Source organism: Brassica napus, chromosome C1 (genome assembly GCF_020379485.1).
Source record: "Brassica napus cultivar Da-Ae chromosome C1, Da-Ae, whole genome shotgun sequence".
NCBI lineage: Eukaryota > Viridiplantae > Streptophyta > Magnoliopsida > Brassicales > Brassicaceae > Brassica > Brassica napus.
This window is the reverse complement of record NC_063444.1, coordinates 34,453,197-34,514,144: the sequence shown is the minus strand read 5'-3', so window position 1 is coordinate 34,514,144 and position 60,948 is coordinate 34,453,197. Positions and strand designations below refer to the sequence as shown.

Sequence of the window (60,948 nt, the reverse complement as noted above, 5' to 3'; positions counted from 1 at the left end):
CCCAATTCCTAAGGAAAATACTTGGCTCCAGAATCCAAGTAGGATTCTCTGACCAAACACGTACTCATTACTGACTCACTAGGATTCTAACACATAACCAAATAACATAATTCTAACAACTCAACCAGTTAATCACTCCCTTACCAAGAGCTGATTAACCTCAATCAACAAGATTAATTAAACGAGCAAACATTTAACCAGTCTAACAAGCAATTTACTTAATTAAACCGTTACCCAAATAGTTAGCCTCCTGCTACGAAACTATCTTTAAAGATAACGGGTACCTGCACTCAACCATATCAACACGCAATAATAGAAAACATGATGCATCCTAGCCCAAGTCCTAGCCAGGTTATTAACTCAGTCTTAATTCCTTTCATCTCAGCTTATCCCTTGCTAAACTGAGTCCGGTTCCATAAATAAAATAATCCTACTGACTCTATCACCCAGTAACGTGATCATTCTAATTTATATGCCGACTCGATCTACCATAAATTCCAAGTGGAATTCAAACAAACCAACTCACAGTGTTCTAGGCGAGAGGCAGCTGGTTGATCGGAGAAGACTTAGCCAAAACCTAATAGACGACTTGATTGGACTGGACTGGACTGATCTTGACTTGGACATAACCTCCCCTGATACAGCTCTGGAAAGAATTCAACTCGAGCATAAACTTTTCTAGCTTCTTGGACGATTCCTTCGTGCTTCTTGTGGAGTATCGAGCTTCAAAACTTCAACTGTTCTGAACTAATCTGAGCAGCACCTCTACTTGACCTTAGAAGAAGTTGACTGGCATGGATGGATTGATTTGGACAGAGCTTCCGCCTCACAGTTGTAGAGAATCGCCGATTGGGCCAAATTTACCTTCTTGGTGGAGTATCGGTCTTTAGAATCGACCATACTCTAAAATTTCTCACTTTCTTTCTTTCTCTCTCTCTTTCTCTACCCACGTTTTTACTTTTCTTTTGGTGTGGAATGGATGTCTGAAACTGAGGGGAGGCAAGGGTATTTATAGAAATCATCGACCTGTAATATCGAGCCACACAGGCGACTGTGTGTCAGCCCGCATGCTTCCGGTTGCATGCGTGGAGACACACGGGCGCACACATGTCTTTATGCATGACTCAGTAACATGCTGAGTGACACACCCACGCCCAGATGGTTTCCTGCATGGGTGGAGTCCATGCGACGCGACACACGGCCTGCTACATGTCGATCAGCATGCTTCGGTTGCAGATACGGCGACATCTCGTGCTTATACATGTCATGCTGCATGTTCCAGCTTCATGCATGGTGACATGTCGTGCTAGACACTTGACACCACGTCCTTGACTCATGCATTGAGACACCTCGAGCTTCTCGGTTCATTTGCGCGATTTCGATCCTTCCGGTGAATTTTTGACCCGCGATCAATCCCGAATATTTTTGTGCTCCCATTCTGATGCTCTGAATATTTTTAATAAACTCCAAAATATTTCTGACCTTGACAGAAAATATTTTCCGAGCCTCCGACTTCCTTGAAAAATTTCATAGCACCGAAATTAGGGTTTTAATTTACCCGATTTCGGGTTTTCCCGTCGTGCTTCGATCGCGTCGTGCTTACTTTCCGTCCTGCTTAATTCCCGTCCTGCTTCCAACTTATGATGTCTCTGATTTAATATTCTGTTGGTACGAAGTTTTGGAGAAAACTTCGCGGTGAAGAAACGTCATGCTTCTAAAACGTCGAGCTTCTAAAACGTCGTGCTTCCAAAAATGTTATGCTTCCAAAACGTCCTTCTGATCAATCTAACACATCTTCTAACTATGGTCGAGCAGCGTATCGACTCATTGCTCACTCAAGTTCAATTCTTCGACCACCTCGTTCTTTGAAATTTCCCGATCGATCTTTTTCGCCTGCGGTTCGACCACCAAGTTGATCCTCGACCAATCTTATCGACCAATTGATCTCGACCATTTTATCCCGAAGGGTGGGTTATCACAGTGAGAGTGTTCGAAGAGTTAACTTTCACGAAGATGGAGCCGCATGGAATATTCTCAGTGAAGATGCGTTCGAACTACAACATCTTGACTGGGCATCCGAACAAGACGAAAGACTGGCAGCGTTCATATTTTTATATCAAGTCCGACGAGCATGCCTTCGCAGAGCCTCCTGGGGACGACTATCGCGTTCTATGGAATAAAACGCTTGGTAGATACTTTTTGTTAACGTCATGTCTTTCTCGGGGATCCTGACCATGTGTTTCTTATTATTGTTGCAGTTCGCCACCCGAACACAATCGCATACCCAGAGAAATTCTTCGAGAGTGCCCAGGCGATCGCAGCTCACAGCCATCTCCGTTGGCCTGATCTTAGTCGAGAGTGGATAAGGCGTCAACAAGCTCGAATTGCTAGAGGTGAGCTCTTTGATCTTTCACCGAGAAGTTTTATTAATAACTTATTTGCGCCGACTTTATGTTTTTGTCGTCTCTTTTGTTTTGCAGTTGATTGGGAGTCGAGGCTTCCTGTTGTACTCGGCCTCTTAAATCTCGCTTATCCTTATTTACCCGGAAGCAGCAAAAGCTTTTAAACAAAGCTAGAGAGATGGAGGGAGTTCCAGACCTGAGTGCCTTGCTAAAAGGGAAACTTCAAATGTTGTCGACGAAGTCATCTTCCACTGGTGTTTCAGACGTTAGACCTAGTCCCGTCGAAGGAGACGCAAACGTGGAGCCGTCCGCCCAAAATCCTACAAAGAAGGCGGCGGAAAGGCGAAGAAACGTATCGCCAAAGGGGAGCAGTCTGCCTCTCTTGAGGAAAGTGTTCCTTTAGTGGAAGCTCCGTCTTCCGCTGACGCTTCTAAGGTCTCGAAGAAGAAGAAAAAGAAGAAGGACGGGAAGAAGAGGCCTCGTGAGGATTCTTCTATCGACCAAAATGAGGCCTCGACAGTCGTTCGGGAAGATAACACGGGGGCCCCTGCTCAGACTGGTTCAACTGAGGCATCGCCTGAGGAACGACCAAAAAAGAGAGCGAAGAAGAAATCTGTCGAGGAAGGGGCACGTCGTTCTGTTGACGGGGATCACCCCGATGATCTTCCTGCGTCTGAAGATCCTTCGAGGAGTGGAGGAAAGGCGTCTGGATCCGAAGGTGATCCTCGAAGTGAATCTCCATTGAGTGAGAGGGCCTTTCCTACGTCGGCGACGAGGAAGGGCGTTCATAGTGAGGGTTCACTATCGAAGAGGGCGAGGGTCGAATTTCCAGACCGCGTTGAGTTCATGTATGACGAGAATACTCCCTAGTGTTTAATCCTCTCAGTCCGCGGAGTTGAGCGTCGATCCGTGGCGGGACGAGGGAGTTGCCGAATAGGGGAACTATACTTTAAGACGAATACATCGATGCCGCTTTCACAAGAAAACGGGTAACTTACTTACCCTTTTCACTAGTTCAAACATGACCCTTTCGTAAGCTAAAGAAAATCATTCTTGCTTTTGTTCTGTGCAGAGTGACGGAGTATGAATTTTATCTCGTCAAGAAGTATGACAGCGCCCTGAAGCAGCACGGATAACAATTAGGCGCGGCGGGGTGAAACTTGTGCGGACCAGGCTGAGCGCGATTGAGAGGTTGCGGGCTGAGAAAAAGAAGGCTAACGAGCATCCCGTCCTGAGGTGAAGTTCTTCCTGCTCAAGTTGAAGAAATCTGAGGAACTAAAGTCTGATCTGACTTCCGAAGAAGAACGGAAGGAGCTTATGACTGACAAGACTCGCTGCTTAACCCTCCATATGTGTTGTATTATTATTTTTTTGTGTTTTCCGTCGGAATGTTGACGTATAAAGCCAGTTTCCTGGCGCCTCCACCCCCTCCTCCTCCACCTCCGCCACCACCTTTGCGTCATTCTCGCGGAAATAATAGCCCCGATTCCGACGACTCGTTTTCGTTTAAGTTTAAAGGTGAGAACTAAAAATTTAACTATATACTCTTCCATTCATAATATAATATATGATGTCTTGGAAAGTTTTTAGTGTTTCAAAATTTAAGATGTTTTGATACTTTTATGTACTAACTTATATTTTATTGAAAAAAAATTTAACAAGTTATATTTTACTGTCTTTTTATGAGTGATTGAATTTTTAATTTATATTTTTAATGATACATTAGGAAAAAAAAGTTTTAATATTTGTGATTTTAAACATAACATCTACGTTATGAGACAAGAGCGATTTTTTTTTTAGTGTTTGGATTTACATTGAACTTTGCGCATACAATCAAATTTAGGAGAGCTTGCTATTCATGCTGATATACTTAGAAGAATGATATATAGTTTTATATATGTATTTGTCGAAGTTTTTCTATATATCGTGTGATTCGTGTCCCTGAGAATATATCGGTACAATATTCTTCATGATGACAAGTTAGAGACTAGCTAGAGACATCTATCATTTCATCTAAGCTCTTGAGTAAGTGTAAAATATTTTAGATTACAGTAATTATTTATTAACACTAACAATCACAGTAATATTCACAGAAGTTTATTTTAAAGACACAACAATCACTACAAGAAAACACATGCTTAACGAGGAAAGTTAACGAGGAAAAACAATCCTCGTAAATTTACGTCGATTTTACGAGAAACTTACGTGGAAAACTAATGTCATCGTTATTTCCTCGTAAAGTAATGACAAAAGCGTTTCGTCGTAAAGTCGATGTAATTTGACGTATCTTTTACGAGGAAATACTATTTCCTTGTAAATACGACGTAAACTTCGCGTGTTATTTACAAGGAATTAATTTACGTGTATTTAGCGAAGAAATTTTGAATCCACCAACGTTGTAGGTGTTACACGTTTTTTTTTGCCACCTAAATAATTTCCGTCGTAAATTCATAGGAAAATTACAACTACCAGATTCGAATTTCCTATAAATATGGATGTTTGAACATCATTTTAAAACACACCAACAACAAAACGTGAAAGAAAAAAAATGGTTGGCTCCGGGACTATTTACGAGTTGCGCAAGTGGATGTATATGCATAGAGATGCTAACGGGAGAGTGACGAAAGAATACCTTGCGGGCCTGGAGACATTTATGCATCAAGCAGATTCAACACCGCTCGCCCAAGAAAGTGGTAAGATGTTTTGTCCTTGTCGGAAATGCAACAATTCGAAACTGGCAAACCGTGAAAATGTTTGGAAGCATTTAATAAATAGAGGTTTCACGCCAAATTACTATATCTGGTTTCAACATGGAGAAGGTTTTAATTATGATCAGAATGAAGCTAGTAGTAGTAATAGCAATTTTCAGGAAAAAGAACCGGTTGATCATCATTTGCATAATGAACATAGTTACCATCAGAAGGAGATGGTAGATTATGATAGGGTTCATGATATGGTAGCTGATGAATTCGTAGCTCATGATGAAGATAAAGAACCTAATATAGATGCAAAAAAGTTTTACGAAATGTTAAACGCGGCGAATCAACCACTTTACAGTGGTTGTAGAGAAGGTCTCTCTAAATTGTCGTTAGCTGCTAGAATGATGAATATTAAAACTGATCACAATCTACCTGAAAGTTGCATGAACGAATGGGCGGACTTGTTTAAAGAGTATTTGCCGGAAGACAATGTGTCTGCTGATTCTTATTATGAGATCCAGAAACTGGTTTATAGTCTTGGGTTACCTTCGGAGATGATAGATATTTGCATCGACAACTGCATGATCTATTGGGGAGATGATGAGAAGCTAGAAGAATGTCGATTCTGCAAGAAGCCACGATTCAAGCCGCAAGGACGGGGACGTAATAGGGTACCGTACCAAAGGATGTGGTACCTACCAATTACATACAGATTGAAAAGATTGTATCAATCAGAGCAGACTGCTGGAAAGATGAGATGGCATGCCGAGCATACTCAGACGGATGGTGAGATGACTCATCCATCATATGCAAGAGCCTGGAAACATTTCAACAAAGTACATCCGGATTTCGCTAGCAATAGCCGGAATGTGTATCTCGGACTATGCACAAATGGATTTAGTCCGTTCGGAATATCAGGGAGACAATATTCATTGTGGCCAGTCTTTTTTACACCATACAACCTGCCACCGGAGATGTGCATGCAACGGGAGTTGCTATTCTTGACCATATTAATACCTAGTCCGAACCATCCAAAAAGGTCCCTGGATGTTTTCCTACAACCACTGATAAAAGAGTTGAAGGATTTGTGGTCAATAGGGGTGAGGATGTATGAATGTTCAACGAAGACGAATTTTACGATGCGAGCGATGCTTTTGTGGACCATAAGTGATTTTCCTGCCTATGGGATGTTTTCTGGATGGACTACACATGGAAGATTAGCTTGTTCATATTGTAATGGAACGACATATGCGTTTCAACTGAAGAATGGTAGGAAGACAAGTTGGTTTGATTGTCACCGTCGATTTCTTCCCATTGGCCATCCTTACCGAAGAAACAAGAATTTGTTTAGGCACAAAAGGGTTGTGAAAGAGTCTCCTCCTCCATATCTAACTGGAGAACAAATTGAAGCGCAAATCGACTACTACGGAGCTAACGAAACAGTTCGTTGGGGTGGTAATTGGCAAGTCCCTCGTAATATGCCTGATTCTTACGGTGTTCATCACAACTGGCACAAGAAGAGTATATTTTGGGAGTTGCCATATTGGAAGGATCTTCTTGTGCGCCACAATCTCGATGTGATGCATATAGAGAAGAATTTCTTTGAGAACATCATGAATACAATATTGAATGTCACAGGGAAGACAAAAGACAACATAAAATTGAGGTTGGACTTGCCGGATATTTGCTCAAGAAGCGAGTTACATATTAAAAGCAATGGACAAGTTCTCGTTCCGATATTCAGATTATCTTCAGAAAAAAAGTCGGTGTTGTTCAACTGGATGGCATCAGAAGTGAAGTTCCCCGATGGGTATGTTTCGAATCTCTCTAGATGTGTTGAAAATGGTCAAAATTTCTCCGGGATGAAGAGTCATGATTGTCATGTCTTTATGCAACGACTACTGCCCTATGCATTTGCGGAGGTACTTCCAACAAACGTACATGAAGCACTTGCAGGTACGTAGTGTATTATATCACAATAATTTTATAACGGTCTAATTAGCAAAATAATATATGACTAACAATGTGTTTAATCTTTTTTGGAATATAAAAGGCATTGGAGCATTTTTCAGGGATCTGAGCACACACACTCTTAAAGAAGAAGTTGTGGAACAGCTTCAGGAGAACATTCCCATCTTATTGTGCAACTTGGAGAAGATATTTCCTCCCGAATTTTTTGACGTCATGGAGCATCTAGCTGTCCATCTCCCATATGAGGCATTGCTTCGTGGACCTGTACATTACGGATGGATGTATCAGTATGAGCGAGCCATGAAATATTTGAAGGGAAAAGGAAAGAACATCGCCAAAGTTGAAGGTTCTATAATTGCTGGAAGTTTGAGGGAAGAAGTTTCTCACTTCACATCGTACTACTTTGCGTCAAAACTACGTACCCGGAGAAGAGCTCCAAGAAGATATGATGATGGTGGTGTTGCGCCAACATATGCAGTTGCTGGTGTTCCAGACATCTTTAGCCAGATTGGGCGACTCTGTGGGAAGTCTAAAGAGGTTTGGTGGTCGAGTGAACAAGACGTTCATAGTGCACACACCTATATTCTACTCAATTGTGAGGATCCATTGATGCGTCATTTTGAAAGGTAACATATATGGACACTTCGAAACACATATAAGTATAATTAATTATATAATTGCGAGAGATTCATTCCTATAAAATGTGATTTTACAGCCTATTTGTTTCTCAAGTCGAAGAAACATTTCCTGGTATATCCACAAGTGACGTAGACAAAAGGAAAGATCAACACTTCATTAAGTGGTTGCGGAATCAGGTATTAACTCAAACTCTTTTTTCATACATGATATGTATTTCATTAACATTCTCTTTATTTTTGCAGATTGATTATGACGACGATGCAGATTATCCTAAGCGGTAACACGAAGTAATTCAATCTCCACTTGTAAAGGTCACCACATCACAGATGTATTTCACACGAGGCTATACTTTTCACACATATGAGTATGGTAGACAGCGGACGACCAGCAACTATGGAATATGTGTGAAAGGGGAAACATATTTCTACGGGATCTTGACGGAGATTATTGAAGTCAAATTTCCAGGGATACTGAAGCTGAAATGCGTCCTCTTCAAATGTGAATGGTTCGACCCCGTCGTCAACAGAGGTGTTCGGTCTAACAAATTAGGTGTAGTTGATGTCAACGGTGGACGAAGGTAAAAAAAATTCGAGCCTTTCATCTTAGCTTCACAAGCAGACCAAGTTAGCTTCCTTCCATACCCTCGGATGAGAGATTCATGTATAAATTGGTTAGCAGTGATCAAAGTTACACCTCGAGGACGAATCATCAGTGGAGAAGAACCACCATTGCAAGAAGAACAGATAAATGAAGTCGAGGAACCTGAACAAGAAATTGATGACATCCTTCTCATTGATCCGCATAATCACAAGTACGAAGATCTTACCGATGATGCCACAAACGAAGCTGTTGAAGACGAGTTTAGTGAAAATGATGATGTTTATAGTGATGACGAGAATGTCGATGTATCCGATTGATGTATTTGATTTTGTGTAGTGTGTTTTATGAATAAGATGTGGGAGTTTGTTTTATGAATAAGGTAATGTGGGGTTTGTTTTATGAATAAGGTAATGTGGGAGTTTGTTTTATGAATAAGAAAATGTGGGAATTGTTGTTTGGAATGGAAATAAAGATGGGGTTTGGAATATATGAAGTAGAAAATAAGGAATATGGGGTTTGGGGTTGGGGGATTCGGATTTTAGGGATTTAAACATAACACTCGTTATTTCCACGTAAGTAAAAGTCGTCGTAAAGAACTCGTAAGCCAACGAGGAAATAACGATGAAATATAAAAATAAAGAACGCGGGGCTCGTTAATTCCACGTAAGCGCAAATCGCCGTAAACACCACGTAGGATGAAATCGTCGTAAACACCACGTATGCGAAATCGTCGTAAACACCACGTAAGCCAACGACGAAATATAAAAATAAAGATGGGGTTTGGAATATATGAAGTAGAAAATAAGGAATATGGGATTTGGGGTTTCGGATTTTAGAGATTCAAACATAAGACTCGTTAATTCCACGTAAGTAGAAATCGTCGTAAACACCACGTAATAGGAATCGTTGTAAACACCACGTAGGACGAAATCGTCGTAAATACCTCGTAGTGTAAAAATTAGAAAAAAAAAAGGAAAAGGAAAAGGAGAAAGATACCAGATTCATATGTGGCAAGACTTCCAACAATTATAATACGTAAGTCTCGCCCACATGAATTCTAATATCTTCTTCTTTTCCTTTTTCTTTCAAATATTTATAATTTGAATAGGATTTTGCTGAGGAGTGTGATTTGAGATGGGGTGTGATTTGGGAGTTTGTGTGTGGTTTGAGAATGAGAGTTGTGGGTATATTTATAGGAAAGCGCGGCTCGTCAATTCCACGTAAGCAAAATCGTCGTTAATACCTCGTATATAAAAACACGGGCCTTTGTAATTCCTCGCTATTTCCTCGTACAATAAAACACGGGCTTTGTAACTGCTCGCTATTTTGTCGTAACCTTACGAGGAATTTACGACGATATGTAATCTTATATATACCCCCGAGCGCTCACTCTTTCTTTCCTCTCTACTTCCTCTCCACTTCCTCTCCATTTCGTAGCAATGGTAAGCCTCTCTAATTCCTCTCTAATTTGGTTAGTTTAGGATAGATTAGGTGGTTAGTATAGGGAATTTAGATAGGTTTTCGGATTTTATGTTATTTAGTGTTGATTAGGTGGATAATGTTGGGAAATATACTATTGATGTTAATTTTAAAAATTAAATTTTTTCCTAGGTTCGAAAAGGAAGACTTACTTCCCATTACAGAGAGATGTTCGGTGAGCCGGGTAGTCGTTTAGACCCCTCTTCTTCAGCTCCCGGTTCTTCGGGTCAGGAGACTGTCCCCGAGACTCAGTACACTCAGAGAGTCTCTGGGTCTACTTCTTCTAGTGCACCATCGGCTCCTCATGTGCCTTCCCCGATGGCTCATCCGACAATGCCTCCTCCCGTGCCTCCTCCGATGGCACCTCCGATGGCCGCCGATATTCATCCCGATTTGATGGTGCCTCCGAGTGCTCCTTACTTGCAGTACACTGTAGAGGACATTCTCCGTCTGCCAGGCAAAGAAGGTTTACCAGTCATCGACTCCGACCGACCGGACGGAACTTTGTGGTATGTTGCATTAATTTTTTTTTTAATTCGTTTAAAATTCTTTTATAAATTTAAAAAATAATTTATATTTTAAATTTGTATTTTCTAGGTGGGGGGTTGACGGATGTCTTGCATCGGACGTAACTGACACGATCAAAGGTTACTTCTCCATGGCACATCCGAAATGGAGTAAGACGCCTCACTACGTCAGAAAGACGTGGTTCAAAATTTACGCTGTAAGTTTCTATTAATTAATTATATATACTTTAATTTTTTCATGATTTAAATATATACTTTCTAAAAAACTAATTGTTAATTTATTTTTTCCAACAGCAAAAATATAATTGGTCCTTGGAGATCACTAAGAGGGTGAGGAAGAAGTTTAACGCGAAGGCGAAAGTTCGCTTGTTGGACACGGTCTCCAACTGGAAGGGTGACTGGATCGTGAAGGGGTATGAGCGTGGCAAACCCGCTGAGCTCACCATGGATGTGTGGGATGGCCTCATCCGTTATTGGCGTCTTCCTGATTCCATTAGAATCGCCCAGTCTTGCTCTAACTCCCGTAACACGGTCGATGAGCACGGAAACGGGCCGATGCTTCACACTACGGGCCAAAAATCCCACGCCGGTGTCCGTTTGGAAATGGTAATTAAATATTTTATTAAATAATTTTTTTAATATATATAATTTTATTCTAACTTTCTTAAATGTTTTTTAGGCCAAAGAGACGAGACATCTCCCGTCTCTTATGGAACTTTACGAGAGGACCCACAAGAACAAGGCCGGCGTATTTGTAGATGGCAAGTCCGAGCAAATCTACAACGAGGTGGTTGCTCGGGTTGAAGACCGCCAGACCCAACTGACCCAGCAGTCTACCGACAGATTACCCGTCACCTTATCCACACTTGAAGTGGATAAGATTTACGAGGAGGTAAATTTTCTAAAATTTTAATTTTTTATTATTTATTTAATTTAACTTTAAATTTTTACTAACAATATTTATTTTTTGTTTTTAAGGTTGTCCCAAAAAAAGGGGGCGGACGTTGGGGATTGGTTCCGTCAACAATGTTCCGAGAGCTGATGAAGTCACTGAGCTGCGTAACAAATTGAGCGCGACAAAATCTGCGTTCACAGCTCGTGTGGGTGGACTCGATCGCTTCTTGGACTTTATAGCGGCCACAAATCCGGAATGGGAGACCATGTTGAGGAACATGCGACGACAAAATCCCATTTCAGGCGAGGGACCATCCGACGACACACATGCCCAGGAGGATGTAGACAGGAGGAGTGATGAATTCCGCCGGGCGATGCACGACTCTTAGTTTTTTTTTTTCCGTGGTTGTATTATAAATTCAAAACTTATTTATATATAAAATATTTGCGTATTTATTTATTTTTTAAATTTAAATTTTATTAATAAATTAAATAATTTTAAATATTTTTTAATTATATTTTTAAATTTGTTAAATGATAAAACGAAGTAGATTCGTAGCTAATCTACGACTTATTTACGTTGAACATTTACGAGGAAATCACGAGAAGTGTTAAACGAGTATTTTACGATGAAATACTTTCAAGGTATTTATGTGAAAATTACGAGGAAAACATTTCAAGGTAATTACGTGAATTTTACGAGGAAATACTTTTGAGATATGTACATGTCGTTACGAGGAAATGCTTTCGTGGTATTTACGAGGAACGGCAGCGACATTCTTACGTTGACTGTCTACATGGTCTTTACGACGATTTGTTTTCTTCGTTTTTACGACGAAATATTTTCCTCGCTAAGGCTGCCTACGTACTTCGGTTGAGGATCAAGCCATTCGTAGTTTGTTTTACCCAAGTAAAAGTGGATGTTTGAAGCGCATTTACACGGTTTTGTGGAAGTGACCTTGGAGGTGCATCTACTCGGTTGAGTGGAAGTGACCGCGGAGGTGCATCTACTCGGTTGAGTGGAAGTGACCGCGAAGGTGCATCTACTCGGGGTTTTTTTTTTTTTTTTTTTTTTTTTTGAGATTCGACCTTTCTACGAGTAGAAACGTCGCAAGTGCATTGAGTTCCACGCTCGAGGCACCTATTCTCCGCGCGATGTTTCAAGCCGGTAGACGCCTGGTTTGACGACTTTGACGATTTTGTAGGGTCCTTCCCACCTTGCCCAGAGTTTGCCGGCGTTGAGTTCCTTAGTGTTCTCAAACACTTTGCGCGTGAGGAGGTCACCGAGTTCGAGGGGTCTGGCCCGGACCTTTTTGTTGTAGTAGCTCTCTATTTGATGCTGATTGTTTTGGATCCAGAGCAGAGCTTGGTCCCTTCGCTCTTCGATCTCGTCGAGGGCGTCGAGCAGCATCTCCTTGTTGAGTTCTACGTACTGGGGCATCTTCGAACGTTGGAGGCTTGTAACGTTGACCTCTGCGGGGGCCATAGCCTCGACACCGTATGCAAGGGAGAAAGGTGTTGATTTAGTCGAACCTCTTGGTGTCGTGCGGTGACTCCACTGGACTCCGTCGAGTTCATCGGCCCAATGTCCTTTCTTCAGATCTAGACGTTTCTTGATGCCGTCAATGATAAGCTTGTTGGAGGATTCCGCTTGGCCATTTCCTTGCGGGTAGCGAGGGGTGGAAGGGCTTAATCGGATGTCCCATTTACTGCAGAATTCTTTGAAGTTGCCTGACATGATCTGCGATCCGTTATCAGTAACTATTTCATAAGGTAGACCGTGGCGGCAGATAATGTTGTTCCATACGAAGCCGCGGACTTCTTTGTTCGTGACTTGAGCGAAGGCTTCAGCCTCGATCCACTTCGTCAAGTAGTCAGTGAGGACTAGAACAAAACATCATTGTCGGGAACTGGGAAGCGGTCCAATGATGTCCATTGCCAATCGCATGAATGGATATGGTGCTGTTGTCGTGCGTAACATATCAGTCGGGCAGTGGATACTTGGTGCGTGTCATTGGCCTTTGTCGCAACGTCTAGCGTAGGACTCGCAGTCTGCGTTCATCGCCGGCCAGAAGAAGCCTAGGCCTCTCACTTTGATTGCCAAGGCTCGTCCACCTGAATGGTTGCCTCCGGCGCCCTCGTGTGTTTCGGCCATAACTCTTACAGTTTTGTCGCCATGAATGCGCTTGAGGAGTACTTTACTCGCGGTCCATCGATGGAGTTCATCATCTAAGACGACGTAATGGGCACTGCGTGTTTTTAGTCGGCGTGCAACCTATTTCTCAGCTGGGAGTTCTCCCCTCCTAAGATAGTCGATGAACTCTGTCCTCCAGTCGGGGTCGAACCCTTCGATGTCTGGCGTGGTGGTCTCGTGACTAGTCCCACGGTCGGTCGAGGTGTCAATACTTGGCTTCTCAATTCAGTGTATTGGGATAGTTCGTTTAACTTAATCTCGAAGCTTGCTGCCAAGGGCTGCGGGCCGTCAGCACAGACGTTCTTTCCTCTGGGGACTCTGATGAGTTCGAAGAATTCGAACTCTGCTGCTAACCCTTGGACTATCTTGAGGTAAGCATCCATTCGGTCGTTGCAGGCGTCATAGTCGCCACTGAACTGACTGGCGACCAGCTGTGAGCTGCTGTAGGCGCTTAGACGTTTGGCCTTGACAACTTTGGCTAAGCGGAGTCCGGCGATCAAAGATTCATATCCTGCCTCGTTGTTTGACGCTGGGAAGCCGAAGCTAAAAGACTCTCTCATCAATTCTCCGGTCGGGGACTGTAACTGGACCCTGGCCCATGCGCCCTTGTTGGTTGAAGATCCGTCAACATGAAGGGTCCAGTTTGGGTTCGGGAGTGCGAGGTCTTGCTCCAGTTCCGGAGCCAGCTCAACTAAGAAATCCGCACGGACCTGGGATTTTGCTGCCGTTCGGTTCTTGTAAGTGATATCAAGCTCACCGAGTTCGATAGCCCACTTCGTTAGTCTTCCGGATCTGTTGATGTTCTGGAGTATTGCTCGGACGGGCTGGTCGGTCAGTACCTCCATCGAATGTGATTAAAAATACGGGCGGAGCTTTCTTGCCGCTTCGACGACGGCCAGCGTCATCTTCTTCAAAGTTGGGTATCGCGTTTCTAGGCCTGTCATACGCCTGCTTGTGTAGAAGATTGGTTTTTGCTCGCCGCGGTCTTCCTTTATTAGAACACTGCTGACTGCTGCGGAGGATACCGTGACCTAAAGGGATAGAACGTCCCCGACATCCGGCTTGACGAGTACAGGCGGTGTAGTCAGATATTGTTTGAGTTGAGCAAATGCTTCTTCGCACTTCTCGTCCCAGATAAAGTTTTTATTCCCGCGTAGGAGATCGTAGAATGGTAAACATTTGTCGGTAGATCGAGAGATGAACCGATTAAGTGCAACAATCCGACCCGTGAGCCGTTGGACTTCTCTATTATTTTTTTGACTTGGGAGGTTCAGGACCGCTGAGATCTGCTTCGGGTTGGCTTCGATTCCTCGTTGTGTTACGATGTAACCGAGGAATTCACCTGAGGAAACTCCGAAGGTGCACTTCGCCGGATTTAATTTCATGCCGTACTTGTTGAAAGTTTCGAAGCAATCTCGTAGATGGCGGAGGTGATCGGCGGCGTGTAGCGACTTAACAAGCATGTCATCAATGTATATTTCCATGGTATCGCCCAACTTATCTGTGAACATTCTGTTCACGAGTCGTTGGTAAGTTGCCCTGCGTTCTTTAAGCCGAACGGCATGACCTTATAGCAGTAGGTTCCCCTATATGTGATAAAGGCCGTTTTCTCGCGATCATCAGGGTGCATCATGATCTGATTGTATCCGGAAAAAGCATCCTTGAACGTGAGCATCTCATTTCCAGCGGTGGATTCGACTAGACGGTCAATATTGGGAAGAGGGTAGCTGTCCTTTGGGCAGGCTTTATTTAGGTCGGTGAAGTCGACGCAGACGCGCCACTTCCCGTTCTTCTTCTTGACCACCACTGGGATTGCTAACCACTCAGGGTAACGTACCTCAGCGATTGAGCCGGCACCGAGTAACCATTCGACCTCTTCGTTCACAGCTTTAGACCTGTCAGGACCAAGCTTTCGTCTCTTTTGTCGAATGGGCTTGAAGGTTGGGTCGACATTAAGCTCGTGTGTTGTTATCGCTGGATCAATCCCTTTCATGTCTGCCATGGACCATGCGAACGTAGATACATTCTCCTTGAGGAAGTCGAGGATCGACCGCTGCATATCCTCAGATAGATATGCACTGATTCGTGCCGTTCGGTTCGGGTCCGTGTCGTCGATGGGCAACTCAAGAACTTAGTCTTTCTGGGGGCAAACTTTGGAGATCGGGGGAGAGACGGAGTTGACAGGTAGAGAAGAATGTTGGAGCTTAACAGTGGCGATCAATAGGTCTCGAGCGGCCTTCTGATCTCCTCGCAACCTTTCAATTACGCCGTTCGTACCGGGAAACTTGATGCATTGGTGGTAAGTGGACGGGATTGCTTGCATCGAGTGTATCCACGGGGTTCCAAGTATCGCATGATATGGTGCCTTCGTGCTTACAACAACGAACTTGACTGTTCGAGTAACACCGCATGCGCGTAACGGAAGATGGATCGTCCCCAATATCGTTTCGGAAGATCCATTAAAGCCGGTTAATGTTCTGGATGATGCCTTAATGTCGTCGAGGTCCACTCCCATCTTTTGCAGCGTTCCTCGGAAGATGAGATCAACGGAGCTTCCCGTATCGATAAGTACTTTCATGACGTCATACTCTCCAATTCCGAGAACGACAAGAAGAGGATCGTTGTGGGGGACATTAATCCCGGCGGTGTCATCAGGCGAGAAGGTTATCGGAGGATGATTTGGTGGTCTAGTGGGCCACCTTTTGGAAGTCGCAACCTGCCGGCGGTAATCCTTGACAGAGCGAACAGAATTTCCACAGGGAGGAGAACCGCCCATAATGACGTTTAGTCGCTGTTTTTTTTACTCGCTTGGAGTTTAAAAGGGCGCGCAGGTCAGCTGATGTGTTTTCGTCGTTTTGCGACAGCGTATGGTTTCCTGGCGTCTTAGTTTGTTCCAACCGTCTACGGAGATCTGTGGGCTTCGAGCTGTTGAGGAGAACGCGAAGATCGCACACGATGGCGTTGAGTTTGTCTCGAAGATCGCCGCTGAGACGTGTCGGATGCCCTTTGGGATCAGGACCACCGGTCGAGGTACGCTGGGACTTCCTTGCGTTCAGCGTTAGCCGGAGATCAGTATTTCCAGAGCTGTTGTCGTCCTTGGACTCAAGCTTTTGTTTGAGAACATTTCTCAGATCTACGGGTATAGGCGCGTCGTCGTTCTCGTCGTATGACATAAGGTTTGTTGAGAAAGTATAACCTCTATGCGCCTGCGGTTAGCCGACTGTTCTTCGTCAGCAGAGGAGTCGTCTTCACCGTCGTCCTTTGGGGCCTTTTCTTCATTTTGCTGCTGCATTTCGTTTTGTCGACCTTTGCCGGTAGCTTTGCGCTGGGCCCTTCTTTCTTTATTCTTGCTCCAGCTTTTGCCATTTTTGGGCTTAGAATTTAGGGGCTCCAATTTGAAGTCGCCGCTGGCTAGAGACGAGAGATAATGCGCATAGAGTGATTTACACTCCGTCGTATCATGCCCTTTGACGTCGTGATATTTGCAATGTTTGGAGAGATCGACGGTTCTGGAAGGGCCTGTCGTCGAAGCTGCTGTCACTGCGGGTTGAGTCGCGCAGATAGTATCAGTTGGTTCGCCAGATGAGTCGAGCTCTCTTACCCATTTGTTCCACCCTTCTCCTCGGACTACCATGGTCGAAATCGGTACATTGTTCTAGTTGACGATGTACATGTAACCATCTTTACGGCTGTTCTTGTCGCGAGGAGCATGCTGCCGCAGTTCTGCTCGCGTGTCGGCATTTTTAGTCACTGGCGTTTTTGCTGCGTTCATCTTGCTGATGATCGCATTTGTATATTCTTCCATTCGAATGAAGTTGTGAGAACGAGCGATAGCGTCTTGGAGCGAGGTGGTTGGATTTTGGTATAGATCTTCTCGGAACCTAGAGCGGAACCGCAATGTGTTTCTCAGGGCATCGATAGCGATGTCGTCGGGGATTGCAATGCTCGAGACTACTGCTTTGAACTTCTCCATGTAGTCGCGGAGGCTCTGATCTTTGGTTTGGTTGAGGTTCCACAGGCTAGAAGCGGTAGCACTGCGCTTTGTGAAGATAATGTACGTCTTGAGGAAAGCCGCTGATAAGTCTCGGAAGCTTCCGATTGAGTTCTCCTCTAGTTGGGAGAACCAGGTCAGGGCTTGCTCGTGGAGAGTCTCGACGAACAGTTGATAGTAGCCTGCGTCCCTTTCTTCATCGGAGAGTCGAGCCCATGCGATCGCGATATTGAAAGCCGTCATGTGTTCCACCGGGTCTCCGCCGGGCTTGTACTCTGGTAGGCGCAGCTTCTCTATCTTCATGAGTTGCACATTGGTTAGTGCGCTAGTAAAAGGGGTTCGCGAGGTCGCGGCGAGTACACTCTCGATTTGTGGAGCCGCGCTGGTAGCTTGATGGATCTTCGAGCTCATTTGCTGAATGTTGAGTTTGAGCTCGGCGATATCGCGTATGGTTGCGAGATCTGGTCCTATCTGTTGAGCATCGATGAGAAGGGTTTCGTTACGTTCCGAGTCATCTGAGATGTAGTCACCACCCGTCGCCGTAGGGTTTGTGTTGAATAGGCGACGGCGTATCATCTGTGGACGGCTCGTTTGGCCGTCTGGAGCGGTGAGTGCTGCGACCAAAGCAGCTAGCTGGTCATTGGTCATCTTTTAAACTTCGTCTTGTCGAGCGAATCGAGCCATGACGAAGCTCATGAAGTCTGCGGGGATTGGTGGATCGGCTTCAGGCGTAGGGGTTGGTTCTCCACCTGGAGCGCCGAAGGTGGCGTCATCTTGAGCCATGTAGACCTAGAACGTTACTTTAGTCAGCCCCACGGTGGGCGCCAATTGTTTGTACGGGATTCAGTCGACTAGGTTGAAAGAACTCGAAAATGGGATGGCTAAAGACGTTTTATTAGATCTGATCAAAAGGGGGTACAAGAGTGACAGGAGATCAAGGAAACAAGCCGGAGCTCAAAGAGCAAATCGGAAAAGGTACAAAACTATTAGGAGTAAAGAGAGACTAAAACCCTATATCTAGCCGCTCAGTGTGTGTGTAAAAGTGTCGATCCCCTTCTTGTTGTTGTCTCATTTCCTTTTATCGGCTTTCCGTCCTTGTGTGCCCTAGATCCGGTCCCCCTTTGGGCCTTAACTTGAGAAGGCCGAGTATATGGGCCTTGATGGAGTTCCTCCGAGCTGAATGCTTTTGGTCAGTTTGGTCGTCGGCTAAAAGCACTCTAAGACCGAGCTGACAGCTTTACTCGCCGAGCCGAGTAAATTTGTAGCTTGTTGGGCTAGACTTTGTTATTCGATATGCCTTGTGGAGAGATGTAATCCATCTCCTACAATAGTGAAGACCAGATACAAAGAACAATTACACAGAGAACAATATAAACCAGAGTAAAGATAAGTCGGATAGTCAAGACCCTAACAAGGAAACCCTAGCTGAGAATATCAGCAGAGGTAATCGATTGTGTGAGACAGAAACAAAGACTCAAGACAGGATTTATAGACCCAGAAACAGATAGTCAAGACAAATTAAAACAATGAACCTAAAAAACCCTCAAATCGAAACCCTAAGAAAGAACTAAGAAGATAAATTACCCACGAGATTTAACTCGGCTCGCCGTGGACGACGACAATTGGAAGTTTTTCTGGCGGAAGCCATAAAGAGACTGACCGGCAAACACGACGGAGGAGAAATGGAGACAAAGAGACAATGAGTTTGCGCGAGAGATGTGGGGAAAGAGACTAGGGTTTCTTTTTTTGTTTAAGTGCAAAAATGCATGTGTTAAAAAGATAAAACATTTCAGTAATATTTGGGTCAGATCGAATGGAGGCAAAACCCAAATAACCGAGGCAAAAATGGAGCCAAAAACTACAAATGGAGCCAAAATATTTTACGCTATTTTTTTTTGTCAAAAAATTGTTTTACACTACTATGAAACGAATTTAACATTTAATTTAACTCAATGTAAATCCAAATTAGTAACCATGAACTATAAATCATATATAATAACTTATAACCCCTAAAACTATAACAAAGCTACAACCCATAAAATTGTAACCCCTAAACTATAACCCCTAAAGCTATAATCCTTAAAACTACAACGTTAACAAAGCTAGTGACCAACTAAAAAGTAAAAACCAACTCTAAACCCCTAAAACTATAACTTTTTTTTTATGCTTTAATCAACTCCAACCCCTATACTATAATCTCTAAGAAAACTAAAAATTTTGAAACTATTTGATGAATTGCAATGAAATCATCGCATTTTTTTACTAGTGTTATGGGACATATATAAACAATGCATAAATTGAGTTTTCGACTCTGTGCGCCTCATCCAATAGTTTGATATACACATAAAAATTTGTTTACAATTTACAACACCGTGATATTGATGATGTAAAGTCAAATTAATCTAGATCTACTAAATCCCAAAATTATCATTAAATACTGTATTTTTAAAAAATTACAGTATTCATAACTAATAAGCAAAAAAAAGTAAGACATTTGTAACCATTCATGTCTAAAAACTTTTTGCCTACAACCAATCTATAGCTAATGTGTAGCTATATAGTTACAAATTACCTACAGACATCATCCCTAGCTAAACTGCTACATAATAGCTACAGAATAGCCACAAATTTGGTCAATTTGTGTTTTGTTGCCATCCGTCGCCATTTATGAGGCTACAAAATTTCTGTCGCCGGTCCTTAGCTATCAAGATGAATTCTTGTAGTGAAGGTTATTTGAAAGATGTTGATCTCCCTCCTTCATCAATCAAAATTCATCTCCTTGCTGTTCTTCTTCGTTCTCATCAAAACCCTAAATGCACAACCAATGCATATCTATAGCTACTGCTACAAATCTGGTAATTACACGGCAAACGGTCTTTACAGATCCAATCTAGAGTCTCTCATATCTGTTCTCCGTTCTCAATCATACACAAAAGTTTTCTACAGCTACGTCTCAGGTTCTTCCTCGACAGCAACCGTGTATGGAAACTATCTATGTCGCGGAGACGTCTCATCCTCAACATGTGAAACATGCATTACAAGAGCATCGAGAAACGTTCTTATAGCATGTCCTGTCCAAAAAGAAGCTATCATATGGTATGAAGAGTGTTTCCTTGCATACACCAACCGTCAGACTCTCTCCATTTCTGATTTTAGACCGTCCATTAGACAGACGACGTATACGTATACCATGTATCAATCTTATTTCACTAATACCTTGGAATACCGTATGGACCTGCTGATACGAGAAGCCTACTCGAGCTCTTCCTATTTCGCAGAAGAGACACATCAAGTGAGTTATCTTGGAGAGGTTTATGATCTGCACGGGTTGGTGCAGTGCACACCTGATCTAAATCAGTACGATTGCTATAGATGCTTGAAATGGGCATATAAGACCACCATCAATGCAGGTGCTTGTTGGTGGAGCCCACCATAAAAGAAGAAAATGGAGTGCTAAAAATGCCAGATTTGGCGTTGATGCTTGAGCTGTTTCGCGGGCCCCACTGATATGTGGCGGTCCGCGATTGGTTCGTTTTTAATTTTTTTTTAATCAGAGAAAAATCCAAAAAAAAAAAAAAAAATTAAGCACCCCAAGTGTGGTGCTAAGGTTAATGGTGCTCTAATGAGACAGAAAAGTGTTGTTATGGAAATAGTTTCGCGTTGGTTTATACCACTAAATGTATGTTGACGTATAAAGCCAGTTTCCTGGCGCCTCCACTCCCTCCTCCTCCACCTCCGCCACCACCTTTGCGTCATTCTCGCGGAAATAATAGCCCCGATTCCGACGACTCGTTTTCGTTTAAGTTTAAAGGTGAGAACTAAAAATATAACTATATACTCTTCCATTCATAATATAATATATGATGTCTTGAAAAGTTTTTAGTGTTTCAAAATTTAAGATGTTTTGATACTTTTATGTACTAACTTATATTTTATTGAAAAAAAATTCAACAAGTTATATTTTACTGTCTTTTTATGATTGATTGAATTATTTTAATTTATATTTTTAATGATACATTAGGAAAAAAAAGTTTTAATATTTGTGATTTTAAACATAACATCTACGTTATGAGACAAGAGCGATTTTTTTTTTTAGTGTTTGGATTTACATTGAACTTTGCGCATACAATCAAATTTAGGAGAGCTTGCTATTCATGCTGATATACTTAGAAGAATGATATATAGTTTTATATATGTATTTGTCGAAGTTTTTCTATATATCGTGTGATTCGTGTCCCTGAGAATATATCGGTACAATATTCTTCATGATGACAAATTAGAGACTAGCTAGAGACATCTATCATTTCATCTAAGCTCTTGAGTAAGTGTAAAATATTTTAGATTACAGTAATTATTTATTAACACTAACAATCACAGTAAATATTCACAGAAGTTTATTTTAAAGACACAACAATCACTACAAGAAAACACATGCTTAACGAGGAAAGTTAACGAGGAAAAACAATCCTCGTAAATTTACGTCGATTTTACGAGAAACTTACGTGGAAAACTAATGTCATCGTTATTTCCTCGTAAAGTAACGACAAAAGCGTTTCGTCGTAAAGTCGATGTAATTTGACGTATCTTTTACGAGGAAATACTATTTCCTTGTAAATACGACGTAAACTTCGCGTGTTATTTACAAGGAATTAATTTACGTGTATTTAGCGAGGAAATTTTGAATCCACCAACGTTGTAGGTGTTACACGTTTTTTTTTGCCACCTAAATAATTTCCGTCGTAAATTCATAGGAAAATTACAACTACCAGATTCGAAATTTCCTATAAATATGGATGTTTGAACATCCTTTTAAACACACCAACAACAAAAAACGTGAAAGAAAAAAAATGGTTGGCTCCGGGACTATTTACGAGTTGCGCAAGTGGATGTATATGCATAGAGATGCTAACGGGAGAGTGACGAAATAATACCTTGCGGGCCTGGAGACATTTATGCACTAAGCAGATTCAACACCGCTCGCCCAAGAAAGTGGTAAGATGTTTTGTCCTTGTCGTAAATGCAACAATTCGAAACTGGCAAACCGTGAAAATGTTTGGAAGCATTTAATAAATAGAGGTTTCACGCCAAATTACTATATCTGGTTTCAAAATGGAGAAGGTTTTAATTATGATCAGAATGAAGCTAGTAGTAGTAATAGCAATTTTCAGGAAAAAAGAACCGGTTGATCATCATTTGCATAATGAACATAGTTACCATCAGGAGGAGATGGTAGATAATGATAGGGTTCATGATATGGTAGCTGATGAATTCGTAGCTCATGATGAAGATGAAGAACCTAATATAGATGCAAAAAAGTTTTACGAAATGTTAAACGCGGCGAATCAACCACTTTACAGTGGTTGTAGAGAAGGTCTCTCTAAATTATCGTTAGCTGCTAGAATGGTGAATATTAAAACTGATCACAATCTACCTGAAAGTTGCATGAACGAATGGGCGGATTTGTTTAAAGAGTATTTGCCGGAAGACAATGTGTCTACTGATTCTTATTATGAGATTCAGAAACTGGTTTATAGTCTTGGGTTACCTTCGGAGATGATAGATGTTTGCATCGACAACTGCATGATCTATTGGGGAGATGATGAGAAGCTAGAAGAATGTCGATTCTGCAAGAAGCCACGATTCAAGCCGCAAGGACGGGGACGTAATAGGGTACCGTACCAAAGGATGTGGTACCTACCAATTACATACAGATTGAAAAGATTGTATCAATCAGAGCAGACTGCTGGAAAGATGAGATGGCATGCCGAGCATACTCAAACGGATGGTGAGATGACTCATCCATCATATGCAAGAGCCTGGAAACATTTCAACAAAGTACATCCGGATTTCGCTAGCAATAGCCGGAATGTGTATCTCGGACTATGCACAAATGGATTTAGTCTGTTCGGAATATCAGGGAGACAATATTCATTGTGGCCAGTCTTTCTTACACCATACAACCTGCCACCGGAGATGTGCATGCAACGGGAGTTGCTATTCTTGACCACATTAATACCTAGTCCGAACCATCCAAAAAGGTCCCTGGATGTTTTCCTACAACCACTGATAAAAGAGTTGAAGGATTTGTGGTCAATAGGGGTGAGGACGTATGAATGTTCAACGAAGACGAATTTTACGATGCGAGCGATGCTTTTGTGGACCATAAGTGATTTTCCTGCCTATGGGATGTTTTCTGGATGGACTACACATGGGAGATTAGCTTGTCCATATTGTAATGGAACGACATATGCGTTTCAACTGAAGAATGGTAGGAAGACAAGTTGGTTTGATTGTCACCGTCGATTTCTTCCCATTGGCCATCCTTACCGAAGAAACAAGAATTTGTTTAGGCACAAAAGGGTTGTGAAAGAGACTCCTCCTCCATATCTAACTGGAGAACAAATTGAAGCGCAAATCGACTACTACGGAGGTAACGAAACAGTTCGTTGGGGTGGTAATTGGGAAGTCCCTCGTAATATGCCTGATTCTTACGGTGTTCATCACAACTGGCACAAGAAGAGTATATTTTGGGAGTTGCCATATTGGAAGGATCTTCTTGTGCGCCACAACCTCGATGTGATGCATATAGAGAAGAATTTCTTTGAGAACATCATGAATACAATATTGAATGTCACAGGGAAGACAAAAGACAACATAAAATTGAGGTTGGACTTGCCGGATATTTGCTCAAGAAGCGAGTTACATATTAAAAGCAATGGAAAAGTTCCCGTTCTGATATTCAGATTATCTTCAGAAAAAAAGTCGGTGTTGTTCAACTGGATGGCATCAGAAGTGAAGTTCCCCGATGGGTATGTTTCAAATCTCTCTAGATGTGTTGAAAAGGGTCAAAAGTTCTCCGGGATGAAGAGTCATGATTGTCATGTCTTTATGCAACGTCTACTGCCCTATGCATTTGCGGAGCTACTTCCAACAAACGTACATGAAGCACTTGCAGGTACGTAGTGTATTATATCACAATAATTTTATAACGGTCTAATTAGCAAAATAATATATGACTAACAATGTGTTTAATTTTTTTTGGAATATAAAAGGCATTGGAGCATTTTTCAGGGATCTGAGCACACGCACTCTTAAAGAAGAAGTTGTGGAACAGCTTCAGGAGAACATTCCCATCTTATTGTGCAACTTGGAGAAGATATTTCCTCCCGGATTTTTTGACGTCATGGAGCATGTAGCTGTCCACCTCCCATATGAGGCATTGCTTCGTGGACCTGTACATTACGGATGGATGTATCAGTATGAGCGAGCCATGAAATATTTGAAGGGAAAAGGAAAGAACATCACCAAAGTTGAAGGTTCTATAATTGCTGGAAGTTTGAGGGAAGAAGTTTCTCACTTCACATCGTACTACTTTGCGTCAAAACTACGTACCCGGAGAAGAGCTCCAAGAAGATATGATGATGGTGGTGTTGCGCCAACATATGCAGTTGCTGGTGTTCCAGACATCTTTAGCCAGATTGGGCGACTCGGTGGGAAGTCTAAAGAGGTTTGGTGGTCGAGTGAACAAGACGCTCATAGTGCACACACCTATATTCTACTCAATTGCGAGGATCCATTGATGCGTCATTTTGAAAGGTAACATATATGGACACTTTGAAACACATATAAGTATAATTAATTATATAATTGCGAGAGATTCATTCCTATAAAATGTGATTTTACAGCCTATTTATTTCTCAAGTCGAAGAAACATTTCCTTGTATATCCACAAGTGACGTAGACAAAAGGAAAGATCAACACTTCATTAAGTGGTTGCGGAATCAGGTATTCACTCAAACTCTTTTTTCATACATGATATGTATTTCATTAACATTCTCTTTATTTTTGCAGATTGATTATGACGACGATGCAGATTATCCTAAGCGGTTACACAAAGTAATTCAATCTCCACTTGTAAAGGTCACCACATCACAGATCTATTTCACACGAGGCTATACTTTTCACACATATGAGTATGGTAGACAGCGGGCGACCAGTAACTATGGAATATGTGTGAAAGGGGAAACATATTTCTACGGGATCTTGACGGAGATTATTGAAGTCGAATTTCCAGGGATACTGAAGCTGAAATGCGTCCTCTTCAAATATGAATGGTTCGACCCCGTCGTCAACAGAGGTGTTCGGTCTAACAAATTCGGTGTAGTTGATGTCAACGGTGGACGAAGGTACAACAAATTCGAGCCTTTCATCTTAGCTTCACAAGCAGACCAAGTTAGCTTCCTTCCATACCCTCGGATGAGAGATTCATGTATAAATAGGTTAGCAGTGATCAAAGTTACACCTCGAGGACGAATCATCAGTGGAGAAGAACCACCATTGCAAGAAGAACAGATAAATGAAGTCGAGGAACCTGAACAAGAAATTGATGACATCCTTCTCATTGATCCGCATAATCACAAGTACGAAGATCTTACCAATGATGCCACAAACGAAGCTGTTGAAGACGAGTTTAGTGAAAATGATGATGTTTCTAGTGATGACGAGAATGTCGATGTATCCGATTGATGTATTTGATTTTGTGTAGTGTGTTTTATGAATAAGATGTGGGAATTTGTTTTATGAATAAGGTAATGTGGGGTTTGTTTTATGAATAAGGTAATGTGGGAGTTTGTTTTATGAATAAGCAAATGTGCGAATTGTTGTTTGGAATGGAAATAAAGATGGGGTTTGGAATATATGAAGTAGAAAATAAGGAATATGGGGTTTGGGGTTGGGGGATTCGGATTTTAGGGATTTAAACATAACACTCGTTAATTCCACGTAAGTAAAAATCGTCGTAAAGAACTCGTAAGCCAACGAGGAAATAACGACGAAATATAAAAATAAAGAACACGGGGCTCGTTAATTCCACGTAAGCGCAAATCGCCGTAAACACCACGTAGGATGAAATCGTCGTAAACACCACGTATGCGAAATCGTCGTAAACACCACGTAAGCCAACGACGAAATATAAAAATAAAGATGGGGTTTGGAATATATGAACTAGAAAATAAGGAATATGGGGTTTGGGGTTTGGGGTTTCGGATTTTAGGGATTCAAACATAAGACTCGTTAATTCCACGTAAGTAGAAATCATCGTAAACACCACGTAATAGGAATCGTTGTAAACACCACGTAGGACGAAATCGTCGTAAATACCTCGTAGTGTAAAAATTAGAAAAAAATACAAAAAAAAGGAGAAATATACCAGATTCACATGTGGCAAGACTTCCAACAATTATAATACGTAAGTCTCGCCCACATGAATTCTAATATCTTCTTGTTTTCCTTTTTCTTTCAAATATTTATAATTTGAATAGGATTTTGCGGAGGAGTGTGATTTGAGATGGGGTGTGATTTGGGAGTTTGTGTATGGTTTGAGAATGAGAGTTGTGGGTATATTTATAGGAAAGCGCGGCTCGTCAATTCCACGTAAGCAAAATCATCGTTAATACCTCGTATATAAAAACACGGGCCTTTGTAATTCCTCGCTATTTCCTCGTACAATAAAACACGGGACTTTGTAACTGCTCGCTATTTTGTCGTAACCTTACGAGGAATTTGCGACGATATGTAATCTTATATATACCCCCGAGCGCTCACTCTTTCTTTCCTCTCTACTTCCTCTCCACTTCCTCTCCATTTCGTAGCAATGTTAAGCCTCTCTAATTCCTCTCTAATTTGGTTAGTTTAGGATAGATTAGGTGGTTAGTATAGGGAATTTAGATAGGTTTTCGGATTTTATGTTATTTAGTGTTGATTAGGTGGATAATGTTGGGAAATATACTGTTGATGTTAATTTTAAAAATTAAATTTTTTCCGAGGTTCGAAAAGGAAGACTTACTGCCCATTACAGAGAGATGTTCGGTGAGCCGGGTAGTCGTTTAGACCCCTCTTCTTCAGCTCCCGGTTCTTCGGGTCAGGAGACTGTCCCCGAGACTCAGTACACTCAGAGATCTCTGGATCTACTTCTTCTAGTGCACTATCGGCTCCTCATGTGCCTTCCCCGATGGCTCATCCGACAATGCCTCCTCCCGTGCCTCCTCCGATGGCACCTCCGATGGCCGCCGATATTCATCCCGATTTGATGGTGCCTCCGAGTGCTCCTTACTCGCAGTACACTGTAGAGGACATTCTCTGTCTGCCAGGCAGAGAAGGTTTACCAGTCATCGACCCCGACCGACCGGACGGGACTTTGTGGTATGTTGCATTAATTTTTTTTTTAATTCGTTTAAAATTCTTTTATAAATTAAAAAAATAATTTATATTTTAAATTTGTATTTTCTAGGTGGGGGATTGACGGATGTCTTGCATCGGACGTAACCGACACGATCAAAAGTTACTTCTCCATGGCACATCCGAACTGGAGTAAGACGCCTCACTACGTCAGAAAGACGTGGTTCAAAATTTACGTTGTAAGTTTCTATTAATTAATTATATATACTTTAATTTTTTCATGATTTAAATATATACTTTCTAAAAAACTAATTGTTAATTTATTTTTTCCAACAGCAAAAATATAATTGGGCCTTGGAAATCACTGAGAGGGTGAGGAAGAAGTTTAACGCGAAGGCGAAAGTTCACTTGTTGGACACAGTCTCCAACTGGAAGGGTGACTGGATCGTGAAGGGGTATGAGCGTGGCAAACCCGCTGAGCTCACCATGGATGTGTGGGATGGCCTCATCCGTTATTGGCGTCTTCCTGATTCCATTAGAATCGCCCAGTCTTGCTCTAACTCCCGTAACACGGTCGATGAGCACGGAAACGGGCCGATGCTTCACACTACGGGCCAAAAATCCCACGCCGGTGTCCGTTTGGAAATGGTAATTAAATATTTTATTAAATAATTTTTTTAATATATATAATTTTATTCTAACTTTCTTAAATGTTTTTTAGGCCAAAGAGACGAGACATCTCCCGTCTCTTATGGAACTTTACGAGAGCACCCACAAGAACAAGGCCGGCGTATTTGTAGATGGCAAGTCCGAGCAAATCTACAACGACGTGGTTGCTCGGGTTGAAGACCGCCAGACCCATCTGACCCAGCAGTCTACCGACGGATTACCCGTCACCTTATCCACACTTGAAGTGGATAAGATTTACGAGGAGGTAAATTTTCTAAAATTTTAATTTTTTATTATTCATTTAATTTAACTTTAAATTTTTACTAACAATATTTATTTTTTGTTTTTAAGGTTGTCCCAAAAAAAAGGGGCGGACGTTGGGGATTGGTTCCGTCAACAATGTTCCGAGAGCTGATGAAGTCACTGAGCTGCGTAACAAGTTGAGCGCGACAGAATCTGCGTTCACAACTCGTGTGGGTGGACTCGATCGCTTCTTGGACTTTATAGCGGCCACAAATCCGGAATGGGAGACCATGTTGAGGAACATGCGACGACAAAATCTATATTCAGGCGAGGGACCATCCGACGACACACATGCCGAGGAGGATGTAGACAGGAGGAGTGATGAATTCCTCCGGGCGATGCACGACTCTTAGTTCTTTTTTTCCGTGGTTGTATTATAAATTCAAAACTTATTTATATATAAAATATTTGCGTATTTATTTAGTTTTTTAAATTTTAATTTTATTAATAAATTAAATAATTTTAAATATTTTTTAATTATATTTTTAAATTTGTTAAATGACAAAACGAAGTAGATTCGTAGCTAATCTACGACTTATTTACGTTGAACATTTACGAGGAAATCACGAGAAATGTTAAACGAGTATTTTACGATGAAATACTTTCAAGGTATTTATGTGAAAATTACGAGGAAAACATTTCAAGGTAATTACGTGAATTTTACGAGGAAATACTTTTGAGATATGTACGTGTCGTTTACGAGGAAATGCTTTCGTGGTATTTACGAGGAACGGCAGCGACATTCTTACGTTGACTGTCTACGTGGTCTTTACGACGATTTGTTTTCTTCGTTTTTACGACAAAATATTTTCCTCGCTAATTTACGACGAATTGGCGAGAAAATATGTGTTACGACTAACGAGTAACGACAAAACGTGTTTCCTCGCTAATTCCTCGTAAAGCCTCTTTTACGACGAACTCACGAGGAAAACCGCCCTCGTAAAATTTATGTTTTCTTGTAGTGAATTAGGTTGATCTAGTTGTATTAATTAGTATTTAGCTTTAATTGTGAAAAGATGAACAACTCTTTATAAGTACTTTTTACACTTATTAAGTTTTGTCGCCAAGAATTAATTGTATATGTTTACAAATAATTTTTTTTGTTATGAACCAGATTGTGGATGGCTCATAACCAAGAGATTATGATTTGTAACCTTTCCATTTATCTATGACGGTGTAATCTCTTATATATGGAACTTATGAATAAATATAGACTTTTCCATTACTTTTATAACACGTTATCAGCACGAAACTCTAAATCCCTAAGCTAATACCAGAATCGAAAAACCCTAAAACCCTAACCCTAGTCGGCGATCCGACGAACCCTAAACCCCGATCGCGTCTCTTGTTGCCGCATCTGTTCCAGCTCGCGTCCCCGATCAGCTTCAGCCCAAGGCGTTCCTGATCCTAGCTCAGACGTTCGCGACCCGAGAGCAGCTCCAGCACGCGACCTCTTCCTCGTTCGCGACAGCATTAGACAGCTCGCGTCCGACGATCAAGGTGTTCCCGATCAAGCAACAAAGGACGTCCGCGACCATTTAGAAGCGACTCGATCCATTCCAGCTCGCGTCCCGTTCGTGTCCTCGCGGCTCAACTCCTTTGGTGGTCCGATTCAACAATCATCTAAGGTTAAAAGGTAATTCAAATCCTAAGAACCCATAATCGAACATAGATTGATTGATAAAGAATGAAACCCTAAAACCCTAATTTTTATGAATCAAAACCATAGGGTAATAAATCAAAAATCTTAATTGAGTAAATCGAAGCTCTAAAAGTTCGATACCCCAAACCCTAAATCATGTTCCTACATGATTAAAACCCCAAATCGGTTTTTACAAGTTAAAATCCAATAAACCCTAACCCTATATCTATAAACCCTAAATAATATAAGTATCAGAATTAATTATACTATAATTATCAAATCACATATTAAAACCCTAATCGAATATTTTGAAATCAAAACGGTTTTCAGTTTTGATCATTGAGGTTTTAAATCTGATTGAATCTGATGCTATGTTGCTAGAATTGTTTGACCGTTAAATTGATAGATTTATTTTCTCATCATGTTTGGTTAATTGTTCATCTGATTTAAAATTGTTTAAACCGACCAGCCTGTTAAAATATTGATTGGATCCGATAGGTTGCTAGCTTACTTTGCTTATATAATCCGATAGGTTGATAGATTGATTGAGGTTTACTTGTTTAAAATCTGAATGATCTGATTGCATGATTCTTGAGGTTTAATATCATCTGCTAGGATTGATAGTTTTGTAATCTTATCTGTTTTAAATAAAAACCCTAAATAATCAGTATGATAGGTTATATTGATCTGATTTGGATGTCTTTGAGAATTGAGAATCAGTATGCTAGGTTGATAGATTCATGATAAAATCTAATGTCTTGAGGTTTAAGATTGTATGCTAAGTTCGATTAAATTGATTGATCTGATTATATGTTTTTGAGGTTTGATAAATTCGGATACTAGATAAATTATTTACACACGGTTTATGCTAAATACCAATCAGCCTTGAAACTGATTCATTGAAATTCATGCTTGAAATCTATATTCTAGTATTGTTAAAATCAGCCTTGAAACTGATTGATTGATTAATAAATCTTTTTACTAGTCTTGCTAAAATCCATTGATTGTTAAACCCTAATTGCATGATTAATTGAATCTGTTTTTGCTAGTCTTGATAAACCATAATATTATGAGCACGTAGAAATAGTATTGCTTAGACTTGCTAGAAATTGACTGATTGATTAAATGCCTTTAAGATTGATAGTCTCATTGTCCTCAGAAGATTGAAATCCGAATTGATTGTTTTTAAGAGTAAGGCCGCATGAAAATTATACCTAAATATTGAGTGATATATGATTTGAGATGTCGAAAATCAACCTGAATTTTGATGCCCTAAATCTCTCTGAAGATAATTATTTACGGTGGGCATTGGATACAAAGATTATCCTAAAGTCAAAAAGACTTGATGAATGAATCACAAAAGGCGATAATACCAAATGAGAAAGATTGATACAGGGCAATATTAATTATTAACCATCATCTTATTAAGAGTCTCAAAGATCAGTGTCTGACTATAGAGAATCCTCTAGACCTTTGGATAGAGTTAAAAATCGAGATATGACCACCAAAGAACGGTGTTATTACCAAAGGCTCTATTTGATTGGAGGAATCCCAGAATCCAGGACTATAAGTCTGTGGATGAGTCTATTGCTAGCTAGGAAAAATAATTGATTACTAATGAAAAACAGTGAATTGAGACCTCCTGGATTAACCCAATTACCTGATACCAATAAGGCCGCAGAAGAAAAAACAAAGGTAACCACGTCCAGAATGATAGACCACACGGTCATGGCCGTGGAGGGTGGAAAGGACGTGGCCATGGCCACTATAACACATTTGGCCATGAGAATCACTATGGCAGAGGCCGTGGGTATCAACCCAATTTGAGCCATGGTCAACGCAGTGGCCGTGATATATCCTTTAAACCATAAAGCTCGACCAAATCAGTGTGCCATAGATGTGGAATATGAGACTTATGATTGCCTAAAAGAATCAAGTTGATAATCTGATTTCGACATCAAACTTGTGTGATTGCTTTGCTTGTATGTTTTCTCTGATTTTTATCTCTTTGAATTTATTTCTATTACATTGTCTGCTTAGATTAAATGAATGAATGATTTTTCTATATGAGTACACTGAAAAACGTCAATATAAGTACTAAAGCAGGTATCGCCAGTCTGAAAGAAGACTATGGCTAGGCTAATATATTATTGCCTAAGGGTATGCATCTAGAAATCAGTGATGCCTTATATTCACCCAGCTCTAAGAGCAAGAGCAGCCTATTGAGTTTTAAAGATATAAGAATGAATGGTTTCTATATTGAAACAATGGGCGAAGGAAACAAAGAGTTCCTTCAGATATATGTATAAAATTGCCCAAGGCCATAATAAGCCCTAAAGACTATACCTGCATTCTCTACTGACTTAGACTATGCATAGATCAATATGATAGATGCTAAAAGCCTGCGAAAATATACACTTTATGGCACGACCGGATTGGTCATCATGGTCCAAACATGATGCGAAAATTGATATTCAAAAGGCACACATTAAAAGATAAGAAGAGTTATCCCAAAGAATCTCACGTGTGTAACATGTACACAAGGGAAACTCATTAGGCCATCACCAGTAAAACGGCTACGAGCCCCTTTTTCATAAATAAAGACTATATGTCTAGATAATACTGGTGAATACATGTCTCAAGCGTTTAAATGATTATGGTATGTCCATGGGGGTAAGTGTGGACAATTCTGTGATATATGTCCATACCAAGAACGGCTTGGCCGAAAACTTTTAAAACGCAAATAGCTGATTGATAGACCATAACTTATGAGGTCAAAACTCCCATTCACAGCTTGGGCCACACGAAATTTACATGCACCTAAGTTAATACGCACCAGGCCATTTAGTGAGCATAGATATCCCCTATCACAATTATTAACGGGTTAAGAGCCAGACATACCCCATCATAAGACATTTAGGATGTGATGTCTATGTACTAATTGCTCCACCACAGAGAACTAAGATGGGACCTCAAAAGGAGGATGGAGATATATGTTGGATATGATTTCCCACATTAATAAAGTACTTTGAGCCAACTATGGGTGATTATATTTGAGGCCAGGTACACAGATTATTTTAAGACCAGGAGGAGAAAAATATAATAAAGCTGGTAAAAGAATGGTAAAAGAAATAGAATAGAATCAACCATCAATGTCTTGGCAATATCCTCGGACTAAAGAATGTGAAATAGACGTCCAAAGATTATATATTTACAAAGCTAGCAAATCAAATGTCAGACACATTTGCTGACCCGAAAAAGAATGACTAATTCATATATAAACCAGCTTGTAAAGCACCAATGAATTTGATGTCCAAGAAGAGACACAGTCAAGTTGCTACAGAGTCTAGACAACGTATGAAACGTGGTAGACCAAATAGGTTCCAAAAGATAAGAATCCTCGGAAACAAAAGAAAGGTGCAGAGAATGATAATCAAAATCCAAATCCGAGGTTACTAAGGAAACCATCCCAGACATGGAGATAAGGCCGATCGGCTCTAAGGTACAGGTACCAAACAATGTAGCTTGGGACGCCAAGCTGCAAAGTATTAAAAGTCCTGATAATAATGAATCTCAATCGATTATATCATGTCTGGAACATAATGGAACCAATAAGGAATGTCGACATAAGATGATTTATATGCATACAAAGTAGCACTTGAATTTATGAATATAAGCGAGGATCATGAACCCACGTCAATATAAGAGTGCGCACTCGTAGAATAGATTGGATTGAATGGAAACGTGGGGTTAAATAGTTTAAGGAAGAAAGACGTATTTGGCCATATGATTAAGACGCCATATGATGTTAAAACCAGTGGATATAAATGGGTCTTGTGAGGAATAGAAATCGTGAGATATAAAGCTGATGTTGCACAATGATTCTCACAAAGACCAGTAATAGATTATGAGGAAACATACTCCCATGTGGTGGATGCAACTAATTTTAGATTTTTCATAAGTCTGGCTACACAAGAGAGAAAATTAAACTTGAAGCAAGTTGATTTAGCGACTGCATATTTATATGGTCTACTGGATAATGAAAGTACTTGAGAGTATTGAGCTGAAAGTACAGCAAGTTCTCGAGAACAATATTGATAATCATCAAAGTATATGATCTGAATATCCTAGGAACCTCTGGATACAATTTCCCAAACAGTTGAATATCTCAAGAAAGAGTTTGAGATGAAAGATCTTGGAAAACAAAGTTTTGTTTGGGATTACAGCTTGAGTACATTAACAATGAAATCCTTGTGCATCAAATAGTATATACAGAAAAGGGTACTCAAGAGATTTAATATGGACCAGTCTCACCCATTATCTAGTACATGGGCGTGAGATCACTTATTTTGGACATTGATCCATTCAGTCCAAAGGTTGACGATAAAGAAGTCCATTTAGTCCTGAGATGGACGATGCAGAAGTCTTGCTTTAAACACTGATCTGATTGGTCCATAAGAAGGACGATGAAGAAGCCTTTGATTTTGGTTTATTTTATACTAACCAGCCCAAAGAGGGGTTATTTGGTTTTGTTGATTTGTTTTCAGACAGGTTATGTTTTACACATGGTGGTACACGCATATCACATCAACATCATCCAAGATTTCGTGTGTGTGTATTTGAGGTCGATGACTCAATATGTTCGATCAGATTGTGGCATGGCCGATGGTAAAGAAGAACCAACTATCATGTTCAAGGACGAAGCATATTCTGCCCAAGATCTTCATCACCCACGGATTACAGAAAATTGTAGAGGTCCAAGGGACCTTCAGTAATGTCCAAATCAGGGGGAGTAATGTGTGTTGTACTCTTTTTCCTTCACCATGGTCTTGTCCCAATTGGGTTTTCCTGGTAAGGTTTTAATGAGGCAACATTAAAGCACATTACAAGCTCTAAATGGTTATGGCATCCAAGGGGAGTGTTATGAACCAGATTGTGGATGACTCATAACCAAGAGATTATAATTTGTAACCTTTCCATTTATCTATGACGGTGTAATCTCTTATATAAGGAACTTATGAATAAATATAGACTTTTCCATTACTTTCACAATATTTTTCAAATATTTAGACAATTTGAACAAGATATATCTCACACATCATCAATTGGATTTCTTCATGAATTTGTTTTTGTACAAGTTATTGAAATAATCTATATTAATAAAACTGAAGTACACATTGAGATTGTTTGGAAACTTGAATAGTAGTCTTAATGAAATTTGTTTGGAAATATGGATAGCGGTTTAGAAAAAGAAGTTTGTTTGGAAACATGAATAGTAGTATAAAAAAATATAATATTGTTTTGAAACATGGATAACAGTATATTAAGAAAAAAAATAATGGGCTTATGTAAATAATAAAAATTAAAAGTCTATTATATTATGATAAACTATATATTTGAGCCAACTTCAAAATATACGTAAATTGACTAATCAAATTACCTAAAAGCATTTTTTGTCTAAAATAATCATAAATTAAAATTTAAACTTTATATACATATTTCAAATCAAAATAATAATTTAAAGTTGATTAATATCAAAAATTGATTTAAAATATACATATATTCAATTTTTTATTTTTACTAAAATATTTTCCAATAACCATTATTAAAATAATGTTTTCAATATATATAAGAAAAATACAATGAAATGCTCAATTTCATATACCAACTGAAATTATGGTTTTTATATTTCACATTAAATTTTAAAAATATTATTTATTATTATTTATATGATGATACATATAAAATACTATTAATTATATGATTACTTATATGATGGTATATATAAAATACAATTAATTATACGATGACATATATATGATATATAATAGTGACTAGGGGTGGGGTTCAGGTATCCATTCGGGTTTGGTTCGGATTTGTTTGGATTTCATGTTTCCGGGATCAAAGATTTCAGACCATTCATATATTTCTTCTAAATTTCGGTTCGAATTCTTTTCAGATCTTTGCGGGTTCGGGTTCGGCTTCAGATAACCTATTTAAATTGTTTTTAAAAAATTTAAATTCATTATATACTTTAAATTTCTCAAAATCTATAAACAAAATAAAATATCGCATATAAATTTGAATAACATATGTTAGAATACATAAACTTAACATGTAAATTGATTTGTTTTAAATATTTGGATCGAGAATATATAATTATTTTAAATACTTTTGGTGTTTTGAGTATACTTTAACTATTTTAGATTTTTTTTTTTGACTACTTGTAGATATTTTCAAGTATTTAAACCAACTTAAAAGTATCATATGTATTCTGGATGTTTTTATATACATTAAATCTAAAAATAATTAATATGTATAAGTATATAAACCTTTTTCGGATAAATTTGAGTATCCGAAATACTTTGGTTCGGATCAGATACGGTTTCGAATCTCTAAATATCAAAATTTTGAATAATTTGGATATTTAATCAATTTCGTTTCGGTTTTGGTACTACTCTTTCGGATTGGGATCGGTTCGGTTCTTCAGATTTGGATTTTTTATCTAGCCATAATATTGACATGAAAAACAAATAGCAACATATTTTTGTTTAATACATCCGCGCCGGTGCGCGGGTCAAAATCTAGTTAATTTTTAAAGGATTATACCGAGAAGACCATTTCTCCCAATTTGTTTAATGAACTTCGCTTCTTGAGATAAATTTTTTTTTTTTGATTTTTTTTTTGATAATCCAGGGTTCCCCGCTTCGCGGGTCATTCCCTGGGCCCGGTTAGGCAGCGGGCCAGCTTCACCCGGGAGGTTTTTCCCTGAGCCCGAAGGCCCAGTACCCACTTTAGTGACAGGGATGAGCAGTTCGCCTCCGGCTGGCGTCGAACCCGGAAGCATGACAATTGGCCCCCAAGGCTCTAACCAGTAGAGCTGACTCATCCCGTCGAATGATATTTCTTTGACATTGATTTTTGGTTGCATGCATGAAGGTAAAGTTTTTAGAAGAATCATTGGTCCGGTAATAGCTGCGGTGGTAATGATCTTGGCGATCTGTGTATGCTCTCTCTGTTATTATTGCTGTAAGAAGAAGAAGAAGGAGGAGGAGGTACAAGAAAGAGAAATGTCAACGACCAACGTTATCGTAAGTCCTCCGGTTGATCAGCCAATAGCCAAAACTGAATCACAAATACCAAATTAAATCAAATACAAAGTTATGTTTATGCACACGTGACCACTCTTTTTTTTTCTTTCTTTGAACTTTGTGATTGATGACTGTTGCCTGTTGGAGACAATGTATTCCCTATAGTTATGAGGTCAACTACAGTTGCCAAATTAGTTTGTCTATGTTTTTTTATTAATTTTGTCTATGTTTTCTTATTTACGACTCCTATACATTACTGATTTTAGCCGAATCTTAATATGATAGGTGTTATTAAACTAAAAAATATGATATATTCCAAACCTTTGGTGTAACTTGGTGGAAAACAGAAGTTGATATCTTACTCGATAAAACGGAATATCGAATTATCGATCGTTAAATTAACGCAAGTTGGTACTAAACATTGCCTTTGTATTTCAAAATCGTTAGTTTAATGTATACGTATATATGTCTCTACAGCTAGTTTAAAACTATGAATAAGTTAATATTCGATAACATCAGGTGGTCTAGCGGCAGTACTGAATGTTTCTCACACACGACTACCTGAGGTCGCCAGTTCGATACTCGGGGATAGCGGGGTGGAACTGGGTTAGCTAAAAAACCCCTGCGTCAGGTGGGCTACGGCCAGTACTGAACGTGGGATACGGTTTCTGGCGAGGTGGCCCTTCGGGGTGAGCCCAGTCACTATAAAAAGTTCAACCTATACAGTTTAACCGGGCCTCGTGGTCTGGTGGTAAAGGAACCTCGGCTGAGGTGCCCGCCATCACGACTTCGAGCCCCGGCCACAGCGGATTTAACATCCCTTCCGTTGGGGCGCTGGACCCCCTACAGGGGGATAGTTGGGAATGTGGCTGCCCAGATACCAGAGTTACCAAAAAAAAAAAAAAGTTAATATTCAACCCCATACTGACCTATAAGAGCACCTCCAACCATTGATACTCAATTAACATTAAAATTAAAGAAAAATTAAAAAAAATTAAGAATTTAAGAGAGAGACAAGAAAAAGTATCTAAAATGGGTACTAAAAGATGAGTTTTTCTTAAGTTCACCTTATGTTCACCGACCAAGATTTAGTTATTTAAGATTCAATATCTTTTAAAAAGAAAACAAAATAATGAGAATTTGTAAGTTATATTATACTTTTAAAATAAATAAAAAATCGTAATAATTACCAAAAAAAAAGATTTTTTTTTGATATTGTTAATACCGTCAATTAAACACTAAACCCTAAATCCTAAACCCTAAATCTTTGGATAAATCATAAACTTTAAATCATAAACCCTGAACCCGTGGGTAAATCATAAACTCTAAAGGTTTCAAGGTTTACTCAAGAGTTTAGGATTTAGTGTTTAGGATTTAGAGTTTTGAAGATTTGGTTTTTAATGTTAATAATTTAAGGTTTAGAATTTACTCAAGGGTTTAGAGTTTACCCAAATGTTTAGGGTTTAGGGTTTAGGGTTTAAGGTTTAGTGTTTTGCTGACAGCGTTAACAATATTAAAAAAAATTGGTAATTACTATTTATTTTTATTTATTTTAAAATTATAATATAACTTGACAAACTCTTATTATTTTATTTCTTTTTTTTTAAGATATGAATCTTAAATAACTAAATTCTATTGGTTGTTGAACTTACAGGTGCACCTTAGGGGTGAGGGTGAACCCAAGAAAAATTCCTAATAGATACTCTGGGAAACTTATGACACCACATATCCATTTTAATTGGTTTGATTAAACTAAAATAATTAATTTTCATCTAATTTATTAATTTAGGATCCTAAATTTATCTACTGTTGGAAGTTGTCATTTAAATTTAGAACATTTTCAAAGTTGTCACTAAGCTACTTAATTTATGGACCATTTCAAGTTTGTTACAATAATATTATTATTACACGCTATTAAAATTACACGACCCGACAACTAAAACTAAACCAACATTAAATCTATTAATTAAAACTTAACCGATCTCTTAATCCGAAATTAAAATAAAACTTAACCAAGGGTGGTTATCTACTACTCTCTCCGTTTCACAATGTAACTAGTTTAGACTAAAAGCACTAATATTAAGAAAGTTGGTACTTTAAAAAAAAATATTTAATTAATTAGTTCAACCAATTATAAAAAAATTGATATTATTTGATTGGTTACACTATATCCAATAAATGTAAAAATTATCTAGATATTTGAAAACTACTTACATTTTGAAACAAATTTTTTTCATTAAACTACTTACGATAAGAAACGGATGGAGTATTAGATTAAAATACAACAACTCTAACTAGACCTCATGTTGTATAGTATATATCGTATAAATGATCGTATTTGCTTCTCTTGAGAACATAAACTGCAACAAAAAACATTAGATTAATTAATATATTTGTTCATCTTTCATCATAGTACACATTCAACAAGAAGGCGAAGTGTTGGATCTGATGAGAGGTAGGTTTCGTTGACAAATCGGGTTGGATCCGTTACCAATATCCGGATTGCAAAGAAAATTTGTGCACTTAGACCTTCTATGTAACTGCAAATTCAAAGTCTTTTCTGGTTTTTGTATTGTTTGATGACTTTTGAGTTGATGGTTACTGTAATACTGTTGTTTGCTCAGTTCATGTTAGGATTTAGGAAGAAGATTAAAAGCTTATATCTAAACAGCAGATGATTTCTCCCATTTATGCATTCTTCTTCTATTTTGTCTTCTTTGGTTGTCGTTTCAAGAGCTACTAAGCGTCTCTAATGATTAACTTTGAAACTAGCACAAGAGATTAGGAAATGTGCTGCTTTTGTTGATGGTGTCGATGCCAAACACTGGCAGGTCATTCAATGCTCACTTTCTATGAAGCATGTCTGACAGTTCTAGGATACAATGAGACACAGAAACTGACCATGAAATATCTGAAACAGAATAGGAGTTGAAGTTAGAAACAAGTTCTTATGTCTGAATGAAAGAGGGAATACATTTCTATATTTTTATTTACTGGAGAATGTCTTTTATTTGCCACCATTGTTTAGGCTATGTGATAATCTTTTGAGTGATTTAACACTTTTTATCTCAGTGATGCATGTTTTCAGCTACCTTAAATTTAACTTGCATCCTCTCAAAGAAATAAGAAGACATTCATACTCGACATCAAGCTAAGCGTCTGTTCTTGACAGGTACCAGAGATGCTCCAAGAACATGTGCCAAAGAGTGATGCTCCTCTTATCACCCCAAGACACCTTGCCGACGCTGATGGGTTTGTCTGTGGCTTCCCAACAAGGTTTGGTATGATGTCTGTTCAGTTCAAGGCATTCTTAGACGTAACTGGTGGCCTCTAGAGGACTCAACAACTTGATGGTAAGCCAGCCAGAATCTTCTACAGCACTGGGTCTCAAGGTAGTGGTAAAGAAACCACCGCGTAAGTTTCTTCTCTCAATCCAGAACAACACCTCATTGAAGACACTTGCTTCAGTGTTTACCTTGTGTTGTTGATATGCCTTGAATCTGGATGATACATCTAGGCGATAGATGTTACATCAAGTACATCATACCAACTCGGTTGCATCAAGTTATTATGGATGTTACATCTGATCGTGGGCTTAGGCCCATGAGTCCATAAAGTCTAGGGTTTTAGATACGGGATGCTACTATATATATCTTGTATTCGAAGTAACCATAAACTTGCACTTTGTAAGCTCAATATCGCCTCAAATAATAAGATCTCTCTTTGCCCGTGGACGTAGCCATAGGGGTGAACCACGTTAAATATATGTGTCATCTTTACATCGCTTTTATTTATCTGTTTCCGCATCTGTTCCTTCTCACGTCTGTCACAACAAACTGGTATCAGAGCTCGGGGTTGGTGATCTGGTGAGAAGATGTCTAGAATAAACGCGAAGATCGACAAGTTTGATGGGGGAAATAGCTTCAGTCTTTGGCAGATTAAGATGCAGGCGTTATTGAAGCAACAAGACAACTGGGGACCATTGTCAGGGAAGAAATCTGAAGCAGCTGATTTGGAGGCTCTGGAAGAGAAAGCGTTCTCAACAATTTTGTTGTGTCTAGCAGACGAGATTATCATCGAAGTGTCGGATGAGAAAACGGCTGCTAGTTTGTGGCAAAAATTGGAGAGTTTGTACATGAAAAAATCTCTGACGAATAAGCTACTTCTGAAGCAACGCCTCTTCACCTTGCGTATGCAAGAAGGTATTGAGCTTCGCGACCATCTTGACAAGCTAAATTCAATATTACTGGAGCTGCGTAACATCGCTGTTAAGGTGGAGGATGAAGACGCGGCACTAATCCTGTTGGTATCTCTGCCGAACTCCTTCGAGAACTTCGTGCAATCATTCATTGTTGGCAAAGATACAGTGAAATTGGAAGAAGTTAGGTCGGCGCTTCATCGTCGGGAATTGCGCCATAAGGCATCCAGCTCAGGGACAGACAATCAAGCATCGGGGTTGTTTGTCAGTGGTGTGAAGGGACATGGGAACATAAAGACTTCGAAAGATAGGAAGTGGTTTCCAAGGGGTTCTAAAGCATCTGATATTTGCAACTATTTCAAAGAGAAGGGACATTGGAAGTCAGACTGTCCCAAGATGAAGGAGCCACAGTTTGGGTCTGTTGCAGTAGCCGAGGATGAAACCAAGTCTGACGACGACATCGCTCTTGTTGTGCACAGACACACACACTCTTCTGATGTGTGGGTTCTTGATACGGGAGCATCCCACCATATGACACCGAGGAAAGAGTGGTTTTCAAAGTACACAGAGGTACTTGACAGCAAGATTAAGATGGAAAACGACTTAGTCTGCAAGATTGTTGGGATTGGCTCAATCAAGCTCAGGACACATGATGGTAGATTCTGCACATTGAACAAGGTTAGGCATGTTCCATCAATGACGAAGAATTTGATATCCGTGAGTCTTCTGGACAGAAGAGGGTTCAAATATTCGGGTGGCGATAGAGTTTTGAATGTCTACATGGGTGCCGATGTGATTCTGAAGGTTTTCATGAACGGTACTCTGTATTTGCTGAAGGGTACAACGGTTACCGGTTCAGCAAATGTTTCATCGGCAGAGATCCCAGAGGAAGATATGACTATGCTATGGCATATGAGGCTTGGACATATGGGTGAGCGTGGGATGCAACATCTGTCGAAGCAAGATATGCTTCATTTTGATATTGGTTTGGAACTCTGCTCGGAAGAGTTTAAACAGTTTTGTAAGGATGCAACATCTGCCAAGCATCTTACAGATAGGGGAACACCACAGCGGGATGGTGTTACAAAATGGATAAACCAGATAATGCTAGAGAGAGCAATGTGCATGTTCTCGAGTGCTGGTTTGGAGAATCGGTTTTGGGCTGAAGCAGTGAACACAACTTGCTACTTGATAAATCTCGGTCCCCACACAGGCATCGAGTGCAGGATAGCTTCTGAGGTGTGGTCAGGTAGATCTGCTGAATATTCACTTTTAAGAGTGTTTTCGGGCTACGGTGATGGAGTCAAGGGATACATGGTCTGGTCTCCATCAGAAAACCGAGTGGTTCTAAGAAGGAATGTTGTCTTCGATGAAACATCTATGGTTAGAAGCTCAGGGTACAGTTCAGAAGCAGAAAAAGGTAACACTGATAAACAGGTGGAGCTGCAAGATGATCATGAAGTGATTGATGTGCAGAAACTCACAGAAAATCAAGAGGAGCGTGTAGAAGATGTTCAGTTGGAGTCTACAGAGACTCAACCGCTTGATGTTACAGAGCGTAGCATCGTGAAAGATCGACCAAGAAGGGTTGATGTCAGGCTACCAGAGAGATATCACTTTGATGATATGGTGGGTTATGCACTTCAGGTTGCACAGGAAGTGGATGCGTCATCCACTTACATGGAAGTTGTTTTAAGTCCCGAGTCTGAGAAACGGCATGTTGCAACGAGAGACGTGGAGTCTCATCAAAAGAATCATACATGGGATCTGATCATATTACCATCGGGGAGAAGAGATGTTACATACAAATGGGTCTTCAAGATTAAGGATGGAGCAACACTGGCAGAAGGAGCTAAGTATAAAGCTCGGATTGTTCCAAGAAGTTTCAGTTAGAGAGACGGAGTAGACTACAATGAGATGTTCTCACTTGTGGTCAAAGATACTTCCATCAGAGTGTTGCTAGCCCTGGTAGCAAATCAGGACTTGGAGCTTGAGCAATTTGATGTGAAGACAGTGTTTCTTCAAGGAGAGCTAGAGGGGATATGCATGACTCAGCCGAATAGTTGTCGAGTTCTTGGAAAAGATGACTATGTGTGTACGTTTCATAAGTCACTTTGTGGATTTAAGCAGTCTCTCAGACGATGGTGCAAGAGATTCGACAGCTATATAATCAAGTTGGGCTACATCAAAAGTCCTTTTGATTGGTGTGTTTACGTGAGTAAGTTCAAGGATGCGAGGTTCATCTGTTTGGTACTCGATGGGGATGACATGATGATAGCTGAGGAGAAGTGTGACATCGAGAAGATGGAGCTTCTGGGTTCTGAAGTTGAGATGAAGGACTTGGGTGCAGCAAAGAAGATTCTAGGGATGGAGATCTTCAGAGATAGGGAGAAGGACTTGTTCTTGTCACAAAAGGCCTACATTAATGAGGTGTTGACAAGGTTCGTGGTGTCTCCAGGTGAACCTATCAGTATTTCGTGCACTACAAATGTTCATCTCACCATGTATATGGTTTAGCCCGTTGGGGCATCTGGCCCGTTGGGGCATCTGGCCCGTTGGGGCATCTGGCCCGTTGGGGCATCTAGCCCGTTGGGGCATCTGGTCCGCATGGATATCTGGTCCGCAAGGACGTCTGGTCCGTTGGGACATCCGGCCCGTTGGGGCATCTTGTTCGTTGGGACGTCTGGTCCGTTGGGACATCTGGTCCGTTGGGACATCTGGCCCGTTGGGGCTTCTAGTCCGTTGGGACATCGGGTCCGTTGGGACATCTAGTCCGTTGGGACATCTAGTCCGTTGGGACATCCGGCTGGTGACGAACGTTTGGCTCTAGTTGAGCATCTGCCGTTAAAGGGCGTCTGGTTCGTCATAGCAACACATATTGTCCGAAGGGACATCTGAGGCAAAGAGAGCGATGGTACATTTGGCGTTTGAAGAACGCATCTGGTACATTTGGCGTTGATGGCACATCGGGCACTTGAAAGTGCATCTGGTACATTTAGCGCTGATGGCGCATCTGGTACATCTGGCGCTGAGACACGCATCTGGTACATCTGGCACTTGAAGGTGCATCTGGTACATCTGTTATTGGGAGGATTCAAGTCAAGGTGGAGATTTGTTGATATGCCTTGAATCTGGATGTTACATCTAGGCGATGGATGTTATATCAAGTGCATCATACCGACTCGGTTTCATCAAGAGCGTTGCATCAAGTTATTATGGATGTTACATCTGATCGTGGGCTTAGGCTCATGTGTCCATAAAGTCTAGGGTTTTAGATACGGGATGCTACTATATATATTTTGTATTCGAAGTAACCCTAAACTTGCACTTTGTAAGCTCAATATCGCCTCCAATAATAAGATTTCTCTTTGCCCGTGGACGTAGCCCTAGGGGTGAACCACGTTAAATATTTGTGTCATAGTTACATCGCTTTTATTCATCTGTTTCCGCATTTGTTCCTTCTCACGTCCGTCACAACATGTGTTATCATTGATTTCTAACAATTTTTTTTTTGTAATCTTTGTGAGCAGGAGTCAAAAATTATCTTAAGGACTAACTCAATTTTTATAAATCTTGATCTCACGCCAGCTAAGTGAACAAAAGAATCTTTTTGAATCTTTTTCTTTTTTCAGTTTTCATTTTTTTTTTATAAACATAAGAATCAACATATGTATGTTTACAACTACATGTTTGGTTACTAATGACATCTATAGCATATGGTAAGTTGTTTTTTTGTCACTTTTAACTCATTTTTAGTTATATGACGAAGAACAGAAAAAAACAAGGGAAAAAAATCCAAAAAGATCAAAATTTAATTTATTTGTCTGAGCAAGATAATAACACTATCATACAATAAAACATCAAGAAAATAAAAAACCAAATATTGCCCATATAAGTGCATATATATTCTTTTCAAACTAATAAAAATATAGATACCTAAATCAGAATCAACATCGAAAATTTCATATCCTTATTCAGATTTAAGCATTTGAATTGAACTCAGAATTTTATGGGGTACCTAACATTGTTATTAGAACCAATTCAAAAAAAAAAAAAAACCAAACTCAAACCAAACATAAATTCATAAATAACAAACGGTTTCTATATTTCTTGAACCAAAAATCAAAAGCTATAACCGAACCGGATCCAAACTGAAAATAAAAAAAATATAATTTGGAAACAAACTGAAAACCGAACTCCCATGCCTAAACCTATTGGGTGTGAACAAACAAATATGTTAATAAATTTGTCAACAAAAAAATATCGCATCCAAAGCGCGGGTTTTATTCTAGTTAGATAATTAAATTAGTGTTAAAATAATTATATTTTTAGTTAAGAACCCATGTTTTAGAATATTGCCAATAAGGTTGCTCTAAGGCTATAACTACTTTATAAACAAAAATTATCAATTAGTCAACATAATTTATATGGTCTTACAATTACAACGTTCCCGATTGATTTACAGCATTATTATTTATATGGTACTAACTCAATAAGTATATGTTTCTGTTCCCACATTTTTTTTTTTTTTGGTAAAATTTCAGTTCCCACATTGTGGACTTTAATTATTATATTGGGATTTTATTATGAGAAAGTCCATATGATGATCCTAAAAATGTTTTATCACAGATATAGTTTTCAAGTGTCAAAATGACCAAAATAGATTTTATAAAAAGATAAATAGACATTTATATCTCTAGAATTAGTTAATCTAGATTTATGGTTTGAATTTGAGAAATGAGTTTGGAGTGGGATTTAGGATTTTTAAAAAAATAAATAAATAAATATTAAAATTTTAAAATAGTTTCAATAACAATTTTTGGATTTCAAAATAAAACAAGAAAACAAAATTTTAAGAGAAAATTAAAAAGAAAATAAAAATTCAAATTTAAAACATATTTTCAAAAAAATAATATTATTATTTATTTAAATAATTATGTATATTCTTTATTAAAAAAGTTTAGTCTTCTTTTTTTTCTTATGGACCTCTTTTGGTGAAAAAAAATATATTTGAGGGTCATTTGAAAGAATTGACCTTTTACTATTTGGCTCAAATGTTTGGTCATTCTTCGTAACCTCTTTAACAATGACAAACATATGCACAACGAATACGAATACTTTGCCTATTTATAATTCCCACATGTACTGTTCTTTTTATAATCTGAATTATTATACAATAGACTAGTGATGAATCATGAATTAGTATTATACTAACCTCTTTAACAATGACAAACATATGCACAACGAATACGAATACTTTGCCTATTTATAATTCCCACATATACTGTTCTTTTTATAATCTGAATTATTATATAAGAGACTGGTGATAAATTAGTATAATACCCACACGAACATACTGAATTACCATTTTTATATATTGAAATTTTAAAAAATTCAAATGCTTAGACAAATTGATGGAGGATAAAGTAAATAAGTTAATTCAAATGTTGCTAATTCAACAATAAGAAAACTTATTCATCTATATAGGATCTGTCCTTGAAGTCCTATGTTTGATAAAGAGAATAGATCCCCTTTTTGTTTGTAACACAAAGAGAATAGGTCATTCATGACTTTATAGCTGGTGAAAATACTAGTCGTTGTCCGTATGCTTAGCGATTTTATAAATAAAAAGTTCTTAAAACAGTTGAATAATTATCGTTGAAGCATAGGATAAGCACGACCCAGGAGGCTTTCCCAGAGCAAAACATTATATCCAAACAGTTGGAGATATAATAATGTTTCTTATTAAAAATATACGGTTACAACTTTAATCGAGAAGTGTACAATACTTTTTTAATTAACTGGCACAATAAAGTGCATGAAAAGATAGCATACAATATTTGCTCTAGGAAATGTAAAGAACCTGATCTGGATTGTTCGGTTGCATTTGAAATAAGAAAATAGACGTATTGAAGAAACTTTTAAATTTTTAATAAAGCTTTTTTTTCTTTCTCATCAGCATATTTTTAATAAATCTTTAGTGCAAGATTTTAATCCTCCACATAGTTTGAGATATAAAATTTGTACAAATACAAGATGTATAGCTGCCCAAACAATAACTGCAAGATTAATTTTCCTAACCAAGAAAAGCTAGCTCTAGTGGTAAAGTCGTAAAGGGATTGCAGCTGCAACTATCGTCGTCCGGATTCGACTCGCATTGGAATGAATTTTTAACATCATAAATGGTATTAACACCGGCTGATCCCGGATCTTGTGAGATTATTTGGGCCTAAGAACCAGACACCTCCTGGTTAACAAACAAAAGAAAGAATTGTCCTAGATTCAAGCCCTTAGATATTAATTTATGTATATGTAATGCTTGTATCGTTTTGAGTTTCTTTCTCTAGTTTAAACCTTTATACTATGATACTATCCATCAGCTAGCATTCATAATACTCTAACCAGTTATCAATGTGAACTAAGTTTAATAGAATGTGAATGCTACTCAACTGTTATGCCATATATTGAAGTTTTAAAAAAAAACTTTATAGCAATCATAAGGCTTTTACCAAAATTAATGTTTACAGATGAGACATTTGTCTTTTGGGATCGGTGAACAATTAAAAGATGATTTAATCAGGTTGTTCTTTTTATGTTGACTTTCGGTATTTCCAACTGATAACACTATTTTAAGAAAAAACTATATATCATTTTAATATAGTATTAGCAGTCAAAAAAAGTTTTCTCCAATCACAATCAAACTCATATTTTGGTTTTTATATTATTAAGTTAAAAAATTATTATTACTTAATATATGATAAAATTTATTATGTAATTATATTGCACAAAAATATATCACAATAAAATATTTATTTTAAAAATAAATATCTACTACGTTAACATATAATAAAATTAAAATAATAAACAATTTCAATATATACATATATTTATTTTATATTTTTATTTATTTTACTTTTTATATGTATTTATTTAATCATTGATATCTGTTTAGTTTAAAATTTTTATTAAATAATTAAGTGAATATATTTTTCGTAGTGAATACTAAAACACCAAATTTGGTAAGATAGTGTAGTTTTACATTAAAGTAATGTGATATTTGGAGTAGAGTTGGAAAAATTATAGTGTAAAAATTATACTAAAATGACGCTTTACTGTTGGGTTGAAAATGGCCTTACTATATTTTATCATTTAAGTTGTTTCAAAAGAATTGTATTAAAATATAAATTATTTTATATTTTGTGAAATTTTATTTATTTATTTGATATTATGTGATCAATTAAGTTACATTGAATTTTTATAATTGTTTTATATATTAAATGATATTTTCCGTATTTGAAAATGATGTTTTCATTTTTTTTTTAATTTAAAATGATGTTTTAGACTTCAATTAATGCATTGGTTTTAAAATCTAAATATAAACTAAAATTTTAAAAATAAGAATGGTTGATTTGAAAAAAAAAAGGTAAAAATAATACAAAAATACAAAAATTTATGATTTCTTTATACATGTAAAAACTTAAAATATCAATGTTTTGTATACAAATAGAATATTTTTAAAAATTTAAATTTTTAACATTTAGATAAAACTTCTAACATTTTAAAATAGATGGAATATAATATTAGATAGCTAAACTTTTACTTTGAATCAAATTATATACATTTAATCGATTAGTGATGTTCGACTAACTTATCACTATTTTCTGATGCGATATATTCTAATAAATAAACGATGTTGCTACATATTTCTAAAATGAATTTTACGAATATAATTAAGCAGATGCGTTCACAGCGTGAGACGTATAAAAGCAATATTAGTGGTAATCTCTCTCGAGAGTACCTCAGAAAAAAATATATTAACGTAAAAGAGAGAGAGGAAACCACGCGTTAGTGGTCTAGTGGCAAGCGGAAAAATCACATTTTAGAGTCTTATCCGCAGGTGCATGGTTCAAAGCGTGACTGTTGGTAGATTTGTGGTGATTATCCTGAGGGACCTTTGGACCTAATACGTAGAAGTCCATGTCCAAGTTGCATGTAGCCACTGATGGATTAACATGGGATGATTACCAGTCTCCTGGATGCTTTCAGCGTGTTTCTTAGCAGGCTATGCCCAGATTTCGATCATTAGGCGATAATCGGATCTCTTTCAAAAGTATCTGAATATGAGAGTCATACAAAAAAAGAACATAAATGTCAAAACAATATTTTATAAAAAGATTCCGTCAATTATTAAGAAATATGTTCTACAGGTGCCACTTCTAATGTCTTCCTTTTTAGTTTTTTTTAACTAAATCAAATATATGTTTGACAAAAAAAACTAAATCAAATATATAAACTGAGTTAAAATATTAATATAAATACAAAGAAAAGTGTGCTTAAGAGACTCACCCAATGCTGAGCTCTAATTACAGCAGCCTCAATGGCAAATACTCTCTTTAAGCATCTTTAAATTGAATCTTATTGATTGATTAAAATCGAAACCCTAATAACCTAAAGCCTTGCCGCATATATGCATAATGCATATCTTGCAAATCCTAATTTGAAATCGAAATTGATTGGATTGTTTATGTGATTGAATGTTTTGAATCTGATTATAATCACACAGAACCAATTGCTAGGATTGATTAAACTCATTCTCGAATTTGGTTGATTGAATTGATGAACTAATTGAAACTTGAGATAGAAATCTCCTAAGTTGATTAGTTCTCATCTTGTTTCAAGTCTTGAATCCGACCGGCCTTGTTCATATTGAAACCCTAATTGCATTAATCTCATTGAAAATGATCGTTAGGTTGGTAGTAACTAAATCCCTTGATGCATTGATTGATTGTTTTATTGAGGTTTCATGTTTCCATGATCACTTAGAAATCGTTTTGCTAAGATGAATAACCGATTTCATTAAGATCATATAGAAACCGGTTGATAAGATTGTTCATCCTTATCTTGGCCGTGCGGCTTGCATCATGTCTCGTTTGGCCAAGCGGCTTATCATGCATCATATCCGTTTGGTCATGTGACCTCATCCGATTGTTTTGATTGCATCTTATAGAACATTGAACATTATAATCCTAAGATTGAAACATATAATTTCAGATGTCGAAAATCAACAACTTGGATTTTGCTGCCCTAAATCTCTCTGGAGATAATTACTTGCAATGGACACTTGATGCTAAGATCATCCTGAAATCCAAGGGACTCGGTGAATGTATCACCGAGGGCAATAATGCAAGTGAGAAAGATAGATATAGAGCTATATTAATTATACGCCATCGTCTTATTGAGAGTCTCAAAGATCAATATTTGACTATTGAGAATCCTCTAGACCTTTGGACAAAGTTGAAAACGAGATATGATCACCAGAGAACGGTGTTATTACCAAAGGCTATGTATGATTGGAGGAATTTCAGAATCTAGGACTTTAAGTCCGTGGACGAGTATAACTTGGCCCTCGAAATTAAAACAGTCTGGTGAGGATATAACGAATAAGGATGTACTTGAAAAAACCTTTTCCACCTTCCACACAAGCAATGTGTTGTTAGAACAACAGTACCGTGAGAAGGGCTTCTCTACTTATGCTAATCTGATCTCTTGTCACTTGCTCGCTGAGCAGAACAATGAACTGTTTATGAGGAACAGTGAATTGAGACCTCCTGGAACAATCCCATTACCTGAGGCACATGCGACCGTAGAGGCTAAGAAAGAGTCGAACCATGTCCAAAGTGATAGCCAACACGGTCGTGGTCGTGGAAAATGGCATGGACGTAGTGGTCGAGGCCGTAACTTGTTTGGTCGAGGCCGAGGCAACTCATATGGTCGTGGCTCCTATGGAGGCCGTGGACATGGTCGAGGCCGTGGTACATCTTTCAAGCCACATAACTCGACCAAATCCGTGTGTCATAGATGTGGTATGGATAATCATTGGGCTAAGACATGTAAGACTCCCAAACATCTCGTTGACCTCTACCAAGAGAGTTTGAAAGGGAAGAATCCTGAAGCTCATATGACTTATCAAGATGGTGAAGAAGATTTCAACGATCTCATGGATTATGAAACTTCATATTGTTTAAAAGATCAAAGTTGATTTCGGCCATCTATGTTTTGTGTTCTTTGCTTTGTGTTTTCTATGTTTTGATTGCTTTGAACTTGTTTTCTATTTATAAACTTAATGAATGAAAGTTTTTATAAAGAAGTCTCTAAAGCATCATTCTATAATCTGTTTTGAAGAATGGATGAATTCGTTGTGGACAGTGGGTCAAGCCACACGATCTTAAGAGACAAAAGATATTTCATAAATCTAACTCTGAAAAATGCCAATATCAACACCATTGCGGGTATAGCCAGTCTCATAGAGGGCTACGGCCAGGCTAACATCCTGTTGCCTAAGGGTACGCATCTAGAGATATCTGATGCATTATATTCACCCCAGATTTAAGAGAAGCCTATTGAGCTTTAAAGACATTCGAATGAATGGTTTTCATAATGAGACTAAGGGCGAAGGAAACAAAGAGTTCCTTCAGATCATAGAGATCGGCCAAGGACATAAGAAAGTCCTAGAGTCTATACATGTGCTCTCTATTGGCCTTTATTACGCCAAGGTCAGTATGATGGAGGCCAATGCCGCATTTAACAGAGTGGCCACCGAGAACAAGTGATCTTGAAATAAAATTTAAACAAAGTGAGAAGTAGACAAAAATAATATTTTGACGAGAATATTAATCTTTGTAAATCTTGTAATTTATGAATCGTAAAGACGACAAAAGAAAAATGCGAGAAAAAATATTTTATTAATCTTTAATAATCTTATTTTTACTTAAAAAAGAAAAAAATAATTGTTTCTTTAACAAAATTTTGGTTTATCTACGAACTGGGGCTTGGCCGGTTCATTGGGTCGTCGGTTCTTGATATTTTGACGATTTGATAGGGGTAGTTCAATTTTAGTTGGATTTTATCATTAACCCAATCCAAATTATTTTCAGTTAATGGTTCAACCCGGTACGATCACCGGTTTGGTCCGGATTTAAAAACACGGAAGTCCGGAAATATCACATGTTCATATATATTAAATACTGTATATTATTGTCATTTGTTCGTATATGCAAAACAAGTAACAGCAAGTTGATCTATATACACTGTTCAAAAAAAAGTTGATCTACATACACTAGAACCAAACATTACTGATAAGTATATAAATTTTGCCTACTTATGACTTTAAAGATAAGTATCACATTAAACAAACTAGACTAAGATATAATATTGCATTGATTTGACAATTACCTGAAACCTGGAATTAGAAAAACATTGGAAATATCATGAGAATGTCTCACTCGTACGATTCATCATCGTTCCATTAAACATATAAACATTAAAAAAACATGTAAACAACAAAATAATTAACTGCATGTGGGTTTTATAGTATAATCATTTTTTTGCATGCGGGTTTGACGTAAGAAAAAATATATATGTTTGCATGTGGCCAGAACATGGGGATTTCCAAATGAAAGAAAATGTTAACAGACTGTGAGAGCACATCCAACGGGGTTCTTCCCAATAAAATTCTTAAAATATGTATAATATATATATATATTATATAGGTATAAATATTCGTGGAATCCATAATTTTTGTGGAACCCCGTAGACAAAGGTTCTTAAAAGTTCTTAAAATCCCATTTTAAGAACCTTTGCCTATGGGGTTCCACAAAAATTATGGACTCCACAAATACTTATACCTATACAATATATACATACATATATATATATATACATAACATATTTAAGAGCTCTTTTTTTTTAACACCAAATGATTATATTAAAATTAAGAGTCCGATGGACCAAATTGGTTACAATTGGAGGAATACTCGACGGTAATCTGATAGATGAAAATAACTGAAACAAGGCGAATGAAAGATATAGCTAAAGAGAGAAGAAACCCAAAGAGAAGCTTCACTTGTAATCCTAAAGCTCGCGTTTGAAGGAACGCACATACGTCGAAATCGACTTTGAAGAACCCAACCAATGGGTTTTGATAACAGTTGAAAACTGTCTAAAGATCATGAATTTCCCGTGTTGTAGTGAAGTACAAAAAGGCTGTTGGAGTAGGACTAAACTCGACCGTACAGCCTTTGCGGTGAAGGAAATGAAGCTTAGGCCCAAGCCCACCTCACACAAGGCATTGTGATTGAACCTCAGGCCCATTCTAGATGTATAAGCCCAGGCCCATGTGATACCTTCAGGCCAACAGATTAGGGTTTGCTTGGTTACGAGACAAAATTTTACGGCGGGTGACGGTGACAGTGACGGTGACAGTGACGGTGACGGCGTACCAGCCTGTGGACGGAAACACTTTCCTGAGTGAGTCTCAGAGTGGCCGCAGTCGAAAGGGGAGATAGCAACTGTGTAGAGGACAAGCGGAGGAGAGGTAACTCGGATCCCAATCTCATCGGAGTAACTGTCGATGGCTGAGCAGAGGGCAACACGAGATGGAGGAGATAAGGCTCAGAACTCGTCGGAGAAGTCAAAGAGTCTAGCGAAATAAGTCGAAGACGAGTCTAGGATGTCGCTTGAGGAACGAGTCTCGTCGATCCCACTTGAGGCTCTGACTGCGAGCTTTATAGAGTGGAGAGTTCCTTGTAGCGGGTGAGTGAGAGGTGTCCGGTGGGGGTCTCCAGCGAAAGGCTTCGTCTTAACTGCTTGAGGAGAGCCGAAGTTAACGGATCTGGAGTAAACGCTCAAGAAGCCCAAGTGAAGCCGTTGGTGAAGTGAGTAGATGTGATGAGGCAAGGAGCAGTAAGCATAACCGGTGATGACGTGAGGAGCTGGTGAGGCCATGACGTCGATGGAAGCAGTAGAGGTGGTGACTACGAGATGAACGGAAGAGACGGTGACTACGAAAAGGACGAGATGGACGACGGCGAGAAGACGAGACGATGACATGAAGCAGACAGAAATGACGACAATGGACTGTGTGGAAACAGAGAGAGAGAGACAAAAGGCGACGCCGGCGTCGGAAAATGAAACTGAAGGCGGCGTCTACGAAAACGTGTCAGTGAGCGAAGTCAAAACTAGGGCAAAGTCAAAACTAGGGCGAACTTAGCTTTTTTCTGAGTATATGTATTTGCATCACTTGGGTTATAGTGTAGTTTTTTCTTTATTTTTTTGTTGCTAAAAGCATATTGTGGACTTTTTAACTTGAGTTGAAAACATATTTAATAAGACAAAAAAAACAATAAACCAAAATAAAAAATCGACAATTTCACAGAAACCAAATCCATCGGCAATATCTAAAACTTTTAAATACGAAACACCAACCACAGAAAATATGATATTTTATTAAAGAGAAACAGTCTAAATACATATATGAGATGATAAAACATCAACGGAAAAACGAAAACCTTCCGCAATCCTCCCAAGAAATATGTAAACGCCGTAATAGAACGAAAGCTAGTCAGAATCGGATGAACCTTCGAAGAACTTACCTTCAAAGAAAATCAATTCATGGTTAACTTGATGAGTTTCTTTTTGAATCTTCTAGCTTTTAAAATCAGTCGGCCCTATATAAATCAAAGTCCCACTGATAACGCTTTTATGGTTTAAATCAGTCGTACCGCGGCGGGTTAGTCATCGAGCGGGTCACAGCGGGCATGTCCCGCGCGGACTGCGGTCTTCAGAATGCCGGCCCAAACCCGTACCGCAAAACATATAGGCCTTCGCAGGCCGTCCCGCGGGATGCCTCCTTATCAAACCGCCTACTACAGCTTCTTTCATGAATGTTCAAGTTGAAGAGTTGTGTAAGAGAGTTGAAGAGAACTCATTAAGATTCACTAAAACCTTATGAAAATCAATGCCATAAAGCTCTGTTTGTGCTTGTGTTTTTGAGTTAAAAGCTTTTTTTTTTGTTATCATCCTAAGATTTTATTAAGTTTGAATCTGATTGAGTTGTTGTCTTTGTAATAACTTGTCTCAAGTGTTGTATGTCTTCATCAAACCATCTCTCTTTGTAATTCTTTGGATTTCAAAAAAAAAATTGTGAATCACTTTGTCAAATTATACAAGTGACATGATATACAACTAACTTTTCTCCTAAACAATATCATTGTAACCAAATTTAATTTAAGAAAAACATCATTTCACAGTACTGAAAACAAAACCAATCAACTTAAACAAGAAATCCACGTTGTAATAAAGAAATTCATAGTTGGGTGTAACAAAAAGAGAAAACCAAATCAAAACACCACCAGAGCTCGAATCGTCATCGCTGGAGCTGGAGTCGTCATCGCCAGATCTCGATTCATCATCACCGGAGCTCGAATCATCATCGCCGGAACTCCTTATGTTTTATGGGGGAAGAGTCACAAGAATCGTTTTCTTCTCACTTTCTTTCGTTTTTTCAGGTAAAATAAGAAATGAAAAAAAAATGTGGGTCCATGTAATTCCGCATGACCCGTTTCGGCCCATCCCGCAAAAGGCCCAGTCCCGCAAAGACCCGTCCCAAGGCCCGCAAATTTGCCAATACCGTCCCGCTACAGTTATTTACGGGACAGGTCCGCGGTCCAAATCGATGATTGCCATCTCTACCGACAGGGATCAAATAACAACGTGGCATGTTTCAGTTTCTCACCACTTGCCAAAAGTTGATTAGTCTCTCTTACCTTTTTCCTTTCCATTTTGTCTTTTTCTGCATCTGCATGCATCACTCTCTATCTCTCTCCAATTCTTCTCCTCCTATATATTGACTAGAAATGTTGCACACACACTTATAAGATCCCAATATCTCCAAAAATCCTCAAAACTTTTCAAAAATCAACAAAACACCCCACACATAAAGATGAGAAATTATTTCGTCCCTGTAACTCTCTCCTTCCTCACAATCATCATCCTCTTAACTCCATCAACCGCAGAACAAGAACCATCCTTTCTCTTCCCCGTCGACCAACTCCTCAACAAAACCAGCTCATGGCTTGACTTCCCGACCAAATTCAACCAACCTAAAATCGAACTAACAACCTCAACAATCATCGCCGCCGTACTCTCTTTCATCGCCGCATCAATCTCAAGCGCCGGAGGAATCGGCGGCGGAGGTTTATACGTTCCGATAATGACAATCGTCGCCGGACTCGATCTTAAGACAGCGTCGAGCTTCTCAGCTTTCATGGTCACCGGAGGATCCATCGCCAACGTGGGATGCAATCTCTTCGTGAGAAACCCTAAAGCTGGAGGCAAGACGATGATCGATTTCGATTTAGCTCTGCTTCTAGAGCCGTGTATGCTTCTTGGAGTTAGTGTCGGAGTGATCTGTAACCTCGTGTTCCCGAACTGGCTTATAACGAGTCTCTTCGCCGTGTTTCTTGCGTGGTCGACGGTGAAGACGTTTGGGAACGGGGTGTATTACTGGAGGTTGGAGTCGGAGATGGTCAAGATCAGAGAATCGAGACGAGTTGGAGAAAATGATGAGAATGAGATTGAGAGTGTGAAGTTGCCTCTTTTGGGAGATTACGAGAGACCGAAGAGGTTTCCATGGGTGAAGCTTGGTGTTTTGGTGATTATTTGGCTCTCTTACTTTGCTGTTTATCTTCTTCGCGGAAACAAATACGGCGAGGTAATTGATCAGTTTCAAATTTAATTAGTTTTAATTAGTTAGTATTTAATCTGCTCGGTGATTTATTTTAGTTATATGGTCGATATTAAATATTATATTTTCTTTATAAAGTATATTACTGAATAGAATTTAATAATTAGGAAAATGTAAAAAAACTGCATTTGAAAATACTTTTAAAACCAGTATTACTGTTATATGTATTAATAATGAAATCATTCAAAATAATAATAAATAATGAAAAGCAAGAAAGGTAAAAAGGGGTTGCAACTTTGCAAAAATCAAACTATTCTGTAATCATGATTGTAATTTCTGTGTTATTATTGTGTTTATTTCACTATATTGAATTTTAATTTAGTTTGAGGACATGTAAATTTAAGTTAACTAAACTTCTAAATCTATTTTATTGGAAAATATTTTTCTTACCATAAAAGGATAAAACTATGAATTGACAATGGCATGTCGGGAATAGTTTAACAACAGACTAATAAAAAGATGGAATATTACTTTTGTAATGATTTTGTAAGATATCAAATCAAAATTTTGTTTTAACTAGGTTAGTATATAGTTGTAATAGTTAAAGATTCTACAGCGAAAGCAAAAGTTCAAAAACCCGATCGAGTATGGTTGGTGTGTCAATATTATTAACTACAGTAATAAGGAACGTAACAATCATAAAGTTGGTATTTAGATTACGAAAAGTTAGGTGAGATTTAAGTAAGATGAGGGTAAATGAGAAGTGAATTAAAACACGTTTGAATATTGGTTTCACCTACCCTCGGTCATGCCATGTCTTTTAGTTGGGAACACGTGTGAAGATGGTTTTGAAATTGACGATGGGGAATGTGGAGATGCTTTTGAAATTAACGATAGGGAACTTACTAGCGATGGCGAACTTGTTCACGTGAAGACAGGTCATCATCAATAATGGTTTCTAGATTTTGGTCCTGTCTTGAGGAAAGTCCGTGCCTTTTCTTCCTGAGATCTTCGTCAAGATTTTTGCACTTTTTAAGATTCCCTTAACCTTCCAGGGATATTTTTTTTTTTCCATCAGGTTTATATTATTAAAAGAAAATGGGTCACGCCCAGATCCAACAGAAGCACCAAAAGCCCAAACATAAACGGGCTACAACATACGGCCGAAGCCCCAAACAACTTAGACGGCCCCTCGGCCCAACCTTACAAAACCGGACGATCAAGGCCCATGAGAGAAACAAGGAAGCAGAGGAAGAGACACGTGGGATGATCTACACCATTCAGACCGGCATGCGTTTCTCCGCCTCAACTTGCCCTTCATCGACTCCGGAATAAACCGGAAGAGATCGCCGGACCGCTCGTTTCGCCGGAGCTCAGATACCCGCAGAGCCTCCGCCGAAACCACCTATTTTCCTTGCTTTTACATCATGTCGGAGGTCTTTCTCAAACCATCGAGATCTCCCCCGACACAACCAAACTTCTAACCACTAGAGAAATCATCGTTCTACCCGCACTGTCAACACGCGGAAGAGATCAATCGAAAGACGAGATCACCTCCGCCTTTGAACGGCTTAAAACCCTAGACGCACGCATAGAGAACCACCTAATTGTTGACTTGACCGACTTCACCTCGGCGGAGAGCTTCATCATCAAAACGAGAACTCCTCCGCCCTGACCCAGAACCACCTAGACAGTAACCACTTCTAGCTTCGCACTAAACGAACAATAGTAACCTTGACCCAAAAGCTTCGGGTTTCTCATCGGCAGCGCGGATCTATGAAAGCATCCGCACTCCGTCACCAAACCGGCGAAGGTAAATCTAAGTAAGACTCCCTTCCCGGGAACTTGAACCGGCGTCGGCGGAGCTGAAGGAGCCTCCACCCCCCGGAGAAAAGCCGGCGACGACGGATCTGTGGTAGCCTCCATCTCCCGGAACCACAACTCGAACATGCAATCCGATCTTCTCACGCTACGGCCTCCACGCGAGCGCGTCGTCCCTCCAAGCGAGGAAACCACCTTGGATGATGGCTCCAATCCAGAGCTCCGACAAGGCACTAAGGTCAGCTCAGCGACGTCTCTTCCGATTCACTCCCTCTCATGCTCCTCTCTCTCCTCGCCGAATTCCTCAGCCGTCTCCGCTCTTTCCTCCTCCCTCCTACCAGCACTGATCGGTTTCCCAGTTCCGGCCGACGTAACTGTCCATCCCCGAGTTACCGACGGTCAAAGGACGGCTCCGGCGAAGAATCCTCCGATCGTAGACAGATCGTTTCTCGGGATCAGAAAGCGTACAGTACGCCACGTGGATCTTCATGAACTCATCAGCCGACGTCGTCCGATCGGTTCTCGCCACGTCTGGATGGCAGATCCTGGCCAGTCTCCGGTACGCCGATTTGATGTCCTGGCTCGTCGCGCCGAGAGGAACCTCCAGAATCTCGTAGAGCGAGGCGGTCGCCGCCGTCGATCGAAGCGGGATCTGGTGCAATCACGGGGTGTCCTCCGTGCAGGTGTACGAGCAAGAGGCAGAGACGAGAGGAGGCGGGAAACGAGGTGAGCGAGACGGTGGAGATACGGGGGAGAAGTCTGTCTTATCGAAGAGGTCTCTACCTTCCAGAGATACTTTGGGCTGCTATTTTTTTTCGTATCTGTTTCTTTTTTTCTTCTTAAAAAGGCAAATTCTTGATACAAATATATATTTTTTAAATGTAACGCATATATTTTAAAAAATCCATGAAAATAAACAAATGAAAATCTTGATACTGAAACAAAATCCATAAAAAATCTAGACACTTAACAATCCATGTTGAACGTTTTTCCTGTGATTTTCCATTAGGAAAGACTTCATTTTCTCATCATATATATATATTATTATTTTTCAAAGTTTAGTTTTCTAGACAATCTTGATGATATAATGAACATATAGTTTAAATAATATTAAAGACAAAATAAAAGATACAATATATGCTTACTAAATAATGAATACTCACTCTCTTCTTTGGTAGAATTTACAGTAGAATAATCTGCAATTTACAGTCTAATTAAATATTTACTGAAACAATATGACAATGTGTACTTAGTAAACATTCTACAAACTTAATAACTTCGATAATGAGAAAAAGACAAAAATAGCACTAAATCAAGTTTTTGTTCCCAAACTAGCACTCAAGGTCAAAAGTCACAAAAATATCACTTAATGTTTTATCAAAAGTCACAAATTTAGGGTTTAGAGTTAAAGGGTGGGGTTTAGGATTTAGGGTTTAGGGTTTAGGGTTTAGGGTTTAGAGTTTAGGGTTTAGGGTTTAAAATTTAGGGTTTAGGGTTTAGGGTTTAGAATTTAGGGTTTAGGGTTTATGGTTTAGGGTTTATGGTTTAGGGTTTATGGTTTAGGGTTTAGGGTTTAGGGTTTAGAGTTGAGAAATGAGGTTTTGGGGATAAGATTTCAAATTTTGAAAAATAAAAAAATTAAAATTTTCAAAGGATAAACTTAAAAAGGTGCTATTTTGGTCATTTTAGTTTTGGAGTGCTATTTTTGTGATATAAACTTAGAAAGGTGCTATTTTGGAGATTTGCCCTTCGATAATTTGCATTTGCAGGGGATCATATCGATCGAGCCATGTGGCATCACGTACTGGCTCCTCTCATCAACTCAAATACCACTCACACTCTTCTTCACTCTTTGGATCTGCTTCAGCGACAATGTTCAAGGCAACCAGTGTTCAGATCACCAAGTCTCAGTAAAGGTTTGTTGTAACACAACTCCAGCAAACACTTGATTAGTTTTGGAAAAGACATGACTGATTAAAATCTGAAAAAAAAACTTTGCACATGCAGGACGTAGAAGATTTGAGCTCAAATGATGGAGGAAGATCAAACAAATGCATGTTTCCTGTAATGGCTCTACTAGCTGGAGTTTTAGGTGGTGTTTTTGGTATTGGCGGCGGAATGCTCATTAG

General features: G+C 39.0%; 3 protein-coding genes across 3 annotated transcripts in view; 2 read left to right on the top strand and 1 right to left on the bottom strand.

Moving 5' to 3' along the window:
• Positions 1-17,060: 17,060 nt before the first annotated feature.
• LOC125579958 lies at positions 17,061-18,044 on the bottom strand. The gene has a single exon (XM_048743879.1). The coding sequence runs from the start codon at positions 18,042-18,044 to the stop codon at positions 17,061-17,063; it is 984 nt and encodes a 327-aa protein (XP_048599836.1).
• A 2,063-nt stretch (positions 18,045-20,107) lies between these two features.
• LOC106358631 (cysteine-rich repeat secretory protein 1) lies at positions 20,108-38,430 on the top strand. The gene is made up of 3 exons (XM_048746315.1): positions 20,108-20,786; positions 21,017-21,207; positions 37,126-38,430. The coding sequence occupies exons 1-3, from the start codon at positions 20,137-20,139 to the stop codon at positions 37,332-37,334; spliced, it is 1,050 nt and encodes a 349-aa protein (XP_048602272.1). The 5' UTR covers positions 20,108-20,136; the 3' UTR covers positions 37,335-38,430.
• Positions 38,431-56,134: 17,704 nt separating this feature from the next.
• Positions 56,135-60,948, top strand: part of LOC106376790 (sulfite exporter TauE/SafE family protein 2) — a 5,495-nt gene continuing 681 nt past the window's right edge. Inside the window, exons 1-3 of the mRNA XM_013816911.3 lie at positions 56,135-57,025; positions 60,589-60,735; positions 60,827-60,948. The exon at positions 60,827-60,948 is cut by the window's right edge and continues 34 nt beyond it. Coding sequence (XP_013672365.1) covers positions 56,255-57,025; positions 60,589-60,735; positions 60,827-60,948 — 1,040 coding nt within the window. The 5' untranslated portion in view covers positions 56,135-56,254. The remainder of the gene's footprint in view (positions 57,026-60,588; positions 60,736-60,826) is intronic.

Coding starts and splice junctions, on each gene's coding strand:
- LOC106358631 (XM_048746315.1), top strand. CDS start 20,137: ATGTTGATCTCCCTCCTTCATCAATCAAAATTCATCTCCTTGCTGTTC. Junction 20,787..21,016: donor AGATGCTTGAAATGGGCATA/TAAGACCACCAT, acceptor TTAATGGTGCTC/TAATGAGACAGAAAAGTGTT. Junction 21,208..37,125: donor GTTTTCGTTTAAGTTTAAAG/GTGAGAACTAAA, acceptor GCATGCATGAAG/GTAAAGTTTTTAGAAGAATC.
- LOC125579958 (XM_048743879.1), bottom strand. CDS start 18,044: ATGACCAATGACCAGCTAGCTGCTTTGGTCGCAGCACTCACCGCTCCA.